This window comes from Natator depressus, chromosome 3, assembly GCF_965152275.1.
Source record: "Natator depressus isolate rNatDep1 chromosome 3, rNatDep2.hap1, whole genome shotgun sequence".
Lineage (NCBI taxonomy): Eukaryota > Metazoa > Chordata > Testudines > Cheloniidae > Natator > Natator depressus.
In genome coordinates this window covers 15,634,651-15,706,739 of record NC_134236.1, presented here as the reverse complement: position 1 = coordinate 15,706,739, position 72,089 = coordinate 15,634,651, and the positions used below count along the sequence as shown (strand labels likewise).

At 43.3% G+C, this 72,089-nt stretch overlaps 1 protein-coding gene and 1 pseudogene across 1 annotated transcript in view; both read right to left on the bottom strand.

The window, feature by feature from the left end:
• Positions 1 to 18,982, bottom strand: part of LOC141984414 (cysteine-rich venom protein-like) — a 19,287-nt gene extending 305 nt beyond the window's left edge. Inside the window, exons 1-8 of the mRNA XM_074947458.1 lie at positions 18,885 to 18,982; positions 15,915 to 15,976; positions 14,529 to 14,645; positions 13,843 to 13,930; positions 10,513 to 10,658; positions 6,400 to 6,494; positions 4,173 to 4,258; positions 1 to 1,805 (exon numbers count right to left, since the gene is read on the bottom strand). The exon at positions 1 to 1,805 is cut by the window's left edge and continues 305 nt beyond it. Coding sequence (XP_074803559.1) covers positions 1,678 to 1,805; positions 4,173 to 4,258; positions 6,400 to 6,494; positions 10,513 to 10,658; positions 13,843 to 13,930; positions 14,529 to 14,645; positions 15,915 to 15,974 — 720 coding nt within the window. The 5' untranslated portion in view covers positions 15,975 to 15,976; positions 18,885 to 18,982 and the 3' untranslated portion in view covers positions 1 to 1,677. The remainder of the gene's footprint in view (positions 1,806 to 4,172; positions 4,259 to 6,399; positions 6,495 to 10,512; positions 10,659 to 13,842; positions 13,931 to 14,528; positions 14,646 to 15,914; positions 15,977 to 18,884) is intronic.
• Positions 18,983 to 46,357: 27,375 nt separating this feature from the next.
• Positions 46,358 to 66,601, bottom strand: LOC141984214 (cysteine-rich venom protein helothermine-like; annotated as a pseudogene).
• Positions 66,602 to 72,089: the final 5,488 nt, after the last annotated feature.

The following is a 72,089-nucleotide window of genomic DNA, read 5'->3' as shown; positions in this document are numbered from 1 at the left end:
CTTTGGATTTTCTTCATATCCATATGTAATACTTTTTTGGCAGGTGTAAAATGAATGAATGGTTTATTCACTACTCATGCTTTTGGCCCTGATTCAGCAAGACACTTAATCATGTGCTCAACTGCAAGCATTTGCTTACATAAGCTTGCACTTAAAGTTCAGCATCTGCCTAAGTACTCTGGTGAATCAGGGCCTTTAAAGCTATAGAGGTGCCCTGCATGGCAGAGTGCCTAAAGGAGAAGTCGTGTTATGGAAAACTAAAGGGATGCTATGGGAACTGTGGGTTCATTGTTATCCACTCTCTGCTGAATGCCCAATGCAACAGCTCTCTCCCAAAGGTCAGAGACAGTTGTTGTGTATTATCTATAACACTCCTTCTCTGTGATAGTGAGGTGGAAGGAAATCAGATGCCAGACTGAATGTAAGAAGGAGAGAGAAGGGCAAATTCATTCTTAGTGAAATTCCACCTCCTTACATGAATAGTCTTTACTCATTCGACTTGGCCCTTTGTGAGCCGCAGAACTTTTTGTCTGTTTGTTGTTACTTGGACTAGAATTGCTTCTCTGATGTCTACATTCTTTGACTTTTTCTACCCGAGAAACTTCACCTCTTCAAAATATAACTGTGTGTTACAGATCTTCTGCAGTGTTTCCAGGAATATCAGTCAAACACTGCTTGCAGCACCAAGGCTATATGGACAAAGAATTGTGATAAAGACTTACACTCCATGGAACCTGGTGAAACAGTATTTTACATGAAGCAAAAGTAATAAAAGCCAAAACAAGTTGTGCAATATTGAACGAGTAATGTAATGAGTAATACAGAAATGACAATTTAAAAGTAACTCAGGTGACAGCTCTCTATTTGTTATTAGAAGAACATTTCCCTATCTCATAATCCTTCCTTCCTTGTGTGGTAATTACTTTCAAGAATAGGCTTATTGATCCCATTGTTCCAACAGCCCTTTTTCACTGAGGGTCAGATTTTGGCACTCTTATTCATGCTGGGTAGTATCTTATACTAGGAGTAGTCCAATTAATCTAAATGAACCAAATTCTGATGTCCTCCTTGCAATGCAGTCCACAGGTTTATTTGCAGAGTAAGGTACTACTCCATGTGATCAAGTGTGGCAGAATCCAGCCCTCAGTACTTTTAGTGGGAACAGTTCTGCTACCCTTACTCCCATTGATTAAGACCTTACAACCCTTGTATTCCTGTTGCAACTAGCGGGAATGCTTGTGCAGTAAGGTGACTCGCCACATGAATGAAGATGGAGATGTCTGGCCCATTGTATCATTGGGATTACTTACAGAATAAGGACTATACATGTATATCTTGGCAGGAACTGATCTTTAGATAGATAGTACTTTAAATAGTATTTTGTAGAGAGTGTAGTTGCTATTGATGGAGACGAAATCTCAGTCATTGAATATGATATAAGTCTAGCATGTCAGATGCTGAATTTCAAGCAAAGAAGAAAAATCTACAACATTTTAAAACAAAGAATTAAAGTAGGATAAGAACCTAAATTGAATGGCAAGATCCTACACTCAGATGAGTAGCCCTATTGAAGTCACTAGGACTACACACATGAGGGCTGGAAGATGAGACTCTGATTTTCTAAAAGGTGCTCTCATTAAAAAGAAGAATTTCCATGAAGGGCGGAATCCGAGGCTGTTATTTTATTTCAGTGGCGCAACGGCAGGTGGCAAGACAGTATTTCTTGATCATGGAGTGTTCACATCCATAGTTCTTTGCTAAATCAGGACAGTTTGAGTATGTGTCCACATACGTACAAGGATTGGCTGAAAATGAAACACATCATGAGATTAGATATTAAAGGAAACAGTGTAGGGTGTTTTTCCTCTTGTTAAAGCATATTTTGACAAAATAAACATTTTTCACTGTATTTTTTTCAGCACAGTTTTACTTATTCCCCAGTAAGGTTCTAAAAGTCTAACTGGCCACAGAAATGTTGTTTACTTAATTCAAGGCATTTTATTAGGTGGAACAAGGCTTTTTGCTTTAATACAGCTTATTACAATACCATTACAATAAGGAGAAGTCAGGTTTGGAGGCTGGTTTCATTTTAAAAAGACGGGATCTGTTCTCTGTCCTTTATTTCCCAGTAGCATTTTTGTCCCAGGAATGAGTTATCCAGATTTGCAAACCTAGTGTATTCTGTGGACTGTATCAATATATCGGCCCAGTCATCCAGGAGGAAGATGTCATAAGGAACTGTCCTACTTCCCTTGCACGTTTGCCCCGGGGCTTGGCACAATCTCACTTTGAGCTCAGGGTGAAATCCATCCCTGTGTTGATGGTCAGTGCAAGGCCAGTGCCACATTACAGTCCAACTCAGCCCATGAAAATAGCAACTGGTGGGTCCTTAATGGGGCATCGGGTTTGTGATGACCCTCTGCACATGGGTAAGTTCCATCCTTCGGGAATTCAGTGACTCAGTGTGATGGTGCTAGTCACCCCAAAATGAGTAGAGGAGCTGAATGGAGGGCAGAGCAATGGCCCCATTCTCCTCTGCACATTCAGTGGGGTGTGCTGTCCGCATCATTTCACAGGGTGACAGCAGCCACACTGTCCCTTTACTCCCAGGACTATTGTGCCTGCCTGCGGTGCAGCACCTCCAGGAGTTCCACCATCTGTCCATATGTGTGTCTTGGAAGTTACAACTGCAAAATCCACTGCAGGTTTTTCTATACACTCAGCAGTACAAATCCAAGTGGCTTTGGTTGTTAGCAAAAGGCCCTGACAGTCTACCATATGAGAGAGGGGGATGAGAGCTGCCTCTCTCTGCCTGGGGAGGCATACGAGGAGACATAACAGATTAGAGACTCGGTCATTCAGCCAGCTTGTTCTCGCAAACCACGAGGCAGCTTTGCTGTCGTTAGAGAGGCACCACGGCAAGCTTAGAAGGAACTTGTTGCTCACGGGCAAAGGGTCTAGTATATAAAACACCCAGGGCTAGAATGTGCAATGCTCAATCAGGTGGAGGAGCACTTACTCAGTCCCACTGAAGCCAACGGAGCTACTTGCATGAGTAAGAGCTCACCAGAGTGAGTAAAAGTTCCACACTGGGGCTCAAAGGTTATTACCCAGAATGAGAAGTAGGAAATTGCCATACTCCACTTGGACTGGACAACTAATTTGGTCTAAAACCCTGGTTGAAACTTGCTCTTGCCATTGTAGGTGTTAAATATTTTAAATGTTTTCAAAAGCTCCTTTTTCTTTTCTTTTTTTTTTTTGGGGGGGGGGGGGGAGGGAAGAGGCAGAGTTAATGGTGATCTCCTGGCTCATATTAAGCAGCAGCGTACTCCACAAGTTGTCTCACTGATTTCAGTTGGAATATTCATTATCCATTTATGTGGTGCCTCGCACAACGGAGTCCTGGTCCATGACAGTGGCTCCTAAGTGCTATCGCAATACAAATAATAAATCAGACTAATGGTATAAAGTCCTATTCAGTACAGAATCACAGAAATGCAGGGCCAGAATGGACCTTGAGAGGTCATCTGCTCCCGTGCTGAGGCAGAATTAAGTATTCCTAGGCCATCCCTGACAAGTTAATCTAGCCTAGTCTTAAAAAAAAAAAAGCTTCCAATGATGGGAATTCCAACCTGTTCCTGTGCTTAACTATCCTTACAGTTAGAAAGATTTTCCTGATATCTAAATCTCCCTTACTGTAAACTAAGCCAATTACTTCTTGCCCTACCCTGGAAGGATGTGGAGAACAATTGATCGCCATCTCCTTTATAACAAAATTGTACATCTTTGCAGACTATGACCCCCTCAGTCTTCTCTCTTGAGGGGGACATGATGACACGATGACATTCCCCAGACATACCAGTCCCCCATCAGAAGCCCTTACACAAGCCCCGACACATGGTCATTTTCAAACATGGCATGCTTAACAATGAGTGGTTTCAGAGTAGCAGCCGTTTTAGTCTGTATTCGCAAAAAGAAAAGGTTAGTCTCTAAGGTGCCACAAGTACTCCTTTTCTTTTAGCAATGAGCGTGTGTAAGGGCATTGCAGTCTGGCTCTGGAGCCATGGTTTTTGAGTTGATAATTTCCCAAAGCCTTCCCGCTAAGGGAATTAAACATTGTTTTGCAGTGGCAAAGTTGTCACTTATTAATACTTCAAATTGCTAAAACTTACTGCATAGTCCATTGTTGCAAGCATTGGGGCAATCTCCACACGCGGATCCTGATTCGTAAGGTGTTTTTAAGGAATTGATATTCCCCCTGAAAAGGTAAAATTAAACAGCATAAAATGTAAAGCCAGTCTACAACACACATCTTCATTTACACCCAGGGGACATTTACATTGCAGGAATGGGTGTGATTAGCGGGTTGTGCAGATATCCCCTCACAAGCTCTAATCCTGCTACCAGGCCGCAAATCAGTGAAGACGTCATGGGGCAGGCTTGAGTACAGGCTGCTCAAGTGAGCATGTGCCTAGAGGGGTCAGGCAGGCTTATCCAGCCTGGGCTGATGCCTGTTTTGATGCACGCTTACTATTACTTTTGCAAGCGAGTTAGAATAAAACTAGCACAGGTGCCATTGCAGCTCATGTAGACGTACCTCCGGCTGCAGGGTAGACACACCCTTAGTCGGATGTGTATCAAATCACAATTTCAAATGTCAAAGTGTAACTCTTAATATGAATCAAAGATGTATAGCCAAACCCCCTGCACTTCTCTGAAACTCTTACCTGTTGGCTTTATTGTTAACGATCGATTGCTTACAATACTTGCAAGTGTTCGTGTGCCATCCTGATTAGAGGGCTCGCAGCGACCAGCGCTGCTACTTCAGAGGAAGGTACAATTAATGCTGCAGGCAGTGGCGGATTTAGAGTTATTGGGGCCCTGGGCGCACTTCATTTTGGGGTGGGGGGGCTCCCCTCGGGACCCAGCCAAGAAAAATAACATTCTCTCTTAGCTCCCCCCCCCAACTTTTCATTCTTTTTTTTCATCCTCCTCCTATAGTATAAGTAATGGGAAGTAAATGAAAATAAAGTGAGGTACCTTGATTGGGGCAGAGGGTTGGGGTACAGGAGGGGGTGCAGGGGTATGGCTCTGGGAGGAAGTTTGGGTGCTGGATGTGGGCTCTGGGCTGGGGCAGGGGGTTGGAGTGTGAGAAGGGATAAGGGGTGCGCAGTGCAGGCTCTGGGCTGGGGGTTGGGATGCAGGAGGGGGTGTGGGGTGGAGGCTCTGGGAGAGAGTTTGGGTGTGGGAGGTGAGGGGTTGGGCTCTGGGGTGGGGCAGGGGATTGGGGTGTGGGAGGGAAGGAGGAGTGTGGGGTCTGGGAGGAAGTTTGGGTGAAGGCTCTGGGCTGGGGCAGGGTGTTGGAGTGTGGGAGGGGGCAGGGGGGCAGTGCTTCCCTCGGGTGGCATGGCTCCCAAAGCGACCGGTACCCCCCCTACCCTCCGGCAGTGGCTCCTAGCGATTCCCGGCCAATGGGAGCTGCGGAGTCAGCACTCAGGGTGGGGGCAGCGCGTGGAGACACCTCCCCCCCCTCCAGGGGCTGCAGGGACATGCTGGCTGCTTCCGGGAGTGAAGCAGTGTGGAGGGAGGGGGGCAGAGCAGGCAGGGAGCCACCTTAGCCATACTGCGTTGCTGCTGGCACGTCTCTGCACACCCCTTGGGTGGGTGGGGGACAGCGGGTCTCCGTGCGCTGCCTGGGGTGGGGGCTGTGGCGGAGCCACCTCCCCCCCCGTCAGGGGCGTGCAGAGACGTGCCAGCAGCTGGCCGTTTCCAGGAGCGGCGTGGGGCCACCGGCCAGGGCATGCTGGCAGCCTGCCTGCCTGAGCCCTGCTGCACCACCAGCCGGGACTCGGGGGCAGATTGTGAGATATTTGTCCTGCATTTGGGGGGCCCCCTGCCACCGCACAGTTTGTTTCATGGTAAATCCGCTCCTGTGCAGGAGGCAGTTATTGGATAACATGCCCCAGGAAAAGCTTCTTGCAGTTATTGGATAAAAAGAAGATGCTCGTATTTCTCACTTACTAAGCAGTTAGAAAAGAATGCTTAGATTTTTAAGCAGAGCACAGAAATTATTAAGGGTTTTATGAGTTGTTTTATTTTAGAATGTAATTTGCACGTATGCTTCTGCACACCATTATGACTGTTGCCCTGGCTGGGATGATTTAACTGGGAATTGGTCCTGCTTCGAGCAGGGGGTTGGACTAGATGACCTTCTGGGGTCCCTTCCAACCCTGATATTCTATGATTCTATGATTCTATGACTGAATTGCCCCTCCGACCATAAACCCACTAAAAATTATGATGCAATCTGCAATGCAGCTTCAAGTTTCCTGGGTCATTTTAATGAATTAAAACATGAAGGAATTCCAATAATCAATTAAATCTATAGTTAATACATACGCAGGGCAGTAATGGCAAACATAAAAGTATTTGTATTCGCTCTCAGGACAAAAGGCAATTGCACATCCAATCTGGTAAGACATGTACCAAACCACCTGGAGATAGAAGAGTACTACATGAGTGAATGTGAAAGACTATATTTTTAATATCAAATATACATTTTAAAAGGTTTTGAATGAAGCTAGATTTGGGCACATTATCTTATTACACACTGTGGCAGAATATAAGTCACATCTTGTAGGAGAGAAACCAGAAACAAGCAAGTAGTTTTCGTATAGTCTTATTCACCCTTTATAGGATGTAATGGGAATGAAACGCAAGCAACATGGTAGAGTCTCAGTCACCTGGAATATTTAAATCAAGACATATACATACAAACAACACATACTCTGGTTCAGCCACAGACTGTTGAGCAAGATTCAGGATTCACTAGATAAAAATATCCTGTCAGTGTTACCCACAGCTGGTGAGACTAGATGGTCATAATGGCCCCTTCAGGGCAGGCAGTCTAAGACAATCCGATTCTACAGGGTTTGTAAACCTATCTAGAGATGGGTTTCAGAGTAGCAGCCATGTTAGTCTGTATTCACAAAAAGAAAAGGAGTACTTGTGGCACCTTAGAGACTAACAAATTTATTTGAGCATAAGCTTTCGTGAGCTACAGCTCACTTCATCGGGTGCATTCAGTGGAAAATACAGTGGGGAGATTTATATACATAGAGAACATGAAACAACGGGTGCTACCATACACACTGTAAGGAGAGTGATCACTTAAGATGAGCTATTACCCCCCCACTCTCCTGCTGGTAATAGCTCATCTTAAGTGATCAAGCCCATCAACCTCAGCCTGGACCAGTCCACACAAGAGATCCACTTCCTGGACACTATGGTTCTAATAAGCGATGGTCACATAAACACCATCCTATACCGGAAACCTACTGACCGCTATTCGTACCTACATGCCTCCAGCTTTCATCCAGACCACACCACACGATCCATTGTCTACAGCCAAGCTCTACGATACAACCACATTTTCTCCAACCCCTGAGACAAACACCAGCAAGATCTCTATCAAACGTTCTTAGAACTACAGTACCCACCTGCTGAAGTGAAGAAACAGATTGACAGAGCCAGAAGAGTACCCAGAAGTCACCTACTACAGGACAGGCCCAACAAAGAAAATAACAGAACGCCTCTAGCCATCACCTTCAGAGCCCAACTAAAACCTCTCCAACGTATCATCAAGGATCTACAACCTATGCTGAAGGACGACCCATCACTCTCACGGATCTTGGGAGACAGGCCAGTCCTTGCTTAGAGACAGCCCCCCAACCTGAAGCAAATACTCACCAACAACCACACACCACACAACAGAACCACTAACCCAGGAACCTATCCTTGCAACAAAGCCTGTTGCCAACTGTGTCCACATATCAATTCAGGGGACACCATCATAGGGCCTAATCACATCAGCCACACTATCAGAGGCTCGTTCACCTGCACATCTACCAATGTGATACATGCCATCATGCCTCAGTCCCTGGAAAAATCATGGAGCAGGTCCTCAAAGAATCAATCCTGAAGCACTTACATGAGAGGAAAGTGATCAGGAACAGTCAGCATGGATTCACCAAGGGAAGGTCATGCCTGACTAATCTAATCGCCTTTTATGATGAGATTACTGGTTCTGTGGATGAAGGGAAAGCAGTGGATGTATTGTTTCTTGACTTTAGCAAAGCTTTTGACACGGTCTCCCACAGTATTCTTGTCAGCAAGTTAACGAAGTATGGGCTGGATGAATGCACTATAAGGTGGGTAGAAAGCTGGCTAGATTGTCGGGCTCAACGGGTAGTGATAAATGGCTCCATGTCTAGTTGGCAGCCGGTGTCAAGTGGAGTGCCCCAGGGGTCGGTCCTGGGGCCGGTTTTGTTCAATATCTTCATAAATGATCTGGAGGATGGTGTGGATTGCACTCTCAGCAAATTTGCAGATGATACTAAACTGGGAGGAGTGGTAGATACGCTGGAGGGGAGGGATAGGATACAGAAGGACCTAGACAAATTGGAGGATTGGGCCAAAAGAAATCTGATGAGGTTCAATAAGGATAAGTGCAGGGTCCTGCACTTAGGATGGAAGAATCCAATGCACCGCTACAGACTAGGGACCGAATGGCTAGGCAGCAGTTCTGCGGAAAAGGACCTAGGGGTGACAGTGGACGAGAAGCTGGATATGAGTCAACAGTGTGCCCTTGTTGCCAAGAAGGCCAATGGCATTTTGGGATGTATAAGTAGGGGCATAGCCAGCAGATCGAGGGATGTGATCGTTCCCCTCTATTCGACACTGGTGAGGCCTCATCTGGAGTACTGTGTCCAGTTTTGGGCCCCACACTACAAGAAGGATGTGGATAAATTGGAGAGAGTCCAGCGAAGGGCAACAAAAATGATTAGGGGTCTAGAGCACATGACTTATGAGGAGAGGCTGAGGGAGCTGGGATTGTTTAGTCTGCAGAAGAGAAGAATGAGGGGGGATTTGATAGCTGCTTTCAACTACCTGAAAGGGGGTTCCAAAGAGGATGGCTCTAGACTGTTCTCAATGGTAGCAGATGACAGAACGAGGAGTAATGGTCTCAAGTTGCAATGGGGGAGGTTTAGATTGGATATTAGGAAAAACTTTTTCACTAAGAGGGTGGTGAAACACTGGAATGCGTTACCTAGGGAGGTGGTGGAATCTCCTTCCTTAGAGGTTTTTAAGGTCAGGCTTGACAAAGCCCTGGCTGGGATGATTTAACTGGGAATTGGTCCTGCTTCGAGCAGGGGGTTGGACTAGATGACCTTCTGGGGTCCCTTCCAACCCTGATATTCTATGATTCTATGATTCTATGTGCCAGCAATGCCCCTCTGCCATGTACATTGGTCAAACTGGACAGTCTCTAAGTAAAAGAATAAATGGACACAAATCAGACGTCAAGAATTATAACATTCATAAACCAGTCGGAGAACACTTCAATCTCTCTGGTCACTCAATTTCTGACCTAAAAGTGGCAATTCTTCAACAAAAAGACTTCAGAAACAGACTCCAAAGAGAGACTGCTGAATTGGAATTAATTTGCAAATTGGATACAATTAACTTAGGCTTGAATAGAGACTGGGAGTGGTTGAGTCATTACACAAAGTAAAACTATTTCCCCTTGTTTATTCGCCCTCCCCCCCCCCCCCCCGCACTGTTCTTCAGATGTTCTTGTTAACTGCTGGAAATGGCCCACCTTGATTATCACTACAAAAGGTTTCTCCCCCCCCCCCGGCTCTCCTTAATAGCTCACCTTAAGTGATCACTCTCATTACAGTGTGTATGGTAACACCCATTGTTTCATGTTCTCTATGTATATACATCTTCCCACTGTATTTTCCACTGAATGCATCCGATGAAGTGAGCTATAGCTCACGAAAGCTTATGCTCAAATAAATTTGTTAGTCTCTAAAGTGCCACAAGTACTCCTTTTCTTTTTATCTAGAGATGTTTATCTTTCTAGGTTCTTATCTCGCCCCCATTCCAGTAATAACTTAGGGCCTTCAAAATATTCAAAAAATACAAATAAATTCTCTCACACATTCTTCCTTCCTAACCTGTAGGAGAATTAGCTTGATTAGTTTATAATTTGTGAATGTGTATGTGTCTGAAGAAGTTATTGAAGGAACGCTAAGGGAAGATAATAACTTATAACCTAATTTGCCATCAGTACAGCAAGAACAACATTACACCCACAAGAAAAAATCTAGTAGGTTATCGAGTCTATCCCTCTGCCAATGTGGTATTGTTCCCTACAACTTAAGGAGCTTGGTTTAGCCTAGTTTTGAAATATCCAAACCATAGGGTTTCCACCATATCCCTTGGTCTAATAGACCTCACTGTGAGGAAGTTGGTCATAATATTTAGTCTACAATTTCCATATTCTTATTTTTTTAAATTTTTCTCTGTTGGAATAATTCTTATCCTTCGTGGTGTTTGTTTTCTTTAAATATATTGAAGCTGTTATTTCTCCTACCCGTGATAATCATTTAGTCAAACATGTATCACTTAAAACATGAACATAACAAGTGGTGCTATGGTCCCTACCTGAGTATAATGGCCAATCACTGCACCTGGTTTGGTTGGTCCAATGCCGTACATGAAATTTTCCACCTCATTGTACCAGGCTTGAATTGCATCTGACCAGGAATTGGGTGCAGTTGACATGTAGAGATTTTCGCCACAGCCCACTGCTGAAAATGGAAAGGAAACCGTTCACAAAAATTGATGAAAGAGGCTTAAGAAGATACAAGCGCTTCATCATGTGGGAAGAACCAGTAGAAGATTCAGAAATTTCTAGGAAAGTCTGGTGGGAAGAATTTGTTTCATTTCCTGAACATCCACACACTACAGTGTTGCCCTTTGTCACTCTCCAGGTCATGAGTGAATGGTGTTGGGTAAATCCCAATGGTTCAAAGGTTAACTTTGATTCTCATAAGCATTCAAAGATTCAGATCCCGAATAGTCTCATACTGTACCAGCCTTCTGGTTTCCTCCATAAACTATGTCTATATTTCAAGGAGCTACTGTTAAGGATCTACAAGCTGAATGGAAACTTTTTAAAGACACCACAATAGACGCTCAACTTAAATGTATACCCCAAATTAAAAACCATAGTAAGCGAACCAAAAAAGTGACACAATGGCTAAACAAACCTGTAGAAGAAGCAGTGAGAGACAAAAAGGCATCCTTTAAAAAGTGGAAGTTAAATCCTTGTGAGGAAAATAGAAAGGCGCATAAACTCTGGCAAATGAAGTGTAAAAATATAATTAGGAAGGCCAAAAAAGAATTTGAAGAACAACTAGTCAAAGTCTCAAAAATTTATAGCAAAATTTTTTGCCTGCTAAACAACTGGTGTAGCCACTGGACAATCGAGATGCCAAAGGAGCACTCAAGGACGATAAGGCTACTGTGGAGAAACTAAATGAATTCTTTGCATCAGGCTTCATGGCTGAGGATGTGAGGGAGATTCCCAAACCTGAGCCATTCTTTTTAGGTGACAAATCTGAGGAACTGTTCCAAATTGAGGTGTCATTAGAGGAGATTTTGGAACAAATTGATAAACTAAACAGTAATAAGTCACCAGGACCAGATTGTATTCACCCAAGAGTTATGAAGAAACTCAAATGTGAGATTGCAGAACTACTAACTGTCATCTATAACCTATCATTTAAATCAGCTTCTGTACTAAATGACTGGAGCATAGCTAATTGTGATGCTAATTTTTAAAAAGGGCTGCAGAGGTGATCCTGGGAATTACAGGGCAGTAAGCCTGACTTCAGTACCGGGCATACTGGTTGAAACTATAGTAAAGAACAAAATTGTCAGACACATAGATGAACATAATTTGTTGGGGAAGAGTCAACATGGTTTTTATAAAGGGAAATCATGCCTCACCAATCTACTAGAATTCTTTGAGGGGGTCAACAAGCATGTGGACAAGGGGGATCCAGTGGATATAGTATTCTTAGATTTTCAGAAAGACTTTGACAAGGTCCCTCACCAAAGGCTCTTAAGGAAAGTAAGCTGTCATGGGATAAGAGGGAAGGTGTTCTCATGAATTGGTAACTGGTTAAAAGATAGGCAACAAAGGGTAGGAATAAATTATCAGATTTCAAAATGGAGAGAGGTAAATAGTTGTGTCCCCCAGGGGTCTGCACTGGGACCAATCCTATTCAATATATTTATAAATGATCTGGAAAAAGGGGTAAACAGTGAGGTGGCAAAATTTGCAGATGATACAAAACTACTCAAGATAATTAAGTCCCAGGCAGACTGCGAAGAGCTAGAAAAGGATCTCACAAAACTGGGTGATGGGGCAACAAAATGGCAGATGAAATTCACTGTTGATAAATGCAAAGTAATGCACAATGGAAAACAAAATTCCAACAATACAGATAAAGTGATGGGGTCTAAATGAGCTGTTTCCACTTAAGAAAGAGATCTTGGAGTCGTGGATAGTTCTCTAAAAACAGCCACTCAATGTGCAGCGGCAATCAAAAAAGCTAACAGAATGTTGGGAGCCATTAAGAAAGGGATAGAGAATAAGACGGAAAATATCATATTGCCTCTATATGGTATGGTATGCCCACATCTTGAATACTGAGTGCAGATGTGGTTGCCCCATCTCAAAAAAGATATATTGGAATTGGAAAAGATTCAGAAAAGGGCAACAAAAATGATTAGGGGTATGGAACAGCTTCTGTATGAGGAGAGATAAATAAGACAGGGGCTATTCAGCTTGTGAAAGAGACGGAGGGGGGTTATGATTGAGGTCTATAAAATCATGACTGGTGTGCAGAAAGTAAATAAGGAAGTGTTATTTACTCCCTCTCATCACACAAGAACTATGGGTCACCAAACGAAATTAATAGGCAGCAGGATTAAAACAAACAAAAGGAAGTATTTCTTCATACAATCCACAGTCAACCTGTGGAACTCTTTGCCAGAGGATGTTGTAAAGGCTAAGACTACAACAGGGTTCAAAAAAGAACTAGATAAATTCATGGAGGATAGGTCCATCAATGGCTATTACCCAGCATGGGCAGGGATGGTGTCCCTAGCCTCTGTTTGCCAGAAGCTGGGAGTGGGCAGCAGGGAATGGATCACTGGATGATTACCTGTTCTGTTCATTCCCTCTGGGGCACCTGGCATTGGCCACTGTCGCAAGACAGGATACTGTGCTGTTGGACTTTTGGTCTGAACCAATATGGCTGTGCTTATGTTCTTAATCCACCCTGGTGTTTGTTATGAAAATATTGAGAAAATAGGTTTTCTTGCAATGATTCTTAAATTAGGAGTAACTCCATGGAAGTCAGTGGCATTACACCAGTGTAAAACTGCTGCAACATAGATCAGAATCAAAGCTTAAATTTGGATCTGGATTCAAACTTTCCCATGTGTCAGGAGTGTTCATGTCCATTGTTTTGTTTTGGGTCGAGTCTTGAATAAGCTCAAAGTAACAACTGCATTGTTCATCACTCTGTGACCTCAATTAAAAGTGTTTTACCTTCACACAAAATACTCTTCAAATTGTTAGAGCTGTTTAGGGATAAGGAGTCAGAGGAGGGGGATTGGAAGGAAATAAATCTCAACAAAAACATTTGAAAATTTTTTCCTTTTTTCCCCAAAATTAAAAATTGTGAAATTTCTTGGAAATTTTTCATTATTTCTTTAATGTTGAAATTTAGTCTATATTAAAAAAATATTGCTTAACTCTAAATATCACACAGCAGAATAGATGAATCCATACACTCCGCTGTTATAAATGTTATTCATTCAGCAAAATATTAACACCGCTTAAATATGAATGGGGTTATATTACCTGAAAATTGGTTGAATTATGCATTATTCATTTCAAACTGACACTTCACTTACTAGTTGTCCTTCTGTTTTCAGGACTGTGGGATAAAGTACATTCATTTGCCCAACTTTTGGCTTTCTCTGCAGCTGCAGGACTCCATTCCTTAATGAAACGAGAAACATTACGTGTTCAGATGTGCACCTCTTAGTAATGCAGAATGTAGAAGAGTACATACACTTGGATATTGCATTTTCAAAGTGTTTAAAATCTTGACAACTCCTTCTCTTTCCTTTGGGCAGTAAAAGGAGAAGGGGCTCTGTAGCTGCACACCTTAGGTGGCTAGATATCATGGTGACTAGCTAGAGAGAACATACCACAAGACACATGGGAGACCAGAGCTAATGGGTTTTCCATTCACTTGAAAACGAGATGTTGTTCATGAGCAGCAAGATTTGTCACCCGCAAGGTGCTCCCGTCCCTTGATAACTCTTATGTTCTCTAACATCTTATTGGGGAAAAGATTCAAATGGCATGTTTTCTGCCGGCTGAAATGCTCTGCCCTTGCAAATTCTCTAGTAACTGCATGCATCCGATGAAGTGAGCTGTAGCTCACGAAAGCTCATGCTCAAAGAAATTTGTCAGTCTCTAAGGTGCCACAAGTCCTCCTTTTCTTTTTGCGGATACAGACTAACATGGCTGCTACTCTGAAACCTAGTAACATTAGTATACATTACAGATTAGTTTGCAAAATGCATCTTACCATCCTCAGCATGTTGCGAGCAGTTGGCATCACCCCTCTCCTTAGGGCATTGTGCTTGTCAACAATCTCCTTTTGTTGATCTGCTTTGTCAGTTGACAGAGAAGCAAAACCTGATGTCTAAATAAAAAAAAAGTACAATGGTTTTTTCGTATATAGGTTGTGTGAGTGAAAAAATATTTTATAAGCGAAGCTAGGAATTAATTCCAAGTAATGTGTCTTTATAAACATCATCAGTTCATGAAATATTTTAAAAATAATTTAATCAGAATGAATCAATAATTAATAAATTATGGGTCAGATTCTGATATCTGTATTCTATGTTACCTAGCACCCTACTTCATATGTGCTCCTGGTGAGCACAATTTAGAACTGAGAAACTAATATTAGTATCTAATGTTAGGATTATTTTAGATTGACAGATTCTTCTAAATACTGTATATTTGGCCATATTCAGTGCTGGTAAAGACAGGAACAACTACATAGAACTATTTATTTATTTACCTTGTGGTTGCTCCTAGGAACCCTAGTCATTGATGAGGATCCCATTGTGCTAAGAATTGCACGGACATATAGCAAAGAGATTCTTATATGGAGCTATGTGACTATTAAGCATCTGTTTGGAAATTTTTGCCAAAGCTTTTGACATTTTGAAATTCTTCTTTCACATCTGTGAAAATACCATGAACAATTTGAGTTCTTTAGTGTATCCAATGAAGTGAGCTGTAGCTCACGAAAGCTTATGCTCAAATAAATTTGTTAGTCTCTAAGGTGCCACAAGTCCTCCTTTTCTTTTAGTGTACTATAGTATTTCTTCATGATCGTGAATGTCATACCTAAGGTTACAAAACAGTTTTCATTATAACCCTCAGTTTTCCCAATTATGAACATCTAAGCTCAGTCAGTATTACTGCACGTATGTGCCATTTCACTTTTCATTCAGCCTCACTCAGCCAAAGGTCTTAGGTCCTAATCCTAGGATTGTTTCTTAATGTGCCTGAATTGAGTAATCCTATTGCCATTGAGAGGACTACTTATATGAGTAAAGTTAATCGTGAAAGTATTTGCAGGATCTGGCCTTTAGTTTGCCTTGAACACTTGAGCCATTTTAAGGACTTAAATCACGTTAAATGCTTGTGTTGCTTTAGGGACTTAACAGGGTTTAAAATTTCACCCCCACCCCCAAAAATAGTCAAAATCAACGAGAAGTGCTTTGAAATGACTGAAGTGGAATGTTTTGAATGACTTGAACCAAATGTGTTTTTCTTTTTCAGTTTGCAAAAATAGTTGAAATTTTTACTTTTTGTCCTGTTTCAAGACAAGAAATTTCAGAAATCTCAGAATATTCATGGGGTTGGAAAAACGTTTCCCACCCAGCTCTCATCCTACCTGTCCGCTGGACGGCTGCAGCACAGCAGCCAGGCCCAGGAATGCAGCCAGCAGAATCATCTCTGAAAAGGGAAGAATAACCTGCTTAGTTCTCTTTCCTGTCTATAGCTTCTGTTTATGTAAATACATTCCAGCAGAAGTATGCTCCCATGTGCTGTACATATCTAGGGTTTTTCTCAATCAGAAAGGTACTGGTTTTGTCACCAGGTCTTTATACTAGAGAGAAAAATCCTCCTTTCTTTCTCTCTCTGTTACTTCTATCAGCACTATGAGCCAACCAGCTTTCCATGTTTTCCTCACAGTACATGCTCGTCCACTAGCGGGTTTTCTTTTAGGCTGTGGTCAAACACAATGGCCTAAGTTAAGTGTAGTTGAAGGAGGTACTAATTTCTCTGCATGGAGGAAGGGAAGACATTACTACTGCTGCCACCCTGTCTTGGGGCTTTCATTATGTGGCGACAGGTTTAGTTTCTAGCCAGAGCTCCATAGGAACCTACCCTGTGGAGAGACTGCTGAGGGGATGCACTGAATTAGCATGCGCACTACCCACCTTTGCAATACTCCTAGCTACTTACTGGATTGCACTTGCCCATACTGTCCATCCCATTGTGGAGGGGATGCTGAAGATGTGGTATCACAGAGGTCTTCCCAACAGACTTTCTACTCCATGCACCTGAGGTTACAGCAGCACAAGCCAGTGCAAACCCAGTTTGAATTCAGCCCCTTAGGTTTAGTTCACACCAGTGCCCCTAGTTTATAATTAAAAGCAGGGAGGTAGCTATCTGCATGGAAGAAAGGTAAGATTTAGGGCTAGATGGTGACATTAGATACAACCCTGAGCAAGGGGTGGTGCATGAGCTCCCAGAAGTATCCTTAGGAGACATCCTTCTCTGCCTCAATTCCTCCCTTGCTGTCTCCTTGCTTCTCAGAATAGTAATTTGCTGCTGGTCTATAGCACCAATGTCAACTTCTACTCCCAGCTCTCACTGCTTTCCTCATGACTCTGGCCAGTGGGTAAGGGCAGGAGCTAAGTCTCTGTCCATTCCCCTTCCACCTGCTCTGGGGAAGGAGTAAGTGGGTAAGTAACTCTGCATACACCTACCCAACCTTTGAGTAGCTCACATGAGAATGCTGAGGGAGGATTCCTTCTCCCCAGTGTGAATGCATAGTGTTAGTCACAATCTAGCTGAATAACTGAGAGGAATAAGCACTCAGATGTCTGCTGAATTCATGTTCAATGAGTAGGTGGTTAATGATCAGCACTGGAATAGTGATGAGCTGGTGAGATGCAGGCCTGCCTTAGTGGTCCACCCGATAGCCCTATCCAGTGCAGAATGCAGCTGCCCATTTCTTGCACTGGACAGGACTCTTAGCATGTGAGAGGTGTGCTTGAATCCTTACACTGCATTTCTGTTTCATTCTGGGTGCAATTCAAAAAGCGCTCGGGAGTATTTTCAAATCCCTGTAAGGCCCTGGACCCATTTATCTCTGGTGATCTTTGTTCCCTATCATTGTCATTAGGATCAGCTTGGAGGCTTTGGCTCAAAGTACCTGTGGTTTAACTGGCTTGGGCTAGCGGCTGGGCTGCAATTCACTTCCATTGGCCCATTGCCCAAGCCCCAGCCTTAGTACATTTAAGGGCATGATGCCAGGTAGATTTGTTATCAGCTTAATTTTGTGCTTGGTTTAGCAGGAGGTTGTTGGTTTTAGTTTAATGTATTCTTGGTAAAATGACCATGGGGTTAGCTGACATTTCCATGTGCCACAGAAGTGGGTCTGTAGAGCTACTTGCAAAGAGAGCATGTTGACTGAGAGCGTGGGGGAAAAGCAGGTTGCATTTTTCTCCCTGTATAGCCAGCTCCACTGCTCATCATATTGCTTGTATGACACAGTAAGCAATGGGTCCTATCCTCAGGTGGTGCAAATGGGTGTACCTCTATCAGCTTCAGTGAAGCTACACCCATTTGTATCAGCTAGGGAACTGGTCCATTTTGTCTTACACAGTCTTAATGTCTGCCTGCACTCCTCTTGGGTTAGGTATCTAGTGAGAGGTATTGGCAATCGAGTAGTATAATGGCCTTGTGACATTGTCCTGTAGCAGTTCACCCACACAGAGGATAAGGGCCCTCCTACTGCTACCATTAAAAGAGTTTCTGCTTTAGCTGAACTGGTCTAGTCCTGTGCTTTTTGCAACTAAGGTTCTAATCTCAGCTCCCCAGATACTGATATGTACATGCAAAATATCTCATAATTGTATCTGTCTGTGGCATCTGCATTCATTATGCATTGACAGTTCCTCAGCGGGCAATGCAACTATGTTCATTTTCACTAGCTAAGGATCTGCTCCTAATCTCTAAAATATATTAACACTAAACAGATTAATGCTGATCTTTAGGGGTAATAAACATACATTTTCTTTCCTGCTAATACATGTTTATGGTGCTGTGTTTGTTTGACTCTAAAGTATCGTTATCACGCATTTGTTATCTTATAACTTTACCTTACGATTTCCAAATGTAATATTATGCATGACTGCCCCAGTATTTGAGATTAAAGAAATATTCTTAATAACATTAATTTTTCCTGCGTTTCATTATGAACTAGACAATGGGAGGATTTTTTGGTAAATTTGTGGCTGTGCACAAGTTTTTCAAGCAAAAATGCATCTGTTTTCAAATGAAACCGGACCAGTCTTATTATTTAATACCCCTGCTTAGCTGCTGCTTTGTTGCCTAGTCACATAGTGTAAAGGGTACTTCTCATTTTTTCTTGATTCTTTCCATATTTTCTCTTCTTATTTTTGCTAAACCTTTGACTATTTTTTAGTCTTCCCCATTTCACTGAAAAAAATCAAGGCATTTTATTGCTCTGAGTGCCCGAATGTTTCAAACAGCCTTCTTTGTAGCAAATTATGTTTTAAAACCTGAGAATAAATTCCCTGTATGTTAAATAAAGGAATGTAAATCTTACCTTTCCTTTCTGGGAAGACAGGAAATGTCTTCTGCACCTTTCAAGAGTTGGTGGAAGTGAATGGATTTCTTCACTGGAGCATGATATATAGCTCACCTGTTTCTTGCTGTGGTAAGGTGAGTCAACATCACAGAGGGCATTATAAAACCCTAATTGAACTGGATAGAACACTGGGTTTCTCATACATTCTTGCAAAAAGACGTTGTTTGTATTTGATTTTTACTTCCTCCTATTGCGTACTTAAAGTGCCTGGAAATCTTTGCTTTACAGTTGTACATTGTGAAATTTACTTACAAATTAGAGTGAACGGTATAAACTCATGTCACAAAGGCTCTTAACTAGATGTGTCAACTCTCTGTAATCTCTAAGGTTTAGTGGATCTGATATTCATCTACACCTGTACCAATTAATTTAGCTAGTCAATGGAGTAACTGGGCATAACTGAGCTGGTTTAACTGAAGGAGAGAGCATGGGCCATTGTCTTGGTATTGGAAAGATAATGGGGCAGAATCCTCTTTACACCAGGACCTCTCCTCATCAATGTGGAAGTATAAAATTCAGACTGGAGTAAAAGGGCCTTAGTGTAAATGAGAATCTGTCCCACTATAGAGCAGGGTGGGTAACGGTTTTCCCATCCTGTGAATATTTATGAGATTTGAAGAATGTTCCATTCCTCACTGGGATAAAACTGAGACGGTTCAAAAATTTTCATGAAAAACCAGAGGGCGAGAGGGAAAGTGACTCATCCTTGAATAGCCAAAAGCTCACTTTGTCAGAACAAGTAACAGGGATGTGGGAGATCTGGGTTCAGGTCCCTGGCCTGAAGCAGGCATAGCGTTGACTTGAACTTGCATCTTCTATATCCCAGATGATTATCCTAACCAAGTGGGCTATTTTGTAGTGGGTTGCTCTCAAAATTGCCAGTAGGAGCTGTTCCACTTTGTATAAATAATAATATTCAGGGGATCAGAGAGAGACTAATGCCATAGGCTGGTGGTTTGGACATTAGAGTCCCTGGTTTGAATCAGGCAAAGCAGGGACTTGAATTTGGATCTCCCACATGCCAAGTGAGTGCCTTAATCACCAGGCTATACATGCAGCTGAAAACTCCCTGGCATAAATTTTGTCAGAACAGACCATTTCACATTAAAAGCTTTGGTTATAACAAATTGTCATTTTCCAATGACAAAAACATTTTGTTTTAAAATTCCCCACCAGCTGTAGACCAGTATGTGATAAAGATTCAGAATAATTAAAAAAAGGGGGCATATGCCTTTGAAATAGAAAAAAAGATATAGTCTGCCAAAGAAACAATAATCAGTGTTTTATTTGTAATGCAGGTGACTGATCTCCAAACAGTTTAAAATGGCATTGTTTATATGTATTGTACAACAATGTAATACCTAAGGGAAAGGAGAGGCTCATAGTTGTTAACTACCAGATAATTGAACTACAAGACAGCAAGAAGCATCCTAAAGCTGACAGTCTTGCACAAGTGCAGTAGATTTGACGTCCCGTCACTACTCGCCAAAGTACGTTGCCTTGCACCTTGTGTAGTGAATTAGACCCTAATAAAGTGACAGTGAAATACTACCAGATCAGAATTAGTAATGGTTTACTCTCACTTTGCACAGGTGCTGACTGGTGAACACATTCATATCCAAGTCAGTGGTGATCATAGTTGTTCTTTTCCATAGCTTGTCTCTGCTGATACAATCTACAGCCTTCCATTATTTCCTAGAGAGCCAGGACACTGGTGCTATTGGGTAGAGTGGTAAGATGGCATGACTAGTTTAGCTGGTGTATTACTTGCATAGAAGCATAAGGGAAACTTGTGCTTGGTAACAGATATGCTACTTTTACCAGATGAGCTGAGAAACTCTTCCTTTTTTTTATAGGAGCAAGACTCCCATGATGCTTTGTAGTTAAGATGAAGGTAACTTCAGAAAGTAGAATTTTACCAAGCACTAATCTTTACCACATTTTGAAAACTGTTCTAGGAGGTATCTTAGCAAGGTACTAACCGCAAGATATGAAACAAATAACTATGTCTTAAAAAACATAAATAATGACTACCCAACAGATGTTGAGCCAGTTGGAAATTTGCAGTGGAACAGGGCACCTTGGGAATAGCCTAAAATAAGAAGTGTGAGCCCAAAAGAGGCAATAAATAAGGACCATAATGACACACTAAAAGGCTAACAAGGGTATAATTGCCCCTAAATCATAGACGAAGTAAGACCATCAGCAATCTGGATGCAGGGTGTCAGAGAATGACAGGGTAAAATCTTCAACAGCTGTTGGTAACTGCATGTCTCTGTGTATGTGTTTCTCTATGATCTGCTAATCAACAAACCCAGTCAAAGCAGATTTATCTGATTTTTTTATTATTGAACTAAATCAGGACATGAGAGAACCTTCTCACTAAACATATAATCACAGTTTAATTTCTCATTTATTGGTTATCAGTTAATTGGTTATTATTGACAAGTTATTGATTAACAAAGATTAATTATCAATAGTTATATGGGAAATCAAGTGTAACCAACACAAGCTAGTTCCTTGTTATGAACAATAAGGGCTGACTTCAGGTTTTCAGAGATTCATAGATTTTTAAGGCCAGAAGTGACCATTGTGATCATCTAGCCTGACCTCCTGAGTAACTATAGGACATTCCTGAGTCAAAGCAAATAGTACTGGTTGAACAAGACCATATTTTTAGAGCCATACAGTAGAGTAATAAAGTTGAAGGCCAGAAGAGACCACCAGATCATCCAGTCTGACCCCCTGTATATCACACCCCACCAGCACCAACCAGCATCCCACACTAAACCCAACAATCAAAATGAGACCAAACTATTACAGCTCTCTAGAGGCTAAATTATTGAGTGCCATAGGCAGAGAATAGGAGGGACCAAGTTGCACTGATACCATAAAGTCCCTGTAATGGCAAGGAGCTGATTAAATGAGATATACTCAGATGACCCCAGCAAGTCACCCTGGTCTCATGCTGTAGAGGAAGGCAGAAAAACCCCAAGGCACCTGCACAACTGGGGTGGGTGGCAATTCCTAGTCGAACGCACATCTGATCATCAATTAGACACTGAACATGTGAGCAAGAACCAGCCAGCCAAGCACCTGAGAGAGAGAATGCTCAGTGCAACCCCCAAGCACTGGCCTACACCATCCAGTGTCCCATCTCCAGCCATGGCCATCTCTGATGCTTCAGATGAAGGAGACAAAACCAAACCAAACCTCCCACACAGAATACATTGGGGAGGGGAGGGGAAGAATCCTTTCCTGACCCCAGGTGAGGCCCTGAAGCATGACATTTTGGGAACCCAAAACGAGAACTGGAAGGGACCCCCGGGGTTGCTAATCCCTACCTCCACAAGCAGCCCCATCATGCAATCCCACTCAGAAATTTGTCCACCTATCTCTTAAAATGTACTGAGTTGTTTGCCCCCACAACTCCTATTACAGGCTCTTCTTTAACTACACTCTGATGTTTAAAAACTTGAATCTAATTCCCAGCCTAAATTTATCCATGGCCAGTTTAGACCCATTTGTTCTTGTGACAACACAGTCCTTTAGCTTAAATAGCTTTTTACCCTCCCTGGTGTGTCCTCCTCTGATGTATTTATACAGAACAATGATTTCCTCTCTGCATCTTTGTTCTGATGGGCTAAACAAGCCACACCCTGTTAGTCTCCTCTCTTAAAATAGAAAAAAAATCCAATCTTGATCTCCCTTGATGGAGTAACCGCCACAGTCCTTTGTAAATTATTCCAATGGTTAATTACTGTCACTGTTAAAAATATGCACCTTCATTTCCAGTCTGAATTTATCCGGCTTAAACTTCCATTATCAGATCTTGTTATAACTTTGTCAAATGAAAGAGCCCTTTGCCATCAAATTTCTGTTCACTATGTAGGCACATAGAGACCAGGGTCAAGTCACTCTTTAGCCTTCTCATTGATAAACTAAACAGATTGTGCCCCTGGATTCTTTCCCTATCATGCATGTTTTCCAATCCAGTCGTCATTTTCATGGCTCTTCTCTGAATCCTCTCCAATTCAGCTCAGTTACACTATTATGAAACTGTAGTAAATTTATTGTCCATTGTGGTTTCAGGGCTAGAGTCTGATACCAGCCATATTGATATAAATGTGGAATAACACCAATTTCCTCAAGTTGAGGAAATTGGTGTTATTCCAGATTTACACCTGTACATGTGAGATCAAGCCCCATGCATGAGTCAAAAGTTGTGTGCTTTTCCACCTTTTCTACTCGTGGTTTAATTAAGTCAGGAAAAGATGTACTAACAAGATGAGGATAATATCCAGAACTCTGTCTTTGCTCCAAAGACCTTGGTAGTCCCAACTGAAGGAACAGTCAATCTACAAACATTGGAGGATCTTGAGATACAGTATGACAGTTTCTTTACATAGAGATCCATTATGTATGAGGGGATTCAGGCTAACTTCCAGAATGGCTTAACTGACTGCATGTTCTTGTCTGATTTCTTCCTATGCACCACCAATTTCTTCATTACCAATATAAATTTATTTTTTACCCTTCTGAATCTCAGCGATCCTCATGATGTCATATTGATAACATCTTGTCTCGGGTTGTGGGTGAGTGGCTTTTTTGTTTTTGGAGAGGAGTCATAGTCTATTGGTCTTTTATTACAGCATGAAAGAATTTTTAGGTTTTCTTGCATCCTCGTGAATTTTAATATTTCCTCCTGTTGCATCAGATTTACTAGAATTCTTAGTTCTATAGCATTTGCTTTCCTGAATCCATTTCCCCCTCTACTGCTCTGTTCTGTGAACCCAGTTCTGTACTATGCTAAGATCAAATAATTTGCTATCCCTGCTTTCTGAATTCTGTATTAGGCTCACGTTTCAATGAATTCCTTCCTAATGATTTCAAGTCAACTTATAAGAAACAGATAATTAGTGTTTATAATAGAACCATAACTATAGTGTTGCTAGCATGAATGTAACTCTTGGTCTTCCTCTATAAATCTCCACTGGCTCCCCTCCGCTGCAGCAAACATAAGTTGCTTGTCTTCACTTTCAAGACCTTTCATAGCCTAATCCTCACCCTCCCTATCCTCTCTGATACACTCCTGAGATGATGACTGCCATCTCCAATCAGCCAATGATGTCAGCTTTCATTGCCCACTCATTAAATTTTCAAACAAGCATTTTTGTGCTATCTCCCACGCTGTCTTTTTGGAGGAGCTACCTGTGAATATCTGGAAAGCTTCCTCACTGTCCCCCTTCGAATCCCTCCTTACAGCTCTTTTCAGTGATTCCTATCAAAAGGTGGCAACAATTAGGCAGCTGGTGTGCTGAGACTACAGCCCATCATGGTGACCAAAGCTGTCTCTTTGTTTCCTTGTGTTCTCCCGTTTGTCTGTCTGTGCCCACCTGTTGCCTCTTGTTTTAGAGTGTAAGCTCTTTGGGGTAGGGACTTTTGATCTGTGTTTGTCCAGTGCCTGCACAGTGGGGTCCTGATTGGGGCTCCCAGGTACAAATAAACAGAATAATAAATTGTGTAATGAACTGAGTGCTCAATGATAATGGATTCTGTTGAGAATGTCTGTCCTATAACTTGAATGCGTGTCAGGCAAACACTGGTATCTTTTGTATCAGTACAGAGTGTCATGTGTGGCAGAGGGTTGAGAGCAATGTATTATACACTAGCGCTCAACATTAAGAACCTAGGAAGGTTTCAGTGGAGCTTCTTCCTCTGATATTTTAGATACAATGGACCCAATTCTTTCCAGCATTCCTTCTCCCCACAATGACTTTATTTATTTGGGGAGTGTAATTTTTGTTTCTTTATTACTTTAAACAAAGTAGCTCTTCCTGTCAATGTACCATCTGGATTAAATCTACAAGAGATAGTTTGTTTGTTCAAAATATAATTCAATGTTGTCATGATTCTTCTACAGCACTTCTTAGGCACTAGGGTCAAGAATTCCAAACAAGACTAATTGTGTTAGCATCTGGTTAAACAAGGCATGTATTTAGCAAGTTGATGATTGACTTATTAATAATGTATTTATGAAGCAATAGACATTTCACAGCACCACAATTGTTTAGAAATATGATTGCATTATGTGGAGAAGTATGAACAATCATAACAGCTAAAGCTAGTTACTTAGAACTAGATACCTTGCCCAGAAAAGTGAAATATGCTAAAAATTAGGTGACAGCGCTCTAGTTTATATAAAAAAAAATCTCCACAGTTTTAGGGCTAGATTGTGCTTATACAGTTTTATAGGAAAGTGGTAACAAGTATTCCCTCATGGCATTATGGCTATGCAGATCTTTGGTTTTGATCTTCAGTGAAGCAGATTAGATACAGAAATAGAATCTCAGGCATTGCATATCATTCAGGATTATTAATAGACTGTGGAATCTCAGATGAGGAATCAAAATCTTTATTAAGAATTTGATCTAGTGTTGACTTTCTCATGAGTCTGTATGTACTTGAAGGCAGCAGAGAGATACTGAAGCAGAGAGAACAATGAGAAAGAAGGGATTACTTTATTCCTTCATGCAACAGCAGAAAGCAGGCCATTTTTCACTGCCAGTTTTGGTTCCAAAAGTAGACATCTTTTTCAAAGTACCATCGACCCAGTATGAACCCTCATACCTGCCAGGGGAAGATGATAGGAATTAGGACTGAGGTAAGACATTATGGACTAGCTCAAGTTTTGGTATGCCACCTTGGGTGAGTAGTGGTGTGTAGCTATGTTGCCCACAGAGAATGCCAAGGAAGGAACTGTGGCCCCGAGAGAGGGTTTTGGGACAGGCCCTAACTACTAGCCCATCCTTCTAGCTCTAGGGACTCAATTTTATTTGACCTTGTATTTGTATGGGTGTGCAGGGAAGGGGGACAGGGTCAAGGAGACATTGCAAAGTTGACCTTCTATGTGATTCTCCCTGATAGTGCTATTGCTGGCACAAAGGGAGGGATGGGGTTGGGGCAGAAGGGAACACACTGATGCAATGTTAGCAGAACTGCTCATGCAGCTTGCGCTCCTTGCGGACTCCAGCAAGAATTCAGCCAAAATTCTCTGTGAGCTGCCCACTGCAACATGGCTCCCCTGCCTTAACCCTTATGCACAGGCTATGCCCAACCGTAGCAATACCCCCGTCCTCTCACTTCACAAACCCAACTCATGGTATCTACACAGAATATTTTCCCATGACACCTCAGACGTATTTTTAACCCCACTCTCTCCTTCTAGAGGTTAAGGGCCACATTCCATGTTCAGTTACCAGGGCGTAACTCCGAGTGATTTCCGAAGAAATAGTATTTCCGTGCCCACGTTAAGTCCCATGCTCTGGTAATAAAAGCTGGGCTTTTCTCCCGGTGTCCAGTGGCAAAAGAAGTGCAGACCATGGAAAGCTTCGCATATCAGCCTCCCTATCTAATGAGTTGCCATGCCAGAACCTAGTCAAGTGTGGTGATAGAGAAGGGGAATATACGCAGGACCACAGATTCTTTTTTTTTTTAATACCTGCTTCTTCTGTGGTAAATATTCAGTAGGCTTCATATCATTACATCTGTGCTTTGGCGTTCCACTTCGCCAGCTACCTGCATTTATGGCTGGTGCAACACTGCTTATCTTGACAGTCACATCCCCAGAGTTCACAGCCAAAACACAAAAGTGAGTGCGTCATTTTTTTTTCTAAAATGGCTACAGATAAAGTATTTTGAAACACCTTAGTGCCTTAGGCCCAGATCCTCAAAGGCATTTAGGTGCCTAACTCCCAGTGAAATTAATGGGAGTTTGTGACCTAAATACTTTTGAGGATCTGGGACATGGACTTTAAAGGCCTACTGATTTTAAGTGGGACAGAGGTGCTAAGTCATATAGACACTTCTGAACATTTTACCAAACATGTCTGAACTGCATATACCTAAATATGGGCTCCTAAATCCATATTTAGACACTGGCTGTTTCAGATGTACTGAGCCCCTGCAGCTCCTCTGAATCCATTAGGAATTGTGCATGCTCAGCCCTTCTAAAAATTAGGCAGCTTTTTTGAAGTGCCAAACTTTACTCTCCCAAATGTATAAATTGTTTTTATTGTCCCAACTGTTGCAGAGGCTGGAGAGATGGAGACTCCAGCACACTCTCCTCCTCCTCTGCCACACATTGTATCCATGTAACAAAATCCAGCATGTGAGCTGTCATTGGTGTTAACATTGGCTGAAGGGTTGTGAGGAAGCTGGAAACCTGCTTGATGTTCAGGTACCAGGCTTCCTGAGACCATTCACAGACCGAGCAGTGTCATTCTGTTGGAGACTCTGAGTCAAATTCTCCTCTCAGTTAAACCCAGATGATTTCATTGATCTCATTAAGCACTGGACATAAGTACAGAATTTGGCTCTATATCCAGTCCTGTCCCTTTTCTGTTACAAAGCCACCTCCTTCCTATTAGACAGGATGGATTGTAACTGGACAGAACTAGGAGGATCAGCAATATATATTTTCTATTTCTTTATTTAAATTCAATTGGTATATATACAGGGCCATATGTATAGTATGTAAGACTGAATATACAAAATGCACAAGATGACTAAGGTCTGGCCAGTTCTATTGGGTGGCCAGGAGGACAAGAGAAAGTGCTGAGGAAAGGGTAGGGGTAGATTACAGGCATATTGGAGGCAGGGTCATGGCAAGATTCCTGCCTAGAATGAGTCCCACCTGCCCTGCCTTCCCCTTGCTCTGAGTTCCCCCTTCAAACCCATGCTGCTCTCCTGCCATTCTATGTCTCATCCTGTTTTGGATTCCTAGCCTGTATCTCAGGACTGGAGAAGTCACACGTCATGCAGGCAGCTTTGGGAAGGAGGGGAGCCGGCTTACAGCCAGGAGCAGCGACAGTGATCAGGAAATTGAAGGTAAAGCTGTCTCTTTGCCTTTGATGAAGGATGGGGTTTGTGGGGGAGGACACAGGGCTTTCAGCACCCGATCAGGAAAAAAAAATATTACCAGAGGGCTCTTCATAGTGTGTTGATTCCTTCCTCTCTCTTCCAGGTGGATTTTTTTTTAAAGGATGCAAAGGAACTCAGCATCCACACACCCCAAGAAAGATACCTTTCCCAGTGGAGATAACACTGTGGCTTGGGAAACAGGGATGCCCTCACTGTCACTGACCCGAAAGAGTCTGTGCTAAGGGAGGAAGCATTGTCTGGTGGTCAAAGCAGAGGACAGGCAATCCGAAAACCTATGTTCTGTTCCTGAGATTGCTGATGACTATGTGATCTTGGGCAAAGTTGTTGTAGCTGTGTCAGTCCCAGGATATTAGAAAGACAAGGAGGGTGAGGTAATATCTTCTATTGGGCCAACTTCTGTTGGTGAGAGAAACAAGCATCTGACCCGACAAAGAGCTCTTCTTCAGGTTGAAAGCTTGTCTCTTTCTCCCACAGATGTTGGTCCAATAAGAGATATTACCTCCCCGACCTTGTCTGTCTGATCTTGGGCAAGTCATTTCACTGTTCTGTGCCTCAGCTTCCGTTCTGGAAACTGGGATAGCAGTATTGTCACTTCTTTTTGGCCTGAGTAAATAGCTTAACCTGGGGGCTTTGCAGCTTTTTTCCACTAGGAGAAGAAATTGATGATGGAGTCAGGTATTTCCTTTGATGCAATCTTGTTTATCTACACAGATTATACATTAAATCCTGCTTCCCTAAACACAGTGGGAATCAGACAGTCAGAGACAATTCCTTTGCTCACACACAGTTCCTAACCTGCCTTTCCAGCCAGCTCTCTCTCTCTCTCTCTCTCTCTCTCTCTCTCTCTCAGAGCATCCTCTCACATCACACGACCAGCACTTATTTTACTGTCTGCTGGGCTTTCTAGCCACTTCTGTATCTTTCTGGCCCTTCTTTCTCTTATACTCTGTCAAAACAGTTCCACCGGTCAAAGACCTAGCCCTTCTATTTGCTCTCAGTACCACGAGGAACCCATTGGGCCAGATGGTTCAGCTTCTACCCCAGCTTTTCCATGTGCATGTGTTTTTGAATGCTGTTGCTATTATTTCAGACACCAGGGCACAATTTACGTTTCTCTTGAACGAAAGAGGTGGTTCTGTCTAAATCATAACAACAAGGTTTATTTTTTGCCCGTCATCTCTATGGAGCCTAAAATTGTGACCCTTAACAACCTATCTGAGACAGAAAGGAAATAGTTTAACAAGCCTGCAAAATGATGCAAGCTTAACTATCTGCATATTTACATAGTGTCTTCCTCTCAGGATACTTCATGTCACACACCAAATAGATTTTACCTCCACCATAATCTCTCTAGAGCTTTTTGCTCCCTTCCTGATTTCCTTTCAGGCAAGCTGGAGTGGCTGTCTACAATGTGCTCCTGAACATGCATAAGCAACGTCAGAGGATTTGAGTCTAACTTTTTTACCCACAAGGTCTTAGCTCATGACCACCTCCAGCGGTCCCGGTTGACTAGCCATCATATTGTTCATGTGATCCAGTAATTCAGGTATAGATGAGTAATAGTCTCATCATAGGGTGTAACACCATTTCTTAGCTCTAAAAGTGATTTGGAAAGGGCTGTCTTCGCTGATACCATTCCAGCTGTGCAGGTATTGAGTTTCCACTAACCCCACCTCCCAGATCCCCGGAAGAGTGAAGAGTTTAACTAGCTGTATTGTAAAGTTCAAACTGGTGTTTCGGGGAAAAAAGTCCAGAGTTGGCATTGCTGGGCAAAGTGATGTAAAAGCCGCTGTCACTCATTTTTTCCCTCTTGGCAGGAGTAATTGTTTTCTGTCATGTCTAAATGTCACAGTGTTGAGAAGCTTCCACCCAGCTGTTAAACTTATTGGGCCATCCCAACCCATGTATCGGGCCATCCCAGCCATTCCACCGATAGCTGCTTTTTTTCTCCCCTTTCTTTTCTCAGCTAGAACTTTTTCAGTTCTCTCAATACTGTCCTGTTTGGGGTTAACTTTTTGTAATTCTTCAGAGTAAAAAGATCCAGTAACTGTCTTACTCCTGTAATCTTTTAATTGGTATACAAGTCTCTGTCCCTTGGTTAAGGCTTCTTCCCAGGAATATCTCATTGACTGAAGTTTGTTCAGAACCTTTTGCAAAAGCTCCTTTGTTTTCGATAGTCTCACATGGTCGCTTTTTCTAAAAGGGGCAACAACTGGTTTTATTTCAGAACTGTCTCCATACACTATTTTCCATACCACCAGAGAATTTGAGGGGTTAACATTAATGAGTCTAATACATATAGTTCTGTGAAATCTTTGGTTGTAACTCTTTAGAAACTCAGGTAACATGTCAATGTAGTGAAAGGTATTGTGAGATGTAAAACATCTCCACATCTTAGATTTTAAAGTTTTATTAAACTGCTCCACAACCCCAGCATTGACTTCATTATTAGTAACAAAACAGTGAACATGTTGTTTTAACAATTTGTTTAAATGTTTGTTTAAAAATACTTTTCACTGATCGGTTTGTAATTTTTGAGGCACATGACCATCACTGAAAATAGTTTTAAAGGCCTTGGATATTTCACCACCCATCTTGTCTTGTAGGCCTAAGTCCTAGGCACATTTAGATAGACATACTAGCACTATTAAGATGTACTTAAAACCACCATTGTGTTTGGAAAACTGCTGCATATCCACTAAATCTGCCTGCCATTGTGCATCCACATCTGAAACAATGGTCTTGTTTCTTTTAAAACGTATTTGAGCCAGTTTGTGTTAAGTGTAAGCATCCTGGTCTGAAAGCCAAACTGTTACCTATCATCTTTTCAAAGTTTTACTATGCTTTTTGGCAGCTTGAAAAAGAGGGTTCACCGCTCCGAAGCTTCCAAATTCCTTGGGGGTGTAATATATTTTCTTTAACAGAGCCATCTGTGTAGACATGACTGTTAGCTGTACTGTCCTTTTACTAACACAAGTAAGGAGAGGACATATTCACAATGACAAATTTAAACAAGTTTTAATGATCACCTGGTTCAACACACCACTTTACAGCTGTCTGTGGAAAACTGAGGCCAGGCCCCTTGCCTTTATAGGGGGTCTGAGCTGGTTCATTCTTCCATTTTGTTCTTATCCGGAGTCTCCTTTTTGAGAGCTGTATCTCAGGAATGAGCAAAAACAGCTGATGCATGACAGATTTACCCCCACAGGGCTACCAATGTGTAGGCTATCAAAGATCTCCAGAAAAGTGTCAAGCTGTCAAGAGATTGTCAGAAAAAAACAGCTGTAAGTCCATTGTTTTTAGATGTATACAGCCCCAGGTCAGTTCCTAGCCCATTACACCCCATGCTCAACAGACACTTTTTATAGTGTGTTTACCTGACCAATATCTTCTCCATTCAGCTTGTCCGACACCAGCAAGCTGTGGTCACCTTCCTCCACAGGGGCAGAGGCCGGGCAGCCATCACATTTGTCAGTCTGCCTCACGATCATTGCGGTCTGAGGGACAGGTTCCAGTGTATCCGTCAATGGCTGGGCCAAAGGGCTCCCTTTGGCGGCTCTCAGCGCCTCTTCCTCCTCAGAACTGTTGCTGATGTAGCACTTTCTCTGTAGTGCTGAGCTCCCTTGGAGCTAAAACCAGTTCTGTAGCTCTCATAGAGCTGATGAAGGAAGCCATGTTTCCCCTCAGCATTTCCACGATTCCTGAGAAACATGTTCTTGAAATGGGATGGCCTCTTCTACGCAGCAATGGGGCTTTCGGGGGCAGTGCTGGTGACTGGCCAATTCTTGATCTCCAGAGATCGAAGGTTCTGACCTAGATCCTCTGCTATACCTTTTCTGATTGGCACATGTTTCCCTTTTGTCTGGGTCTATGAAAGTGAAACCTGCCCTGTCATAAATATAAAGGGAAAGGTAAACACCTTTAAATCCCTCCTGGTCTTTCACCTGTAAAGGGTTAAGAAGCTAGGATAACCTCGCTGGCACCTGACCAAAATGACCAATGAGGAGACAAGATACTTTCAAAGCTGGAGGGGGGAGAAACAAAGGTTCTCTCGGTCTGTGTGTTGCTTTTGCCAGGACCAGAGCAGGAATGCAGGTCAGAACTCCTGTAAAGGGCTAATAAGCAATCTAGTTAGATATGCGTTAGATTCTGTTTTGTTTAAATGGCTGATAAAATAAGTTGTGCTGAATGGAATGTATATTCCTGTTTTTGTGTCTTTTTGTAACTTAAGGTTTTGCCTCGAGGGATTCTCTATGTTTTGAATCTGATTACCCTGTAAGGTATTTACCATCCTGATTTTACAGAGGTGATTCTTTTACTTTTTCGTCAATTAAAATTCTTCTTTTAAGAACCTGATTGCTTTTTCATTGTTCTTAAGATCCAAGTGTTTGGGTCTGTGTTCACCTATGCAAATTGGTGAGGATTTTTATCAAGCCTTCCCAGGAAAGGGGGTGTAGGGTTTGGGAGGATTTTTTGGGGAAAGGCGTTTCCAAGCGGGCTCTTTCCCGGTTATATATTTGTTAGACGCTTGGTGGTGGCAGCAATAAAGTCCAGGGGCAAAAGGTAAAATAGTTTGTACCTTGGGGAAGTCTTAACCTAAGCTGGTAAAAATAAGCTTAGTGGGTTTTTCATGCAGGTCCCCACATCTGAAGATTCTGAAGATTCAGAGCAGGCTGCGCAGCGGGGACAGGAGGACAGTGAAGAAATTTGGCAACATGAGACCTCCAGAAGAAGAAGGGGGAACGTCCATGTACCAGCAACACAGATACAGGTAAGTCACCATTTTCATGTTCTCTCCACAGGTACCATTGCGGGGAGTGGCCCAGATGATACGTCTGGGGGAAGGGAGCAGGAGGAGACTCCACCAGTTGAAAGGTATGAGATGCACTGTCCTAAGGTTGGGGGTTCCACGACCACCACTCCGAAGAGAAGGAGGCGGGTGGTGGTGGTTGGGGACTCTCCTCAGGGAGACTGAGTCATCTATCTGCCGCCCTGACCGGGAAAACCGGGAAGTCTGCTGCTTGCCAGGAGCTAGGATTCGCAATGTGACGGAGAGACTGCCGAGACTCATCAAGCCCTTGGACCGCTACCCCTTCCTGCTTTTCCACGTGGCACCAATGATACTGCCAAGAATGACCTTGAGCGGATCACTGCAGACTACGTGGCTCTGGGAAGGAGGATAAAGGAGTATGAGGCGCAAGTGGTGTTCTCGTCCATCCTCCCTGTGGGAGGAAAAGGGCGGGGTAGGGATCGTCGAATCGTGGAAGTCAATGAATGGCTACGCAGGTGGTGTCGGAGAGAAGGCTTTGGATTCTTTGACCATGGGATGGTGTTCCAAGAAGGAGGAGTGCTAGGCAGAGACGGGCTCCACCTAACAAAGAGAGGGAAAAGCATCTTTGCAAGCAGGCTGGCTAACCTAGTGAGGAGGGCTTTAAACTATGTTCACCGGGGGAAGGAGTGTTGACGTGTTATTCCTTGACTTTAACAAAGCTTTTGACACGGTCTCCCACAGTATTCTTGTCAGCAAGTTAAAGAAGTATGGGCTGGATGGATGCACTACAAGGTGGGTAGAAAGTTGGCTAGATTGTCGGGCTCAACGGGTAGTGATCAATGGCTCCATGTCTAGTTGGCAGCCGGTATCTAGCGGAGTGCCCCAAGGGTCAGTCCTGGGGCCGGTTTTGTTCAGTATCTTCATTAATGATCTGGAGGATGGTGTGGATTGCACCCTCAGCAAGTTTGCGGATGACACTAAACTGGGAGGAGAGGTAGATACGCTGCAGGGTAGGGATAGGATAGAGAGGGACCTGGACAAATTGGAGGATTGGGCCAAAAGAAATCTGATGAGGTTCAACAAGGACAAGTGCAGAGTCCTGCACTTAGGACGGAAGAATCCAATGCACCGCTACAGACTAGGGACCGAATGGCTAGGCAGCAGTTCTGCAGAAAAGGATCTAGGGGTGACAGTGGACGAGAAGCTGGATATGAGTCAACAGTGTGCCCTTGTTGCCAAGAAGGTGAATGGCATTTTGGGGTGTATAAGTAGGGGCATTGCCAGCAGATTGAGGGACATGATCATTCCCCTCTATTCGACATTGGTGAGGCCTCATCTGGAGTACTGTGTCCAGTTTTGGGCCCCACACTACAAGAAGGATGTGGATAAATTGGAGAGAGTCCAGCGAAGGGCAACAAAAATGATTAGTTGTCTGGAACACATGACCTATAAGGAGAGGCTGACGGAACTGGGATTGTTTAGTCTACGGAAGAGAAGAATGAGGGGGGATTTGATAGCTGCTTTTAACTACCTGAAAGGTGGATCCAAAGAGGATGGATCTAGACTATTCTCAGTGATAGCAGATGACAGGACAAGGAGTAATGGTCTCAAGTTGCAGTGGGGGAGGTTTAGGTTGGATATTAGGAAAAACTTTTTCACTAGGAGGGTGGTGAAACACTGGAATGCGTTACCTAGGGAGGTGGTGGAATCTCCTTCCTTAGAAGTTTTTAATGTCAGGCTTGACAAAGCCCTGGCTGGGATGATTTAGTTGGGGATTGGTCCTGCTCTGGGCAGGGGGTTGTACTAGATGACCTCCAGAGGTCCCTTCCAACTCTGATATTCTATGATTTTATGATTCTATGATCTGTACCCTAGAGTTCAGAGTGGGGAAGGAACCTTGACATGCCCCAATTAGTAGAGGATGCTGGGAGATGTTCTTAGAGGGGTCACATTACCCACATGCAGATAGGTCACCTCACCGCAGAACCTGACCTGATTGTTCAAACCTGTTCTAGGGGAGTTTCTATGGTGCTGAAACCCACTCCAATTGGCGGAGAGTGCTGGCAGGAGTTCTTAGAAGGGTCACATGCCACCCTTTGCTTCCACTTATGTGTCAATCTTGACCCCAGAAGTAATATCCCATGGTGAGGGGCTTATGGTGATAGGTAGGCAAGGCCTTAAGGGTTAAGGGGCGGGGTCAACATTTGATTGACAGTAGACCCGTAAACTGATATATACTGCATTTAAGAAAGCTATTTTACAAAGATTTCAAATTACTCCTGAACTGTATAGGTTAACATTTAGAAATCTCAGGAAAGGTGCTGGCATAAGTAATACTGAATATGCCTATAAGATGTATGACCTGATGAGAAAATGGGTAAAGGGGAAAGAAGCTGAGGATTATGACCAATTGTTTAATCTCTTTCCTCAAGAACAATTCTTAAGTATAAGCACTGAAGAGGTAAGAAATAGCTGGTGGGATAAGTCTATTAAATCTGTGTTAGCAACGGCCACTCTGGTTGATGCCCTTGTGCAAGCCCAAAAGGAGGGACACAAACCCAGTGTAAAGGGGGGATCCTGTTTTACCCCGGGACAGGAGGATGGTGTCTGGGAGCCCAGGCACTCACTTCCTCAGAAATGGAAGTCCTCATCACAAGCATCCTGAGAAAGAGGAGAGTCCAAGAAACTGTTTCCAATGTAACTCCACTGAGCACCTGAGAGATAAATGCCCTGAGCTAAAAGAAACTGAGCCCCATCCAACCCACATTAATGCAGCTGTCCTTAACACAGAAGCCGCAGAGGAACCTACAGTTCACCTGGTGAGTTTTGTGAGGACTGACCCAGAGGGGGTGGATATGGAATTTATTAAGGTTGCCAGAGTAAATAACAAGGAGTACATACAGTGGAGAGACACTGGAGCACAGATCTTTCTGGTCAAGGGAAACATGGGCGAAGAGATTGACATGTTACCTGACCGAAAAGTGATGCTTCTGGCAGTGGAAGGATTCCTATACCTTCAGCCAAAGTGAATGTGGAATGGGAAGGTTTAAAAGGAGTCTTGACAGTAGGGGTGCTGTATAGTATCCCTGTTGAAATTCTTGTAGGGAATGATATTTTGCATATGGTTAAGGCTATTAATGTAGTAACCTGTAGCAAAAGGGAATATTGTGCTGGAATCCCAAGGGGAATGGTAAAGTACCAGAAACTGCTGACGGAGGGCACAGGGAAGGTCTTTCTAACTCTCCTGCAGCAGAAGGAAACAGCGTGTATCCAGGTGTGGGAGCAGTTGGGGGTGGGAAATAACCTCTGTGACTGAATAAGCTGTTCCAGATATCAGCTGCCAGCATTTTGCAGTTAACAAAGGATAGATGCCGCTCTATAGAGAATAAGAGTGTGTGTCCTAAAGGAGGGGCCCAGGAAAAGAAAACGGGGAGATAGACTGTATGGGGAAAAAACAAAAGCCCGGGGTAGCCCTATAAAAAGTTAATTATGCCCACCCAGCACTATGGAGTATTAATGTTATTAGCACGACTATCCTTTTGCCGGTCACTTGGGGGCACAGAGAACTATGCCAGATTAAAGAAAAAATTCTACTACCCAGGAATACAGGAAGCTGTGAGGAACTATTGCTGAAGATCTTCAGGACCGCAGAAAGTTCCCGTATGCTCATAGCCTGTAATACAAAAGGCATTTCTGAGGGTCGCAATGGACAGTGTGGGCCCTATGCCACGTTCTACCTGTAGGAGGAAGAAACATATCTTGGTGGTGATTGATTTTTTCATTAGATATCCTGAAGTAGTAGCTCTAACATTGAGGCAGAATCTGTAGCAAGAGACCCTTTCACTATCTTTTAGCAGAGCGGGTTTCCCTGAAGAGATTTTATCTGACAGTGGGTCAAATTTCATGTCTCAGCTATTCAATGAGCTATGGAAGTCATGTGGGCTGAAAGAACTAAAAGGTACCTCAGTTCATCCAAAAATAAATGGTTTGGTGGAAAGATTCAATGGGACCCTAAAATCCATGCTGGGTATGTTGCAATTAAGAGGGTTCAAGATTGGGATGAATTATTACCATATTTGCTGTTTGATTATAGGGAGGTACCCCAAGAATCAACCGGGTTTTCCCCATTTGATCTCCTATATGGAAAGAAAGTGAGGGGTCCCCTAGATCTCATCAGAGACTCCTGTGAAGGGCACACTGAGGCAAAGGAAGAGCCAGTAACTGAACATGTACAACGGTTTAGGAAGGAGTTGAAAGACATGGTGGGTATTTTTCGAACTAACCTTAGAGACAGTCAATCCAAACAATATGCGTAGCATGATAACATATTTATAAACACTCTTGAAATAGGAGATTTGGTGGTGGCATTATGCCCTGTAAAACAAAAAAGGACAAAATGCAAAATTCTTGGGTAGGACCTTTTGAGGTAATAGAAGTGGTAAATGAAGATACATATCATGTTAAAAAGCCTCATGGTAATGCTGTTCCACAGCTAGAACACAGATCCATAGAATCATAGAACTGGAAGGGACCTCGAGCGGTCATCTAGTCCAGTCCCCTGCACTCAAGGCAGGACTAAGTATTATCTAGACCATCCCTGGCAGGTGTTTGCCCAACCTGATTTTATAGACTAAACAAACCCAATGTTTCAATCTTCCCTCATAGGCCATATTTTCTAGACCTTTATTCATTTTTGTTGCTCTTCTCTGGAGTTTCTCCAATTTGTCCACACCTTTCCTGAAATGTGGCGTCCAGAACTGCACACAATACTCCAGTTGAGGCCTAATCAGCATGGAGTAGAGTGGAAGAATTACTTCTCTTGTCTTGCTTACAATTCTCCTGCTAATACATCCCAGAATTATGTTTGCTTTTTTTGCAACAGGGTTATACTGTTGACTCATATTTAGCTTGTGATCCACTTTGATCTTCAGATCCCTTTCCATAGTACTCCTTCCTAGGCAGTCATTTCCCATTTTGTATGTGTGCAACTGATTGTTCCTTTCTAAGTGGAGTACTTTGTATTTGTCCTTATTGAATTTCATCCTATTTACTTCAAACCATTTCTCCAGTTTGTCCAGATCATTTTGCATTTGAATCCTATCCTCCAAAGCACTTGCAACCCCTCCTAGCTTGGTATCATCCCCAAATTTGGAAGTGTACTCTCTATGCCATTTTCTAAATCATTGATGAAGATATTGAATAGAACCGGACCCAGAACTGATCCCTGCGAGACCCCACTCGTTATGTCCTTCCAGCCTGACTGTGATCCACTGATAAGTACGCTCTGGGAACAATTTTCCAAACAGTTATGCACCCACCTTATAGTAGCTCCATCTCAGTTGTATTTCCCTTGTTCGTTTATGAGGAGATCATGCAAGACAGTATCAAAAGCCTTATTAAAGTCAAGATATACCACATCTACTGCTTCCCCCCTATCCACAAGGCTTGTTACCCTGTCAAAGAAAACTATTAGGTTGGTTTGACATGATTTTTTCTTGACAAATCCATGCTGACTGTTACTTATCACCTTATTATCCTCTAGATGTTTTCAAATTGATTGCTTAATCATTTGCTCCATAATCTTTTCCAGGTACTGAAGTTAAGCTGACTGGTCTGTAATTTCCCCATTGTCCTTATTTCTCTTTTTATAGATTGGCACTGTATTTACCCTTTTCCAGTCCTCTGGAATCTCTCCCGTCTTCCATGACTTATTGAAAATAATTGCTAATGGTTCAGCTGTCTCCTCAGTCCGCTCCTTGTGTATTCTAGGATGTATTTCATCAGGCCCTAGTGACTTGAAGACATCTAACTTGTTTAAGTAATTTTTAACTTGTTATTTACCTATTTTAGCTTCTGATCCTACTTCATTTTCACTGGCATTCACTATGTTAGATGTCCAATCGCTGCTAACCTTTTTGGTGTAAACCGAAACAAAAAAGTCATTAAGCACTTCTGCCATTTCCACATTTTCTGTTATTGTTTTTCCCCCCTCATTGAGTAATGGGCCGACCCTATCCTTGGTCTTCCTCTTGCATCTAATGGATTTGTAGGATGTTTTCTTGTTACCCTTTATGTCTCTAGCTAGTTTAATTTTGTTTTGTGCCTTGGCCTTTCTAAGTTTATCTTGACATACTTGTGTTATTTGTTTATATTGATCCTTTGTCATTTGATTTAGTTTCCACTTTTTGTAGAACTCTTTTTTGTTTCAGATCAGTGAAGCTCTCCTGGTTAAGCCAGGGTGGGCTCTTGCCATACTTCCTATGTTTCCTATGCAGTGGGATAGTTTGTTCTTGTGCCCTTAATAATGTCTCTTTGAAAAATGGTGAACTCTCTTGAACTTGCTTCCCCTTAGACTTGCTTACAATGGGAACTTACCTACCAACTCCCTCAGTTTGCTAAAGTTTGCCTGATTGAAATCCATTGTCTTTGTTGTGCTGTTCTCCCTCCTACCATTCCTAGAATCATGAACCCTACCATTTCATGATCACTCTCACCTCAGCTGCCTTCCACTTTCAAATTCTCAACCAGTTAATCCCTATTTGTCAAAATCAAATTTAGATCAGCCTCCCCCCTAGTAGCTTTCTCCACCTTCTGAAATAAAAAAATGGCTCTAATACATTCCAAGAACTTGCTGGATAATCTGTATTTTCCCAACAGATGTCTGGGTAGTTGAAGTCCCCCATCACCACCAAGTCCTGTAATTTGGATGATTTTGTTAGTTGTTTAAAAAAAGCCCTATTCACCTCTTCTTCCTGCTCGATGGTCTGCAGTAGACCCCCTACCATGACATCACCCTTGTTTTTTACCCCTTTTATCCTTACCCAGAGATTTTCCAATAAGTCTGTCTCCTATTTCCATCTCAACCTCAAAGTGTATGTATTTTTATATATAAGGCAACACCTCCTCCCTTTTTCCCCGTGCCCATCCTTCCTGAGCAAGCTGTACTCTTCTATACCAATATTCCAGTCATGACTATTATTCCACCAAGTGTGATGCCAACTGTGTCATAGTTGTGTTTATTAACTAGCATTTCAAGTTCTGCCAGCTTACTCCCCATACTTCTCACATTAGTATATAGACGTCTAAGATACTGTTTGATTCCTCCCGCACCATGTTCTCTCTTGTCTCTCCCTTATCCCAGCTACAAGGGCCCATACTCCCCACAGATTCTGATCCTTCTCCCAGGTCTCCATGTTTTTGACTTACCTGTGGGCTTTTGTCACTTGAACCTAGTTTAAAGCCCTCTTCACTAGGTTAGTCAGTCTGTATCCAAATACGCTCTTCCCCTTCCTCAATAGGTGGACCCCATCTCTGCTTAGAAGTCCTTCTTCCCGGAATAGCATCCCATGGTCAAGGAAGCCAAAGCCCACCTGGGAACACCATCCTTGCAACTAGGCATTCATCTCCAGGATGGATCTGTCTCTGTCTGGGCCCCTACCCTTGACTGGAAGGATTGAAGAGAACACCACCTGCACTCCCAACTCGTTCACCCTTACTCCCTGAGTCCTGTAGTCACTTCTGAGCTTCTCAGGGTCATACCTCACAGTATCATTTGTGACCGCCTGGATGAGTAGCATGGGGTAGTAGTCAGAGAGCCAGATGATCCTCCATATCATCTCGGACACGGGCTCCTGGCAGGCAGCATACCTCTCAGGATGCCATGTCAGGCCAACAGATGAATGCTTCCATCCCATTTCAAGCAAAGCTAGCTATCTCAGCAATTCTGATTTAACTTGATGGTGTTGGCAGATTCCTTTAGATAAGGATGCACAGCAAAAAAAATCTGCTTTCGTCACTGATATGGGAGTCTGAGTGCACAATGCTACCATATGGATTAATTAAGACTGGAGCCGCCTTCCAGAGGCTAGTCAACCAAGTGTTAAATGATTTATAGAGCATTGCAAGGGCGTGTGTGGATGACATTGCAGTATTTAGCAACACTTGGGCCGATCACAACAAACACTTGGAAATTGTGCTGTCAAAGCTCAAAAAGGCACGCCTCACCATAAAAGCCTCTAAGTGTCAAAGGGGAGCAGATGGAGTTCTTTTGTTGGCATACTGGGTTCAGTGACACTGGATCTGCAGTCACAGAGCTGTGTAAAAAGAGTAAACCTAACAAAGTTGTATGGATGAAGGCATGTCAAGAGGGTTTGATAAGGTAAAGCAACTCTTGTCTTAAAAGCCTGTACTAGCTAGTCCAGATTTTGATAAACAGTTTGAACTGTGTAGGGGTGCATCAGACATTGTTCTAGGTGCTGTGCTGATGAAAACAAGGGAGAACAATACCCCAGGGAAACACCCAATTGCTTTCTTAAACAAACAACTGACACCAGAATTATTTTGTCATAGAAAAGGAATCCTATGCTATAGTATGGACAGTCAAGCAATTAAGACCCTTCCTTTTAACAGGTTTCAGAGTAGCAGCCGTGTTAGTCTGTATCAGCAAAAAGAAAAGGAGGACTTGTGGCACCTTAGAGACTAACCAATTTATTTGATCATAAGCTTTTGTGAGCTACAGCTCACTTCATCGAGCTTATGCTCAAATAAATTTGTTAGTCTCTAAGGAGCCACAAGTCCTCCTTTTCTTTTTCCTTTTAACAGAAAGTTCAGGGTCTTAACGGATCAGTCACATTGATGTGGCTAAACAAAACTTAAGTTCAAATTCCAAGCTTCTACACTGGCATCTTATATGCCAATAATTTGATATGGAGATTAAAGAAAACATGGTGGCAGATACCCTGTGCAGAAAAGAGAGCTCTGACATGCTGCCTCCAGTCAGCCAGTGGCTAACCTTTCTGCAGCTTTGTATGGGACAGAATATACCCCCATGTCCACTGTTGTGGTAAACTTTGTACAAGGTATGCCTTGTGAGGTATCATTTGAAAGCTCATAATTTGCTAGTCAGTATTGTCCTAGTAAAATATGTTTGGCAACATTGTATGTAAAGTTATAAGATTCCACTCTATGATGTTACTAACACATGTCCCAAGTCTGGGGAGTGGCCAAACCACTCCCTCAGAGACAAAGGGCAAGCTGAGGCTTCAGCCAGGTGTAAACAAGGTCAATGGGCCTGTTAGAGGGCTTTCCCTTCACCCTCTCCCCTGGTTCTTGTCATGCAGATGGAAAGCAGACCAGAAGTCTGAAGTGCAAGCAATGCAATGTTTATTGGGGTTAATTTCCAGCAGGCATATGTATACCCTAACTTCGATGCTGCAGATCCATGTTTTCCAGTGTTCCCACTCCCCTCTCCTCAGCAGGCATAATTATACTGGAAATGCACGCCCACAGTCCCATCCCTAACAACTTATGGTCATGTTCTGTTTGGGGGGGTCATCGGGCTGGGGTCTTCATTCCCACCCCTTTTGTGGGAGGGGTAAGGAGTGATGTTGTACTTCAGTCAGGGGCAAGCATTTCTCTGGTCTTTTAGTGTTTTACCTTCCCTGTCCAATCCCCCCTTGTCCCTCCCGACTGGTTGCTTGACCTTGCTTTAAGATAAGAAGTTGAGGCAGTCCTCACGTGTGCGCTCACATATTACATTCCCACCATGCCCAGTAACACTTTACCTGTTCTTATCTATTTCCATTAAACTAACAAGCCCATCTGGTTTAGGCAAAAGCAACATATACAGTGTCTGTCTTTGTTCTTAGTAAGAATCCCTCTAGTCACACATATTAGTAAAAATGTATATATATCCAAAACCAAACAGGCAAGCAGAACTCAAAGTACTATCTCCGGCGAAACGACAGGCCTCGATGCTACATTGGCACTAATACACCTAACAGGGCCATTACCTGCTAAGTGGCTATACTTTGGCAGGATAGGGGGCAGGGGTGAAAAATCTACCTTTTAGCAAAGAAAGAGCATGGAGTTTCTGTCCACATAGACTGCCTGTCGCCATGCTCCCAGCTGGAAATGATTCTCAAAGAGGGGACAAGACTATAAAAAGAAGGGACAGACACCCGAATAGACCCCTCTTCTCTCTCTCTCTCTCTCTCTCTCTCTCTCTCTCTCTCTTTCCATCTATTCTCTGCACCAGAAAGAACAAAGGAAGCAGTATGGAACTGGGGAAGTGGTCGTGGTCTAAGAATTTTGGTCAGTAAGATTACTGAAAGCCTATGGTGAGAGAAACTTTGCTTTGAATTTAACATAGCTTGTTATGTTAGACACCAGTTGCATTTTATCTTTTTTCTTTTATGCCTCATTACTTGTACTCACTTAAAATCTCTCTTTGTTGTGAATAAATTTGTTCTATTATTTTATCTAATCCAGTGTGTTTGAATTGAAGTGCCTGGGAAACATCATTTGGAGTGACATATTGTTTCTATTAATAAAATGATGGACTTTATATAAGCTTGTACTGTGCCAGGAGAGGGCTGAACAGTACAGGACATCCATTTCTGGGGGGAAATCTAAGACTGGGAGTGTGGTGGGGTCACACTGCTGTATAAACAAGGCTGGTAAGAGCCAACGTGTGGCTGGCTGCCTGTACCGCACACACACACGTAGCTAGAAGTGACTTGCACGCTGGAGGCTGTTTGTGAGCAGTCCAGACTAGAGGCTACATCAGCAAAGCCTTGTAAAGAGCATCCCAGGTTAAAGGGCAGGGGTGACACAGCTACTTATTCATCTGGATTGTACCCGAGGTATGTCATAATGCTCCTGAAGTGTCTATTGTTTCTGTGGAATCTCCTGGCTGAATCAGACTTCTTCCATTCTGTTCTGAAGAGGAATTCATTTCTGTCACCACCCTTCCGGCTTCCGCACCTACAGTTACATTGCCAGTTTCTGGGGGCACCTAAGCTGAAATTCTATCCCACTGATACCTTCTGAGATGGTCTTTATGGATACATTTCGGGTTTAGCCCTGGGACCCAACTGTATCCTAGACACCACTTCATTTATTTGGGTCGCTGCAGAAGAGGGTCCTTCCCAAGGTTTATTTAGCTTAGGACTCCTACTCTTCCTTCTCCTAGGAATGTAGAACCATACCCTCTTCTCCCCCTCCCCTCCCCTCCCCTCCAAATGACCTTATGTCATAAAGCCTTTTCATTTTATTGGAGGCGATCCTCAAAGATGTAAGGTTTTTTTGTTTTTTTGTTTTTTCAATTTTGGATTATAGGGTTTTCAATATAGTCCACGTGGTCCAAATTCCTTTGTTCCTCTTCAGGAACTCAATGCAAGAGATTTGCTGGGGTCCTTAGCTTATGCCCAAATGTGAGGAGTGCTGGGGTACCCTTTGTGCCCTCATTGATTGCTGCTCTGTAAACCATCAAAAGAAATGGGATTTGCTCATCCTAATCCCTTTTGCCAGTGGAAGTTCCCTCCTCACTGATTGTGTGCCCAAGGTAAGCTACCTCTTTGTGAAACAATTCATAGTTCTTTGGGTTCAGTCTCAGATTGGAAGCCTTCAGTTTACCACAGAGAATCTGTAAATGCATCAGCTCTTGTTCAAAGGCGTTAGCATGCACCAGGATATCATTTAGGTAAAACAAACAGGATGTGGAAGACACGCCAAACATTACCCTCTCCATTAGCCTTTCAAACGTGGATGGTGCGTTGTACAAGCCAAAAGCATCATTTTAAATTACCACAGGGTGTTCTCCTCTTGTGCAAGCAGTTTTCCTCTGTCCTTTCGCTCCATTTCCACTTGCCAGTATCCACTTTTTAGATCCAGTGTGGAAAGCAAGATGAACCTGCTATAGCATCCAGGGTATCAGCTATTCATGGCAATTGATAACAATCCTTTAAAGTAACTTCATGTACTTTTCTACAGTCCACAGAGAATCAGCTGCTGCTGCTATTTATTTTTTCTTAACCAGAGCTATGAAGGCTCAGTTATGCCTTCCTGATCCATTTCCTCGAGGGCCTGTAAATGCCTCTCCCCTTTTTGTACTGGTAAATGGTGAGCTGGCTATTCGCTATTTAATGGGCTGATTTCCACCAGTATCAGTCTTGTGCACAGCCTATATGTTTGTGAGGTTGGGAGAACAACCTAACCAGAAAGTGTCTTCGACTATTCTGCTGTTCCCTCTGTTAGTGTAGAGCACTGCTCTTGAACAGGTCCAACAGAAACTCTGGGAGCTCACCTTACCCTCTTCTTCTTTGCAATTGTCCTCAATCTCTGTATTCCCTAGAGACACTGGTTCACATTTTGCAACTTGGTTCCCTTTTTTTTCCTAATTGGTGGTTGTCAGAAACATGCAGCAGCTGAACGGGGATCCATTTCTCATTAAGATGTACAACCCTATGAGCATCTTCAAGGCTGCAGGGGAATTATTCACACCTCAAGACTGCATCAGAGGGTCGAGGAATCCATTCAAGGGACCAAACTGTACAGAGTGGAAAACCTTGCCTCCCTAGACTGCCTGATACATCTGAAAAAAGAAAAGGAGTACTAGTGGCACCTCAGAGACTAACCAATTTATTTTTTTTGCGAATACAGACTAACACGGCTGCTACTCTGAAACCTGATACATCTGAGACACCTCAAGCTTAGGCTCATGGCGTTTCCCTTGTGCATCGGGCTGTCCTACTGGTTTTTCCCCAACCAGATCAACACATCCCACTTCTTCATTCTTTGACCTCACCAGCTACAAACTCTGTTTGGCCTCAGTTCAGCCAGGCAATTAAGCACATGCCTAACTTTAAGTACATGAGCAGACACACTGAAGTCAATGGGACAACACAGATGCTTTAAGTTAGTATATCCTGTTGCATCAGTGTGTTTGTGGAATTAATAGGAATTATTTGCTTTCAGTGAAATCTCTGCCTGTTTTTTCTCTGGGTCATTTGCTTTTGTCAACAATAGCATTTCACATGTGAAATGCAACAAATTGCTTTGTGAGCCTGCTATGTTTCCAGGTATTTGTAACTATTTGCACTGCCAGGTAGAGTGGAAAGTAGGGATTATGCCCCAATGAAGATAATCAAACAGATAATCGAGGTATTTATTTTGCAGGAATATAACAAAGAGAGAGGTCACCAAAACAAAATTAAGTTATTAAGTGAGTGAAATTGATATACTTAAGTGTCAGGTTTCTTTCTTCTATGGGCTTCAAGCCAATGATTGTTTTTCTCGCATACAATCTAAAAGTACTTTTTCAAATAAGCTTTGCCTATTTTAAAAGAAAGTTCCTTCAGTCAGCTCCTTCAGTAATTAAAATGGGGTCTTGTGTAAAACAAAGCTGACAAAGAAGTGGGATCTTTCTGGGCCAGATTCTGATCTCATTTATACTGGAATAAATCTGGAATAACTCTACTGAATCCAAAAAAGTTATTCTGGATTTTACTCCTGTTTAAATGAGATCAGAACCTACTGCACTGAATCCTATCAGGACTTAGCATGTGCTGAATTTAAAACAAAAATAAAAATCATCGCTGTTTTAATGAGTATTAAATGAAAACACATGGGCTAATTTTGTCACAGGTTTTTAATATGTTCCAAATATAACAATTGTCTCAAGGCAAAGAACAACACGGTTAAGGGGGTACAGTTTTATTTCATTGACATCAAAGGAGTTCTACAAGCAGATTGAGGAGAGCAGATGCCCTAGTTAATAGCGAAGTGAGACTTAATAGAACATGCAACTTACACAGGAGGAGGATCGCAGCATACAATGCAGAATACATTGTTAGAATCTTTATCTGGAATTATATCTAGTTTGGAATTATTTGATTTTATTTATCTTCATTTTACTGCAGAGGCTAACTTTAAGTTATTACTGTATTTCAGTGGTGCACTGACAGGAACCAACACAATATTTTAGGACAAACAGGTGTTTACAGGTATATTGCGTTTTTAATTGACGACAGTTGGAGAATGTATATTCATACTTGCAGGGATTGGCTGAAAGAAAAGGGAGCACATGGTTAATGCGGTTTATTTTGCTATATGACTGTTACCCATTTGTTTTGTTTAAGTCTCTAAGAACTCGCTTGTCTGCCAAGATAAACAGCCGTTCTGAGAGGGAGAGCTGTTGCATCGTGTTTTACAGGACATACCCCAAACCCAGCGCTAGACATAAGCAGACTAATTACCTAAGTAATTGCTTAGGGCCCCAAGCAGTTCAAGGGCCCCTCCTACTAGCTTTTTATTCTAAGAACTTGCCTGATTTAGTGTGTGTGTGTGTGTGTGTGTGTGTGTGTGTGTGTGTGTGTGTGTGTGTGATACTCCTGCTTAGGGCCCGCAATGGCTAGCACTGGCTCTGAGGCACACACTGTGCTCTCCCATGGAGACTTCACTTTTGTTCCTTTGTGTTGTTGTTTACTGTAATCTACCATGAAAGTCATTCAGGCTGCAAATTTCTATTTTCTCTTTGCAGCACTGCTATAGCCCCTTTCATCAGCAGATCTCAAAGTGCTTTACAATGCACTGCAGATCTCAGACTAAAGCAATCCTAGTTTGTAACTTTTTTTCTTTCAGATATATTCTCATTTGGATGAAATTTGCTCCTGTGTGGAGAACCAGCACAAAGGCCAATGCACCATTTAAGGGATTCACTGGAATTTTTGTGTTGCACAAGCTTTTTGCTGGTCTCCTGTACAGGGGTGAATTTTACCCTTATTAAACGTGTTTTCTTACTTCAGTTTTTCTCCCCCAATTAAAGTGTCACAGAAACTTAACTATCCACAGCATTGTGGGCCAAATCCTGAGTCCCTTATTCCATTCATGCTCCTGCCTTAGTTTAGCAAAACCAACATAAACCAAGGGAGTGAAAGCTGTGGACCAAATTATACCCTTGAGACAGGCATGCTGTGTGCTCCCCCTAGGCATGACTTTCCTCCCCTGTGCAGATGGGAGATTCAGCTGACTTTGCAGCACCCCCTTTCTGAACACTGTGGAGTCCTGGTCACAGACCCAGGGGCCCATGCCAAGGGAGGGCAGGGCTCATAAGTGTCATGCACTGGGAACGACATTCATGCATTTGGTGGTCCTCTCAGGCATTTCCACATACCTGAAGAAAACACATGCATCCAGCAGGGCTATGAAGAGAATGGAGTTGTTCCTCTGTTGCTCCTTCCCCCACCCATCAGCAACTGCAATGGGGCCAGGCCCTGGAAGAGAGGGTCTCAATACTGTCGCCCCCTGCAGGTACATTGGCCGTGTGACGGGAATGTGGGAGGAAGCAGTGCCTACAGAAATGACTGATTGCCTGGCATGGGGGTGAGAGGAGGAAGGGAGACGGCTGCAGGGCAGGTGGGGGCAGGTAGGGGGAGACAAGAATTGAAAGGAGCAGGCTGGGTACAGGGATGTGGGCAGAACGGTGGGTAATGGGAAACAGGCAGAATGTGTTTTGACCAACAACCCTCCCACCCACCAGGGCCCTGACTTTTCTTCCTTTCCTCTTCCCCTAAGCTGCCTTAGACTCTTACAAGTGCTGACGGTTCTGTGTTGCTAAGGGATTGCTAAGCATGAACCTGCTCCTCTCCCAGTGAAATCAGTGTAGGTTTTGCCATTAATTTGAATAAGAGCACGGTCAGGCCACAAGATGCTTTTGGTTTAGCTCTGTGGCAATCCTTTTGTCATAAATATAAAAGGAAGGGTAACCACCTTTCTGTGTACAGTGCTATAAAATCCCTCCTGGCCAGAGGCAAAAGCCTTTCACCTGTAAAGGGTTAAGAAGCTAAGGTAACCGTGCTGGCACCTGACCCAAAATAACCAATGAGGGGACAAGATACTTTTAAATCTGGAGCAGGGAAAAAAGGCTTTTGTCTGTCTGGGTGATACCTTTGCCGGGAACAGATCAAGGATGCAAGCCCTTCAACTTCTGTAAAGTTAGTAAGTAATCTAGCTAGAAAATGCGTTAGGTTTTCTTTGTTTTGGCTTGTAAATTCACTGTGCTGGAGGAAATGTGTATTCCTGTTTTTGTGTCTTTTTGTAACTTAAGATTTTGCCTAGAGGGATTCTCTATGTTTTGAATCTGACTGCCTGTAAGATTATCTTCCATTGTAATCTTACAGAGTTGTTCTCTTATCTTTTTTTGTTCTTCTAATAAAGTTCTGATTTTTAAGAATCTGATTGGTTTTTTTGGGTCTTAAAAATCCAAGGGGTTTATGCTCATCGTTTATTCTCAAGCCTCCCCAGGAAAGGGGGTGTAAGGGCTTGGGGGCATATTCTGGGGAAATAGGAACTCCAAGTGGTCCTTTCCCTGTTTGTCTAAATCACTGGGTAGTGGCAGCATACTGTTCAAGGACAAGGCAAAGTTTGTGCCTGGGGGAAAGTTTTTAACCTAAGCTGGTAAAAGTAAGTTTACGGGGGTCTTTCATGCGGGTCCCCACATCTGTACCCCAGAGTTCAGAGTGGGGAAGGAACCTTGACACCTTTACATTCCCCAAGGCATAATTCATTCTTGAATGTAACATTAGAAAAAATGACTGCATAGAAGGAATCTGCACGATGCTTATTGCAATACCATTGCTTAGGTGCATGGCATACTAATGACATGAACTGTGGGTCTGTGACACTGAGGAACTGGATGGGTGGGAGAATAACTTCATTCATATTACATAGCAGCAGCTTTAGAGTGACAACAACACTACAGAAAAGGTAAGAATCCGGTAGATAAAAGAAGACTAGCCGTCTGCCAGAACTGGAACACCCGCCGTACTGCCCTGAACCAGAGAATGTGGTGTCTATATGTATCATTGCTCATTACAAACAGAGGCGTCAAGCCCCCATGCTCTACTTGGACTGGATAAGGGAATTCAGCATTTCATGGGACACACCAAAAATATGTAGGTGGTACAATAATACATTAACTTACTGCACAGTCCATTGTCACAAGCATCAGGACAGTTGCCAGATGGGTCTCCCATTTTGTAAGGTGTTGCAGTTGATCCTACTACATTTCCCCTAAAATTTTAAAATGGCATAAAACGTCTGACAAACCTCACTTTTTAATCATACTTCAAAGTGCAATCCAGAGTACATTCAAAAGAGGCTGGTTCTGCAGCCATTAGTCAAGTTATGTGAGCACAATGGTGCACGTACATTTGCATCACCTGCCTGATGCATGCAAATCAGTTATATGTATGTAGGCATAACTAGTTAGCGTTTTGTGTGAGCATACTGCATTGGCATGTACAAATGTATTCCTGCAATTGCAAGCATCTAACTTAAAATCTGGGCTGTAGTGTTTTGACTAGAGCTGGTCAAATTTTCTGATGGTACAGTTTTCTGTTGGAAAATGCTGTTTCACTGACATTTAAACATTGTGGAAACATATCAAGTTTAACATGGGAAATCATTGAACTGAATCATAGAATCATAGAATCTCAGGGTTGGAAGGGACCTCAGGAGGTCATGTAGTCCAACCCACTGCTCAAAGCAGGATCAATCCCCAACTAAATCATCTCAGCCAGGGCTTTGTCACCTTAAAAACTTCAAAGGAACAAGATTCCACCACCTCCCTAGGTAACGCATCCCAGTGTTTCACCACCCTCCTAGTGAAAAAGTCTTTCCTAGTGTCCAACCTAAACCTCCCCCACTGCAACTTGAGACCATTACTCCTTGTTCTGTCATCTGCTACCACTGAGAACAGTCTAGATCCATCCTCTTCGGAACCCCCTTTCAGGTAGCTGAAAGCAGCTATCAAATCCCCCCTCATTCTTCTCTTCCGCAGGCTAAACAATCCCAGTCCCCTCAGCCTCTCCTCATAAGTCATGTGTTCCAGTCCCCTAATCATTTTTGTTGCCCTCCACTCAGTGATGAGCTGCCAAAATCTTAACAACGGGTTCCCTCCTCACCCCACGAGGGGGTCGTTGCCCACTCCCGCCCCCCAGGACTCCTGCCCCATCCAACCCCCCTGTGTTCCTTGATGCACCCCCCCAGGACCTCTGCCCCATCCACCCCTCCTACCCTGTCCCCTGACTGCCCCCATAACTGGGCAGGACGGTCTCGTGGGCCCTCCTGGGTGCCCATAGTGGGCCCATAGTGGGTGCCCACTCCACCCCTAAGAGCCAGAGGCACCTGCCGGGGGGCGAGGTGGGGAGTCCCGGTGGTACTTACCTGGGGCAGCTCCTAGGAAGCATCCGGCAGGTCCCTCTGGCTCCTACGGGAGGGGGAGCGTAGCTGGGGGGGAGCAGGGGGAGCGGCTGCTCTCCCCACTGATCACATCAAAAGTGGCGCCTTAGGCGCCGACTCCCTGGGTGCTCCGGAGCTGGAGCACCCATGGGGAAAATTTGGTGGGTGCAGAGCACCCACTGGCAGCTCCCCGCCCCGCACCTGGCCCCAGCTCACCTCCGCTCCGCCTCCGCCCCTGAACGCACCGCCCTGCTCTGCTTCTCCGCCCGCCCCCCCCGGCTTCCCATGAATCAGCTGTTCAGCGGGAAGCCTGGGAGGGCTGAGAAGCAGGCCGTGGCTTCCCGCTCAGGCTGAGGGTGGCGGAGGTGAGCTGGGACAGGGAGCGCTTCCCCTGTGCCCCCCCCGCGGGTTACCTGCTGCAGCACAGGCGGCCCTCCTCGCGCCCCCCCGCCCACATGCCCTAGCTCACCTCCGCTCTGCCTCCCTGGGCCTGAGTGGGAAGCTGCGGCCTGCTCCTCAGCCTGCCCCGGCTTCCCGCTTCCCGTGCGAACAGCTGATTCGCGGGAAGCCGGGGGGGGCGGAGAAGCAGAGCGGGGCGGCGCATTCAGGGGAGGAGGCGGCGGCGGAGCGGAGGTGAGCTGGGGCTGCGGGTGGGGCGGGGAGCTGCCGGTGGGTGCTCTGCACCCACCAAATTTTCCCCTTTGGTGCTCCAGGCCTGGAGCACCCATGGAGCCGGCGCCTAAGGCGCCACTTTTGGCCGGTTAAATTTAGAAGCCCTTTTAGAAGCGGTTGTCCCTCGCGGAACAACCGGTTCTAAAAGGGCTTCTAAATTTAACAACCGGTTCTAGTGAACTGGTGCAAACCGGCTCCAGCTCACCACTGCCTCCGCTGGACGCTTTCCAATTTTTCCACATCCTTCTCGTAGTGTGGGGCCCAAAACTGGACACAGTACTCCAGATGCGGCCTCACCAATGTCGAATAGAGGGGAACGATCACGCCCCTCGATCTGCTGCCAATGCCCCAACTTATACAGCCCAAAATGCCATTGGCCTTCTTGGCAACAAGAGCACACTGTTGACTCATATCCAGGTTCTTGTCCACTGTCACCCCTAGGTCCTTTTCTGCAGAACTGCTGCTGAGCCATTCAGTCCCTAGTCTGTAGTGGTGTATGGGATTCTTCTGTCCTAAGTGCAGGACTCTGCACTTGTCCTTGCTGAACCTCATCAGATTTCTTTTGGCCCAATCCTCTAATTTGTCTAGGGCCCTCTGTATCCTATCCCTACCCTCCAGCGTATCTACCTCTCCTCCCAGTTTAGTGTCATCTGCAAACTTGCTGAGGGTGCAGTCCATGCCATCCTCCAGATCATTAATGAAGATATTGAGGGTGCAGTCCATGCCATCCTCCAGATCATTAATGAAGATATTGACAAAACTGGCCCCAGGCCAGGACCGACCCTTGGGACACTCCGCTTGATACCGGCTGTTAACTAGTCATGGAGCCATTGATAACTACCCGTTGAGCCCGACAATCTAGCCAGCTTTCTGTCCACCTTATATTCCATCATCCAGCCCATACTCCTTTAACTTGCTGGCAAGAATACTGTGGGAGACTGTGTCAAAAGCTTTGCTAAAGTCAAGGAATAACACGTCCACTGCTTTCCCCTCATCCACAGAGCCAGTTATCTCATCATAGAAGGCAATTAGATTAGTCAGGCATGACTTGCCCTTGGTGAATCCATGCTGACTGTTCCGGATCACTTTCCTCTCCTCTAAGTGCTTCAGAATTGATTCCTTGAGGACCTGCTCCATGATTTTTCCGGGGACTGAGGTGAGGCTGACTGGCTTGTAGTTCTCTGGATCCTCCATCTTCCCTTTTTTAAAGATGGGCACTACATTAGCCTTTTTCCAGTCATCTGGGACCTCCCCCGATCACCATGAGTTTTCAAAGATAATGGCCAATGGCTCTGCAATCACATCCACCAACTCCTTTAGCACTCTCAGATGAAGCGCATCCGGCTCCATGGACTTGTGCTCATCCAGCTTTTCTAAATAGTCCCAAACCACTTCTTTCTCACTTCTTTCTCCACTGAGGGCTGGTCACCTCGTCTCCATGCTGTGCTGCCCAGTGCAGTAGTCTGGGAGCTGACCCTGTTCGTAAAGACAGAGGCAAAAAAAGCATTGAGTACATTAGCTTTTTCCACATCCTCTGTCACTAGGTTGCCTCCCTCATTCAGTAAGGGGCCCACACTTTCCTTGGCTTTCTTCTTGTTGCTAACATACCTGAAGAAACCCTTCTTGTTGCTCTTAACATCCCTTGCTAGCTGCAACTCCAAGTGTGATTTGGCCTTCCTGATTTCACTCCTGCATGCCTGAGCAATATTTTTATAGTCCTCCCTGGTCATTTGTCCAATCTTCCACTTCTTGTAAGCTTCTTTTTTGTGTTTAAGATCAGCAAGATTTCACTGTTAAGCCAAGCTGGTTGCCTGCCATATTTACTATTCTTTCTACACATCGGGATGGTTTGTTCCTGTAACGTCAATAAGGATTCTTTGAAATACAGCCAGCTCTCCTGGACTCCTTTCCCCCTTATGTTATTCTCCCAGGGGATCCTGCCCATCAGTTCCCTGAGGGAGTCAAAGTCTGCTTTTCTGAAGTCCAGGGTCTGTATTCTGCTGCTCTCCTTTTTTCCTTGTGTCAGGATTCTGAACTCGACCATCTCATGGTCACTGCCTCCCAGGTTCCCATCCACTTTTGCTTCCCCTACTAATTCTTCCTGGTTTGTGAGCAGCAAGAAGAGCTCTGCCCCTAGTTGGTTCCTCCAGCACTTGCACCAGGAAACTGTCCCCTACATTTTCCAAAAACTTCCTGGATTGTCTGTGTACCTCTGTATTGCTCTTCCAGCAGATATTAGGGTGATTGAAGTCTCCCATGAGAACCTGGGCCTGCGATCTGGTAACTTCCATTAGTTGCTGGAAGAAAGCCTCATCCACCTCATCCCCCTGGTCCGGTGGTCTATAGCAGACTCCCACCACGACATCACCCATGTTGCTCACACTTCTAAACTTAATCCAGAGACTCTCAGGTTTTTCTGCAGTTTCATACCAGAGCTCTGAGCAGTCATACTGCTCTCTTACATACAGTATAACTCCCCCACCTTTTCTGCCCTGCCTGTCCTTCCTGAACAGTTTATATCCATCCATGACAGTACTCCAGTCGTGTGAGTTATCCCACCAAGTCTCTGTTATTCCAATCACATCATAATTCCTTGACTGTGCCAGGACTTCCAGTTCTCCCTGCTTGTTTCCCAGGCTTCTTGCATTTGTGTATAGGCACTTGAGATAACTCGCTGATCGTCCCTCTTTCTCAGTATGAGGCAGGAGCCCTCCCCTCTCATGTTCTCCTGCTCGTGCTTCGTCCTGGTATCCCACTTCCCCACTTACCTTAGGGCTTTGGTCTCCTTACCTCGGTGAACCTAGTTTAAAGTCCTCCTCACTAGGTTAGCCAGCCTGCTTGCAAAGATGCTCTTCCCTCTCTTTGTTAGGTGGAGCCCGTCTCTGCCTAGCACTCCTCCTGCTTGGAACACCATCCCATGGTCAAAGAATCCAAAGCCTTCTCTCTGACACCACCTCCGTAGCCATTCGTTGACTTCCACGATTCGACGGTCTCTACCCAGGCCTTTTGCTTCCACGCGGAGGATGGACAAAAACACCACTTGCGCCTCAAAGTCCTTTATCCTTCTTCCCAAAGCCACGTAGTCTGCAGTGATCCGCTCAAGGTCATTCTTGGCAGTATCATTGGTGCCCACATGGAGAAGCAGGAAGGGGTAGCGATCCGAGGGCTTGATGAGTCTCGGCAGTCTCTCCATCACATCATGAATCCTAGCTCCTGGCAAGCAGCAGACTTCTCGGTTTTCCCGGTCGGGGCAGCAGATAGATGACTCAGTCCCCCTGAGGAGAGTCCCCAACCACCACCACCCGCCTCCTTCTCTTGGGAGTGGTGGTCGTGGAACCCCCATCTCTAGGATAGTGCATCTCATGCCTTCCAATTGGTGGAGTCTCCTTCTGTTCCCTTCCCTCAGATGTATCATCTAGTCCACTTTCTGCATTGGTACTGGTGGAGAGAACATGAAAACAGTTGCTTACCTGTATCTGCATTGCTGGTACATGGATGCTCCCCTTTCTTCTTCTGGAGGTCACATGCTGCCAAATTTCTTCACCATTCTTCTGTCCCCGCTGCGCAGCCTGCTCTGAATCTTCAGAATGTTGTGTCCATAGAAGCATACCCTGACGTCTGTCCAGGAAATCTTCAGTTTCTCTTATGCAACACAGGGTTGATACTTGTTTCTCCAGACCTTGAACCTTCTCTTCCAATATGGAGACCAGCTTGCACTTTGTACAGACAAAGTCGCTTCTGTCCTGTGGAAGAAAGACAAACATGGCACATCTTGTGCAGGTCACAACAGCTGAACGCTCATCATCCATATTACCTTCCTTCTACGAGCTTCCTCAGGAGTTGTAGTGACTACTCAGAGAAGCCTGCAAGACTTTGTAAGCCTCAGTGGGCTCTCCCCTGGCATACTCCCTCTGTTAGCCTCTCTGCTGTTCGCTGCTCAGCTGGTTCACAGCTGACTGGCTTTTTATAACAGTCAGGCCCACTCAAGGCTCACCTGGAATAAAGCACTCCCAATTCACACTATCAAACACATGGTCAAACTGTCAAACTGTCCCCGCAACAGACACTCAGATACTCACCAACACAGCCCTCACTAATGCAGCACTTAGCATACCTCCTCTCAGACAGATCCTCTCCCTCTGTTAGCCTCTCTGCTGTTCGCCACCATTACAATAAGGTGAAAGATTTCATTTTGACTTTATCATTTCAAAGAATATAATATAATTAATATAATATATTCCATGAATGTCACTGTGTGTCACTCTGAAACCTAAGGTGCCTGTTGAGTCAGTGTGAAGTGATAGAAACAGCTAGAAGCGTGATTAAGGGCTCATTTGTTCACAGTATCGCCAGGCTGAGATATCACTGAGTTTCACAGTCTGTTGCAGTTTTTAAGTTCTCAGTCATTTTAAGTTGAAGTGTACCTATGGCATGTATCTATGTCATGCTCAGAGTCCTAGACCATTGTGATATCAGAGGCAACTCAACCAATCACCACTCTTTACTCCACAGAGAATTTGCATGGTTATATGAGGAAGACTCCACAGATGGTGGATTACTTGGCCCAGCTGCCAGACCTGTGTGCTCAGCTGACACCCACTGAAATCAACACAAATCTTCCAGCACAACCCGTCTTCTCACACAAATCAACACAACCACCCACACAAGTACACAACCAGTAGACACAATAACCCCTCACTGCAACACACACCTCACTTGCCACCCACACAAATCCCCAAAACATTTCCAGCACAACACAACCCTCACACAAATCAACACATCTGCTTACACAACACTAACAGCACACACACTAATCCCACCTACCACCTTGAAGTTTAGAATGTCTGTGGAGTCAGTGTGAAGTGATGGAAACCACGGCAAGCACGGCCGAGAGTTATTTTTGTTTAAAATATCACCAGCAGTTCAATCACTGCTGAGATTCACAGTCTGTTACCATCCAATTTTTAAGTTCTCCACAATTTTCAGCTTTTAACATACATGACTTTACAAATTAGAGCTGTGTGCCAGCGCAGGCTTTCAACTGCTTATATTATACAATATATATCAAAATGAGAAGGATGAAATTAAACATTTCAACCTTATGAACATGAAATCTTTGAGAATATTTTGTTCCACAGAAAAATCTGAGATTTTGACTTTTTGTCCCCATTCAGGCTAAAATTCAAAATCTCTGAATTTTCCACACAACAGAAATTCTCTTTTTTGGCCAGCTCCAGTTCTGACATCTTTACCGGGTACATTTTATCCCAGAGTCAGATACTTATGAATTATTATTCCATGTACAACAACCTCTTTACAGACATAAAATGAGACAGGTATATTCCCCTAAAAAATTTGCAATTGCAACCCTTGTGTTGGATTCAGTTGCAGGATCAGGGCCTTACCTGAGAACACAGACAGTGGAAGTGGGGGGAGGATACAATATAGAGTAGAAACAAAGTGAATAAAGTGAATTTTTGTATGAGACCCATTTCATTATTTTATTCCTTTCCATTGTCTCTAGCCAGGTGTCCTTGATTTGCCCATTCCCTTTCAAACATTCCCATCTTCCTCAATTCGTGTCTCTCTCGCCAATTTGTTCTCTCTCTACATCATAGATAAGGCCCTACCAAATTCATGGCCATGAAAAACGCATCACGGAGCTGTGAAATCTGGTCTTTTTTGTGCTTTTACCCTATATTATACAGATTTCACAGTGGAGACCAGCATTTCTCAAATTGGGGGTCCTGACCCAAAAGCGACTTGCAGGGGAGTCACAAGGCTATTTTATGGGGGTCGCGGTATTGTCACCCTCACTTCTGCGCTGCCTTCAGAGTTGGGCAGCTGGAGAGCGGCGGCTGGTGGCCGGGCACCCCCTGTGAAGGCAGCGCCCCACCAGAAGCACAGAAGTAAGGGTGGCAAGGGTGGGACCACACCATCCCGCCCTTACTTCTGCGCTACTGCCTTCAGAGCTGGGCGGTCAGAGAGGGGTGGTTGCTACCTGACGGTCCAGTTCTACAGGCAGCAGTGCAGAAGTAAGGAGGATTGTATGGCAGTGCCACCCTTACTTCTGTGCTGATGCTGGCGGTGGCTCTGCCTTCAGAGCTGGGCTCCTGGCTAGCAGCCTCTTCTCTCCAGCTGCCCAGCTCTGAAGGCAGAGCCGTTACCAGCAACAGGACAGAAGTAAGGGTAGCAGTACCACGACCCCCCTACAATAACCTTGCCATCCCCCGCACGACTGCCTTTTGGGTCAGGACCCCTAAAATTACAACACTGTGAAATTTCAGATTTTAATAGCTGAAACCATGAATTTTACAATTTTTAAAATCCTATGACCATGCAATTGACCAAAATGGACTGTGAGTTTGGTAGGGCCATAATACTATACATTGGGCTCAGTCTGAGAGGGTTACACACCATGGGGGTCTTAATTTAGTGATGCGGAAAAGTTATGGAACTCAAAGATAATCTTCATGGTATTCTGATGGGGGTTTTCATAGTGAAGGATTTAATTTTGGTATAAGTATCCCTGTTTACAGATGTTGAACCTGAGGCAGAGAGAGGTGAAACACTTTGCCTTCAATCACATGGTGAATCCATGGCAGAGTTCGTCATCTAGCAATTCCTTGCTTTCACTACTAGACAGCACCACTGTGATGTAGCTGAGTGTAATTCTCAGACAGCAGGAAATAGGGCAGAATTTTTTAAAATAGGTAGATTTCATAGGTCAATTCCTTAGCTGCTATAAATCGAAGTAGCACCCTGGGCTTCACCAGTGCTCTCCTGATATACATCAGCTGAGAATCTGCCCCATGATGTCCCCGTTTTGTCAATATACTATCATCCTGATGCAGTGAGGGCTTCTAAATGTAAGTATGTTGGACTAGTGTGTCGGTGATTTCCCTAGAAAGAGGGTCATTAATGCAAACAGAAGCACATTTCAAATTAGCTTAATTCAGTATTTAAAGAAGCTGTGTTCTCTGCTGTTTAGAGCAGAGGACTGGGGGCTAGACATATACTGGATGTTCATATCTGAGTTGAGTCTTTTGTTACAAAGACATCACAAATCTCCTTGTGTCTGTAATGTAAGCAGGACCGCACTGCAACCCAGATGCTGAATCTAAGGCCTGGTGTACACTGGGGGGGTGGGGATCGATCTAAGATACGTAACTTCAACTCCGAGAATAGCGTAGCTGAATTTGACGTATCTTAGATCGACTTAAAATCACTTACTTCACGTCCTCGCAGCGTGGGATCGACGGCCGCCGCTCCCCCGTCGACTCCGCTTCCGCCTCTCGCACTGGTGGAGTTCCAGAGTCGACAGCAGAGCGATCGGGGATCGATTTATCATGTCTACACGTGATAAATCGATCCCCGATAGATCGATCACTACCCACCGATCCGGCGGGTATTGTAGACATGGCCTAAGTGAAGATCCTCAGATAGTTAGACGACACTAGAGGTGAGATTCTAGGAAAGATAGTGTTGCTACCAGCTCCCGCTCCTTCACAGCTCACATCTACAGCAGCATTCTACCCCCCATATAAATTCTGATATCTCCAGAAGTCCAAGAGGATGGTTCATTTTGAAAGGGGAAGCACTGGACAAAATCTTCAGTTGATATGATTGATGAGACACTTCCCTGAATCTTTGTCTGTCAAATAAGGACCAGTTGGGATTCATTGTCCTTGCATGGGCCTTATCTGCTAGAAAAGGACTATGAAGGGGTACCTTCTTGCTTAAATATAATAGGCTGATTATACCATTCAAGGAGTGATGTTAGATAATCCCTGGTGGAAAAATTAATGTACCTCATGTCAAGGCTGCATCTGTTTCCTTCTTAAATTATGAATTTAGCGATGATCCCAATTAAACACATTTTCCAGATCACCTCAGTATGGCATCTAAAGTTGTGTCATCCATTTTGTGCAAGCAAACTTTCAAGCATCTAATTTTGATCAAGAAAATTAGTTTTATGCCCCCCAAACCTGGATTTGCATTAGAAAATCAGGTAGTTAGATATGCAACTATGCCATGTTCTCATGTGAACGCTTGCATGCACAAGACTTCTGGCACAAGTTTAGAGAACTTTTTTGCAAATATGGCATGTTGTGTTATAGACACTATCCATACCTGAGTATAGTGTCCAATCACTGCATTTGATGGTGTTGGTCCAACACCGAATGTGAAGTAATCTGTCTCATCAGACTAGTCTTGGAGTGCAGATGACCATGATTTGGGAACACTTGAATAATAGAGATTTTCACCACAGGTGATATCTAAATAATGGAAAGACAGTTCACCAATTATATAATGAAGAGTTGCTGGGAATATTGTAAAACCTTCATAATTGAGGAGAAAAACCAACCTAGAAGAAAGAATGACTGCTTTGAAATTGCATCAGCCCCCCAAAATGCCCTCATGAACAAACTTGCACATCTAATATAAGTGCACACTAAACTCCTTGGGTCTCATCCTCATTTGCCCCTTTACACTGTGAGAGTGGCATAAAACAGGCCTTAGTGTAAATGCGAATCACACCCTTTAAGTTTAGATGTGAACCTGGTTAAAATATTGTTAAAGTTTTCAGCATGAACCAGTTTAAACAATGATATTTTCCCAACTCCTCACAGCTGATTGAGGCTTCCCAAGTCTGCAAGGCCCAGCTCCACTCTGGCCAACCTCCTGCTCTTTGCAAGAGGGATCTATCCGTATACCTATATGGCATCATCACCATAATATCTGATTCCCACCTTTCCCAGTTGTGGAGAGCTCTTGCTGGTAGCCATAATCAACTTCTCTCCTGTATATGGACTGGCCATTTCAGTGGGACACAGATTCACTTTCCTAGTGTAGATTATAATAGAATTGTTATCATTCTATACCACTATAGTGTCCCCAGTTCTGGGAACTAGCTTATGCCTGTCCCTTGTGTGCTATTGGGCAAATGCTCCCTTTACTCTCTCTCTCCTCACTCACATATGAGGCAACGTCATGTAGTCCAGACTGCTTAATGATATATTGCTTGCCAAAAGTCATATTTTACTTACTTACAACTTTTCTTCTGGATTCAGGACTATGGGAATAAACACTGCCCAACTTTTAGCATTCTTTGCAGCTTCAGCATTCCATACCTTAATGAAATGGGAGATACTGGGCATTCTTAAGCAATTCAAAGAGAAAAACACTCAGCAAATGTGAATTTGATTTGCCTGCTTTGGTTCGCTTTCCTGAAGTTAGAAACCCAGACTGAGATGTTCAAAGCCGACAAATGGGAATCGTGTGTGTCTAAATCGCCTGATCAACCCTAAATCTACAGATAGGCATATACATAAAGATGGTTTGATTTTTCAGCGGTGATGAGAGCATGCAGTTCCTTTTGATTCCAGTGGGATTTGTGCAGTTCTTAGAATTTCTGAAAATGGGGCCACTCATCTAGGCTTGTCAATATAATTGGTGGCCAGGATGGCTTGGAGGGATACTGATGTGACTCTTTGTTGATCGATGCTAAATAGGTTTTTGGTCTCAACTCAGTACCTATTGGATAAGTGTCCACTCCACAAAGAGCACCACTAACGTTGGCACAAATGTTCACCATTATCACTATGATTGGGAACATAACTAAACAAACTAAATGAATTTGCATGAAGACAGAGCTTCTCACCCCTCAGGGTGTTTCTCCAGGATGGAGCCATAATGACTAACAGAATAGGTACATTGCTTAAGCGATGCACTTTTTCGTGGCCAGAGTACTTCAGTTTCCATTGCAATGCTCTCATTGTTTTAGCCTTCACAAGTTAAGGGTGCAATTGAACCGATCCAGCGTCCCGGACATTATACTTGCATAGAATACAGAGAATCATGGAATGTGCAACAAGCTGAATAAGTAAGATGCTTCTGTATAGAACCAAATGGAAGTCCATTTTCATACTCACTGCATCTTGTTCAATGGCCATCAATAATTCTAGCATTCACTTTTCACAGCTCCTCCCGCATCTACTCTTTTCTTATTGTCCTCTCCTTCCAATCCCTTGGAAACCTATGTGGTCTCCTCACCTTGATACATTGGAGAATGTTTTCAACTACTTGGTTAAAAGTCCAAAATTCCATTCCATGGGAAATTCCAAAATTTTGAAAAAAATTGTTTTGAAGTGAGAAGTAGTCATTTCAAAATTTCCCATGGGAGGGAATTAAAGGAGACTTATTTAGAAATAATTGGAAAATTTCAAAATTAACTTCCACCTCAGAGACCAATCTCCAAAATGGGCTGAGCCAAGGCTCCCAGCACTTCTAGGCACCTGCTCCCCATCAGTAGGGTGACAAGATGTCCCATTTTTAAAGGGACAGTCCCGTTTTTGGTGACTTTTCCTATATAGGCACCTATTACTCCTCCACCCCCGTCCCGTTTTTTTCACAGTTGCAATCTGGTCACCCTACCCGTCAGCATCAGGGCTGACAGGAAGCTGGAAGCTTAGAAGGTCTATGAGTTACACCTAAGCTGGGAGCCTGGGAACTGGGGCTCACAGGTCTTCCAGGCTACCAGATTCATGGCAGGGAGCCCTGAGGGCTCCCAGGATTTCCAGGCTTCCTGCTGCAGTGTTGGTACTTAGATCCTGAGAATACCTACTGGAGTCAGGGCTCCCAGCTCTGTATAAGGGAGCCTAGAATTCCTGGGTCTCCAATCCTGGGGCAATCTGTGTAGTGAACTACCCCAGAGCTGTAGACCCTAAAAGCCCTGGAGTACCTGGTGGTACTCCATCAAAAAAATTATCAAACTCGACACATTTCCACGAAATGTTTTGCTTTGGATGAGTCAGCATTCTATAAGAGAAAAATGTTCTGTCACAAAATTTCCAGCCAGCTCAACTATTTGTACTATGGAAGCAAAGAGCTGCTTTTCAATCGCTGATACACGGGTTCTCATTATGAGTGTGGTAGCTCCCAACTGGGTCACAAGCAGGAGTACGGAAATCACAACCAAATATATTGAATGGTTAATGGAGGTCCCAGCTAGAGTCTAGCAAACCAGGAGTGAGTTCTTGGTGGGTCCCATTATGGAGATTGTCAGGGTTCCTTTCCCACTCTGAACTCTGGGGTACAGATGTGGGGACCCGCATGCAAGACCGCCTAAGCTTATTTTTACCAGCTTAGGTTAAAACTTTCCCAAAGCACAAATTCCACCTTATCCTTGAACAGTATGCTGCCACAACCAAGTGATTTAGACAAAGAATCAGGGAAAGGACCACTTGGAGTTCCTGTTCCCCCAGAATATCCCCCCAAGCCCTTACATCCCCTTTCCTGGGGAGGCTTGAGAATAATATCCTAACCAATTGGTTACAAAGTGAACACAGAGCCAAATCCCTGGATCTTTGGACACGGAAAAAAAATCTATCAGTTCTTAAAAGAAGAATTTTATTTTTTTAAAAAAAGAAAAGGTAAAAATCCCCTCTGTAAAATCAGGTTGGAAGATAACTTTACAGGGTAACAAAAGATGCACAAAACACAGAGGAATCCCCTCTAGCCTTAGTTTCAAAGTTACAATAAAACAGGGATAAACCTTCCTCCAGCAAAGGGAAACTTCACAAGTTGAGAAAACAAAGATAAACTAATATGCCTTGCCTGGCTGTACTTACAATTTCTGTAATATGAGAGACTGATTCAGAATAGTTTGGAGAACAAGGATTGATATCCAGTCCCTCTTAGTCCCAAGAGTGAACGAACACAGAAACAAAGAACCCAAAACAAAGCCCCCCCCCCAGATTTGAAAGTATCTTTTGTCCCCCTTGGTTCCTTTGGTCAGGTGCCAACCAGGTTATTTGAGCTTCTTAACCCCTTACAGGTAAGTAGGAATTTTAGGCTACCCTTATGGTTATGACAGAGATGCTTGAAAACCACCGCCCGCTGGGCCCCGGGGACAGCAATGCAGCCAGCATCTCCATGCGGTGAGTCCGAGCCGCACCCCCACTGCTCAATCGTAACACTAAGAGGTTCTTTATAAAATCTTACCATCTTCAGCATGTTGCTAGCTGTTGGACTTACCAGTCTCCTGAGCTCATTGTGCTTGTCAGTGATCTCTATTTGAACTTCTGGCAAGTCAGTAGTCAAAGTAGCATATACTGGAGCTGGATCCTAAAATGAAATAACGTGCCATGTACTTGTTCATAACATATTCTGTGTGTCAGTGTCTGAAATGGTCCCAATTCATGCAGATTTTACAAGTGTGATTTGTAAGGTTCCCTTTCAGAAAAAAAACTGGCCCACAATTTAAGGTTTTGTAAATATAAGCTTTTGTAAAAACAAAAATATAAGATCAACTGAAAGATTTCTAGGAAGAAATGCGAAGAAAATAGTTTGCATGGGAATATTTATTTGTATTAGAAAAAGGGTGAACAGAAATACTGCAGCATTAATTACAGCATTAGCCTCTGAAAATGAATTAAAAAATGACTACAAATAAAACTGACGAGTCTAGTGTAATTTTACTGAGGCCCCAGTGCTCAGCCTGCAGGCAGCCTCTGACTTCAATCTGGCACCTATGTGGATCCGGTTTCAGGATCGGGTGCTGAATTAAATACTAAGGGAGGGAGGGATAGCTCAGTGGTTTGATCATTGGTCTGCTAAACCCAGGGTTGTGAGTTCAATTCTTGAGGGGGCTATTTAGGGATCTGGGGCAAAAATTGGGGTTTGGTCCCGCTTTGAGCAGGGGGTTGGACTAGATGACCTCCTGAGGTCCCTTTCAACCCTGATATTCTATGATTCTAAGACGATGGCTACACTACAGAGCTGGGCTGCTGTAGACCTGCCAGTGCAGAAGCTCTAAGCTGACGGGAGAGAACTCTCCCTGTGACTTAATTACTCCAAACCCCATGAGTGGTGGTAGCTGTGACAGCGGGAGAATCTGTCCCACTGACATACTGCTGTCCATTGTCCGCTGTCCACTGTCCATACCATGTCCATACCGCTGTCCACACTGGTGGTTGGCTTATTCACACCCCTGAGCGATATAACTTATACTGACCTAAACTGTAGTCTGTCAGTAGCCTAAGTAAAACAAATAGCACTCAGGGACAGGAGTTAAATTTTACACAAAAATCTTTCAGGTTTAACAATTGAAGAATTCTATATTAATGCCACATGCAGGGAAACGTGTTATCTAAGACATCTAGGGTTTTTGACCTGACAATTTGTAATGCAATATTGTTACTGAAATTCAGTAGGAGTTGGGGACATAACTCCTTTAAAACTCCCAGCCATAAGATTTAGGGCTTGTCTACAATGGCCTGCTAAATCCACATCACTGTGATCAATGCAGCAACATTGATTTTGCGGGTCTGGTGAAGACGCGATAAGTCGATGGCAGAGCACTCTCCTGTCGAATTCAGTACTCCACCACCCTGAGAGGCAGAAGCTAAGTCAGCAGGAGAGTGTCTCCCATCAACATAGCATGGTGTAGACACCTCAGTAGGTCGATGTAAGCTACGTCGCTCAGGGGGGTGGTTTTTTCACCCCCCTGAGTGAAAAACTTAATTGACTTAAGCGGCAGTGTAGACCAGACCTTGGTGCATAGAAATGTAGAGCTGGAAGGGACCTTCAAGTCACCTAGTCTAGCCCTTGTACTGAGGTGGGAACAAGTGACAGGTGTTTGTCCAATTTGCTCTTAAAAATCTCCAATGATGGGGATTACACAATCTCCCTTGGACGGCTATTCTACTACTTAACTATTCTTAGTTAGAAATTTTTCCAAATAGCTAACCTATATCTCCCTTAATTGTTGCAGATTAAGCCAATTACTTCTTGTCCTGCATTCAGTGGACATGGTGAACTATTGCTCACAATTTTCTTTATAATAACCCTTAACATATCTGAAGACTGATATCAGGTCCCCCGCCCTCAGTCTTCTCTCAAGCCTAAATATGCCTCATAGGTTAGGTATTCAATGTCTTTTATCATTTTCGTTGCTCTCCTCTGGACTCAATTAAAACACTCATTCTATATGATTGATTTTTTGCAAAATCATGAGCACAATTTAGTAATCCTAAATCTATTTTTGCTTTCGTGCCTCAAGAAGTATGGGCTGATATGTTTGGTTAAATAAAATGTTGGTTTCCCAGAAGATACAAAGGAATAAGGTAGCTGTCATTCTGGCTTTGAAATACCTTTGACATTCAGGCAAACATTTAGATTTAAGAAAGTCCTGAAAACAAAACAAAAAAAAGTAATAATAGAAACATTTTCATGATTACAAATACATAAATTAGAACACAACTATTAAATGGCAACAATTTATGGTTTGGTTTTTAAACATTCCCTTTACAATGGACCCATGATTTGCAGAAAATACAGTTACTTACAGTTATGTTTTGGATGCTTTTTTTAAATCTATTTTTTTTGCTTAAACTTCACCCCCACCCCATGATAAAAGCTAAAAATAGGAGGGCAGGATCTATGCTTGAGTTATATCCATAATAGAGAGAATAATTGTGCCTTAGGAGCAGTGAATGCCATGAAATGGTTATTTCATTGAGCCTGTTGCAAAGTCCAATGAAGTCAGTAGAGACCCCCTTTGACTTCACTGAGCTTTAGATGATGCCCTATATATTTATCTATCAAAAATATTTCTCCTTCACTCTTATCACCACTAAACACATTATTTAGGGGACAATGAACATTGGAATTATCATACACCTTTATGGTGCATTGGTGTCCTATGGAGAATAAAGATAGGCAAATGGTAAGGGTGCTGCCATTGAATTTAAGAGCTGTGGATTCAATTCTTTAGTATACCACAGACTTTCTGTGTGATCTTGGGTAAGTCACATAGCCTCTCTGTTCTCCATCAACCAAATGGTGATAATAACACTTTCCTACCTCAGCGGTGTGCTGGGAATTACTATGTTAAGGATTGTGAAGTGCTCAGATAGTATGGTGATAGTAGAATATAAGTTCCTTGTCCAGTCAGTCAAATGGATGCTTAGGAAGAAGTATTTTAGGACAAAGGTAGAAATTCCTGAAACCAGCTGCTGGTAAGAATGAGAACAGCAAGAAATTTGTGCTTAGTACAAACTTAGAACAGAGATTCTTCCAATATCAGCAGGAAAGAACGGAGGGGTTATAATTAATGGTGCTGGTGGGCAAGTATCAGTTTTATCCATGGGCTTCTAAGCAAGAACCAAAGCATTTGGAGAGACATAAAGTTTAAGGCTCATACCTGTCCAACAGACTGCTGTAGCCCAGTGGCCAGACACACAAGTGCAGTTAGCAGAATCATCTCTGAAAAAGTAAAGAACAATTGATAATCTCCTTGGCTATTATTAAGTTTTATTGTCATGGGGATCCCACCCCAAAGACCTCTCACAAGATACAAATAGTTTATGGGGCACAGGTCACATCTTTATGAAACAAGGATGAAGGAGGGGAATGAACATAATAACCATTTTGATGTCGGGGTCTGAATAGCAGACCTCTACCCATCCAAAGATACTGTCTGGCCTTCTCAAGCCTCTCCACACATGGCTCAAAACACTCAACCATCCTGTTCTGAGACTTAAATCACCATTTTAGATGGAATTGTTATTTGATAAATACTTTCACAGTTTATTGTTTCTAAAGTTTGATTAGACTCTGGGGACCAAATTCTGTTCTAATGTAAATGGTGGCTGCTCTACGGACTGCCCATTTGCTGTAGCACAGAATTTGACCCTGTGTCTTGTGACAAAGTTCCTCCTTTACCTTGGTGGATCTTGCTCTTATTGGAGGATTTGCTTGCCTTGGAGCTTCACGGCAGCCCCCAGTTTGGCCATTTTTGTGAACCCACAGTCTAGGTCAATTCCTCCTGTGTCTGACCAGGAGTTGGGAGGTTTGGGGGGAACCCGGGACCACCCTCTACTCCGGGTTCCAGCCCAGGGCCCTGTGGAATGCAGCTGTCTAGAGTGATTCCTGGAACAGCTGTGCGACAGCTACAACTCCCTGGGCTACTTCCCCCTGGCCTCCTCCCAACACCTTCTTTATCCTCACCATAGGACCTTCCTCCTGGTGTCTGATAATGCTTGTACTCCTCAGTCCTCCAACAGTATGTGTTCTCACTCTCAGCTCCTAGCGTCTCTTGCTCCCAGCTCCTTACTCGCGCACCACAAACTGAAGTGAGCTCCTTTTTAAACCCAGGTGCCCTGATTAGCCTGCCTTAATTGATTCTAGCAGCTTCTTGATTGGCTGCAGGTATTCTAATCAACCTGTCTGTCTTAATTGTCTCCAGAAGGTTCCTGATTGTTCTGAAACCTTCCCTGTTACCTTACCCAGGGAAAAGGGACCTACTTAGCCTGGGGCTAATATATCTGCATTCTATTACTCTCCTGTAGCCATCCGGCCCGACCCTGTCACAGTCTGTACATCAATAAATGTGTACTGTTAGCATCTATATAATTAAGGGAATCACTGGGAGAGTCCATTACATGAAGAGTTGTAAGTTTGTTGATGATAATTCAACGATAGCCATCTTGTATCCTTTTAGATCCATTATTTAAAAACACAAAAATTCCTTAATGTTCATGAACATGAATTCTGCAATCACATGATATATGCCTATTTCAAATTTGTCAGTCCACATATTTGCTGGCCTGGTATTTACAAAGAGTGCATTCTTGGGTTTCTCACTCAACCAAAGCTGTGTACCAGACACTCACCGACTTACGCTATCATTCTGTTCCGGAACACCTTGCATAACTCGAATTTTGCGTAAGTCGGAAATGTATACCCGACCATTACGCCAAAAAAAACCCCAACCCCCCCCCCCAAACCTCCTATTTCTAGCTTACAGAACTTTTTCTGTAAGTGCGGATTTGCCTAAGTCGGGTCTTGCGTAAGCTGAGGAGCGTCTGTATATACAAAACTGCATTCAGATTCGTGAGATTTATAATTAGAGCTGGTTGAAAAAGAGAAATTCCCAACATTTCAGTGAAAGTACTTTGATTCCACATTTTTTGTAATTGTATAAAAACGTTCTGTTTTCTAACCCCACCCATTCCCCCCTTTTTTTAAGGAAGAAAAATTCATTTTTGAAATTTGGACATTTTCAAATATGAAATTGTGGGATTTTGAAAAACAGTCTACCATGTGACTAAATGTCATCAATCAAAGCTGAAAATTTATAAAGTATCCTAAAATGAAAACTGAGTCCCAAATAAACCTTCCACCTTTTGCAAAATCTTGTGTGGGTGGGTGAGGGGGAAACATCTTACATAGCAGCTAGCAGGCTGCATTCCATTGTTCAAAGTCGCTAATGAAAATATTCAAAAAATGGAAAATAAAATAAATGTTTTGGGAAAGATTTCCATTATTGAAAAATGGGGCATTTTTCAAGATTTTTGTTAAAAATTCAGATCAACCCTATTTCTAATATTCAATCACTGAATGGAGTGACTAAAATCAGTATTATTTTGGTGAAAAACAATTCAAGCAATGACATTTCAGTGATAGCTTAGGTATATAATGAAAGAGTCAGTGTAACTTTCTGTAATACACAGCCAAAACATTTTGCCATCATGTTTGTTTTTACATTAAAATCATTGCTTTGTACCTTATTGACTTGCAGACAGATAGGATGGGCTGTCTCTTCTGATTCCTTAGGAAGAAATTAGCAATATACTTGCATGAAGTGATATTGTATATATAGCCCACCTGTTTCCGGATTTGGTGTTGTCTGCTTGTGCAAGGTGCTATATAAACCAAGCCAGTGACTCTAGCACTGCATTTGTCATACATTCTCCTAAAAGGTTTTAACAACTTTCAGTGATAGGGGTTGCTTTTTTTTTTTTGCATAACACTTATTGAATATTTCACAAAATCTCTGCCATATCCAGAGAACACTGCCAATTATGTTTTTAAATTACAATCAAGTTTCATATCAAGCCTGCCTGGATCAACTCAGAAAGGCTCCCATACACTCCCAAGGGAGGGACACATCTAAATATCCATCATCCATAAAATCTTTTTAATAGACAAATATAAAGGATTAAGAACGGATTTGCCTGTATTTCTTTCAGAAGGAGGGAAAAAAATAGACGCTTATGCTCTTATTTGCAATCAAATTCCATTATGTGCAGCTGACAAGGGGTCTACAAAGAAGACCGACAGAATCCCCGGTCCTGGGGCCAGTTCAGTGCTGGCCTATGCTGGCCTTGGGGTGCTTTGAAGTACACAAGCTTGCTATGGGCCCCAGGAGCTGGGGTTCGTAAGGGTTAAGCAGCATGCAGTTCCCGTTGATTTCAGTGGGAGTTGAGATAGTTCAGGATCTTTCAGAAAACACTCAGCTCACTCTAGGATGAGAGTCTAAAGGACTGCGTGTCAAAGTCTGTTCTCAGAACATACACTGGGACAGTTTCTGTACTCTCCCTCCAAGAGGTCCAGCCAAGTAGAAGTCATTTTCTCCTGCACCTTATGAGCTGTTACAGCCACCTATATGCTGTCTGAATGGTGAATGGGGCTGGAGTCTGAGGACAAATTCAGTCCCCCAACGTGACAGCAGAAGGGTTTTAAAACCTTTTTCTATAAGACTTCAATATATTTTTTACAAGTACTGGGCAGGAGTCTTTGGTGCAATTTGCACCAGTCAGGTAGTGCAAAGTGTTTTGCTCTTTTCTTATCCCCTTTTAACTCCCGTGCCTATGGGACCCTTCAGTTAAGGTGAGAGAAGAGATCATACAAATCTTGAAGGCTATGTCTTCACTGCAAAAAGATGTGTTTTTTACATCAAGATAGCCAGCTAGTGGAGATGAGACACAGGGCAGTTTTTATCTCAATGTAACTCGTTGAGGTAAAGTCTAAGTAGTGGGTATAGGGTTGACCTCAACTCACTATGGTGAGGTAAAAATGACCTGGGCCTTGTCCCATTAGGATTTTACATAGAGAGCTATTTTGATGTAAAAACACAATTTCTTTTTTTTTTTTTGTAGTGAAGAAAAAACCTAAGTCTCCCAATAGCTTTTCCAGCAAAACACCGAAGATCAGACTTTCACATTCCTGATATTTCCAAAAGTAGAAAAACAAACAAACAAACAAAAAACCAGAAATCCCTTTCCCTTTCTTTTTAGGTTGGTTGGAAAAAACAAACCCCAAATAAACCCACACCTTCCATGCCATCTTCAGATTCTTTGCAAGTCACCGTTAAAAATGGATGTCAGAGTCTATCAGTGGTGGGGACCTCACTAACCAGAATAGAAATCAGGGGACAGAAATCTTTGGACAGGAGAAAGCAGGGTTTATACCAGCCAGGAGAGAAGTACAGGAGCATAGCTCAGGCTACAGATAAATTAGACCCCCAAAATATTTCACATACAATGTTTTGTAAAGTAACCAGGATCGGTGAAGATGTATAAATGTCAATTAAAGGCAACCACAATGTGAAATTAGAGAGGCATTCTCAGGGATACAGGCAAGTGTCATCTTACTTGCAATTCAAGGATAAGTTTCCTTTCCACATACAAATATTTTTGGACAGAATGGTACAAAATTTAGCTGATATTCTAGTGACTATCACTGCCTTCAGCTCCAAATTTGAACAGATAATCTCAACCTGGAATTACAAAAAGATGCCATGAATCAACAATTCCACCTCTCTTACAACAAATTGGTTTCTAGAAACTGCCAAATGACAAACTGTAATGGAACTCCTTCAGAAAAAATATATCCTTCAGATATTCTTTAGAAACCAGGGCGAGCTCAACATGTACAGGGAAGGCTTTTCAATTCTGACAGACGTGAAGAAGAGCTCTGTGTGGCTCAGAAGCTTGTCTCTTTCACCAAAAGAAGTCGGTCCAATAAAAGTTATTACCTTATCCACCTTGTCTTTCAAGAAGAAATAAAATAAACACCACATTTTTTATTGGATTATCTGATCACTGCAATAGTGTCTTGTCAGTTCTTACAAGTGATGGAGACTGCTAGTGGTTAGAGCAGGACACTGATAGGAATCCTTTGCCCTATTCCAAGGGCTTTACCTCTGATTCACTCTAGCTCAAGACAATTTGGTCAAAGATCGGTGGTTAAAGATAGGCATATTTAGGTACCTAAATTCATAGGCAGATTGTCATTGGTGCAATTTAGTTAAGTCCTCAATGTGAATGTAGGTGCCTAGCTTTACACATCCAAATTTGAAAATTTTGCCTTAATCTCACTGTTTCTTATCTTACAAATGTGTCACATGGGCAAATAATACTTATCCTGAGAAACTTCAATAATTAACGTCTGTAGACTGATTAAAGATACTCAGATGAAAACCTCTAGAAAAGCAGTGAAAGCCACAAAGCAATCCCTAGACATTACATAGAGGGGGAATTTCAATATGACTCCAGTAATGCAAGTCAGACGGGGATATTTTAACCTAATACAAATGCAGGGCAAAAAGAAAAGGAGTACTTGTGGCACCTTAGAGACTAACCAATTTATTTGAGCATAAGCTTTCGTGAGCTACAGCTCAATGCATCCGATGAAGTGAGCTGTAGCTCACGAAAGCTTATGCTCAAATAAATTGGTTAGTCTCTAAGGTGCCACAAGTACTCCTTTTCTTTTTGCGAATACAGACTAACACGGCTGTTACTCTGAAATGCAGGGCAGAAACTTTAGCTCCCTAGCCAGCCAAAACATGCATAACCAGTATTGGGAAGACATACTATACCTTATGGGGAGACAATGTCAACAGAAAAGACTTCTGGGGACAGATTGAAAAGGCAAGGCAAACATGATCCCAGCTGTCATAAATATAA